Source organism: Rattus norvegicus, chromosome 1 (genome assembly GCF_021556685.1).
Source record: "Rattus norvegicus strain SHRSP/BbbUtx chromosome 1, alternate assembly SHRSP_T2T, whole genome shotgun sequence".
NCBI lineage: Eukaryota > Metazoa > Chordata > Mammalia > Rodentia > Muridae > Rattus > Rattus norvegicus.
In genome coordinates, this window is record NC_141534.1 from 56033825 (window position 1) to 56105913 (window position 72089).

A 72089-nucleotide genomic window follows, 5' to 3' on the forward strand; every position below is an offset into this window, starting at 1 on the left:
GGGTGCAGAGCTAAATTCTTCAGAGGAACTTCCAAGTGCCAGCAGCCACTTAAAGAACTGTTCACCATCCTTGGTCTTCAGGTATATCCAAATCAAAAGCACCCTGAGATTCCAACTTATGTGCATCAGAATGGCTAAAATAAAAATCTCAAGTGACATCCAGCACATGCTGATGAGGATGTGGAAAAAAGGGAACACTCCTCCATTGCTGCTTGGATTGCAAACTTGTACATCCACTTTCTAAGTCATTTGGCAGTTCCTCAGAAAACTGGGAATCGTTTTACCTCAGGACTTAGCTAAATAATCCCTGGACATAAACCCAAAGATGCCCCACCATCCCACAAAGACGCTTAATGAACTATGTTCATAGTGGTTTTATCTGCAATAGCCAAGAATTAAAAGCAACCTAGATGTCCCTCAACTGAAGATAAGATACAGAAAACATGTAATATCTGCACAAGGGAATACTCTTCAGCTATTAAAAATAAATACATTATGAATTTTGTAGGCAAATGGATGAAGTTGACAATGTCATCCTTAGGGAGGTAACCCAGAACCACAGAGAAATTTATGGTGTGTACTCACTTGTAAGTGCACATTAATCATAAAGTTCAAGATAACAGATTGATAGGAATGAAGGAAGAAGGAGGTCCTATCTGAGGAGTTGTGAATCTCACTCAGAAAGTGAAAAAAAAATAGTCCCAGTCCTCAGAAGGATGAAGTGATGGAACAGGACAAGAGAAGGGACAGGAAAGGAGATAGAAACGGTGATTAGGTCTAGGGAGAAGGAGTTGGGAGAGGAAAGGAATTGATAATGCAAACTGTCTTGGCAGGAAGGGGCAGGGATTTGTGGTGACTTGCCAGATGCCTGGTAAAGTAGAGGATAGGGGGAGTCTTCGAGGGTGACTCTACCTTAGATTAAAACCAGAGCAAGAGAGTGAAATGGCCACCTCTTGTAGCAAGAAAGAATTTCTAGAAAAGGAAGGCAACATCAATACACTCACGAAATGTTCAACTCAAAATCTGTCTTGCCAATAAATGTACAGGGATAAAGACAGAGCAGAAATTGAGGGAAGAACCAAAGAGTGACTGCCCCAAAATGAGATCCATCTCATGTGACAGACACAAACTCTGACAGTATTTATGTTACTCTGATTTACTTGCAGACAGAAAAGTAGCACACCTGTCTCTGGAGAGGCTTCACTCAGCGGCTGAAAGCCACAGCCAAATGTCAGGTGGAGCTCAGGAAGTCTTGAGGAAGAGTGGGGGATAAGCAAATCAGAGGGGTCAAAGACCCTACAAGATGACCCCCAGAGTCAATTAGCCTTGGACCATGGAGAATGCTAGAGTCTGGGCAACCAACCCCAGAGCCTGATGTAGCTATCTGGAGCTGGTCTCCATGTGGGTCATTTGACAAGTAGATTTAGGGCTGTCTCATTCTCTGTTGCTGCCACTAGAACCCTACGCATTCTGGACTAACTGATTGTAAATCTGTGGGACAGGAGGTGGCTGATCCTGCTGGGACTAGATGCCCCAGGATGGGGTGGTACCAAAGGGAGTACCAAAGAGAAGGGAGAGCATTATGGTGAAAAGGATTTGTAAGGTGGGACTGAGAAAGGAAGAGGGAGAGTGACTGGGATCAGGATGTAACCTGAATAAAGAAACCATTATTGGAATTAAAAAAAGTTAGCCTGGAAATTAGAAAGATTGCTCAGTGGTTAAGAGCACGGAATGTACTTCCAGAGGTACTGAGTTCCAATCCCAGCAACCACATGGTGGCTCACAAAATCTATAATGACATCTGATGCCCTCTCTGGTGTTTCTGAAGACAGCTACGGTGTACTTATATATAACAAACAAACAAACAAATGAATTACCTGGTCTCAGTTTTATAGCAATGAATAAAATGTCCTGAGATTAAGTTCAAACCCATGTCATGGACTGCCTGGATCTTTTAGATCTGCAGGAAACTTATCAAGGAAGAACAAAAGAGGCTGGAGAAGGATGGGGAGGGGTCTGATCCGTGCAGCTCCTCAGTGTCCACTAGCACAGCACTTGCCCTTGGGAGATGACGTCTTTCACTCTTCCAGACTGTTGCACCAATCAGAATTACGTGCTCTGTGGATGAACCTGTGAAAGAGGACAATTGCTCTTGGGCCAATATGGAGGTTCCTGGCCTCTCAGCAACTTTACTGCTGACTTTTGAGGTCTCTGGAGGGTGAGCAAAATGAAGACACACAGAGTAGCCTCAGGTTGAGTCAGCCAGGCCCAGAGGGCTCAGTGGTGTCTCTCAGATTCCCAGGCCCTCCCTGAGATTGAACACTCTACACAGTGTAAGAGGATTAGGGGATAACCAGGAAATGAAGTTGCTGAGGTGACTGGCTCTGTAGGAGGGAAAAAAATCACATTGGGAAGCTTCAGGACAGTCAGGAGACTTGAGCCCTCCACAGAGTCTACGTCCAGACTCACAGACATTCATTCTGTCCACAATTCTCCTAAACACAGTTCTTGTCTGACCGGCAGTCCAGACTATGGTATTATACAGTGTATCTTAGAGATAGGACAAACTTTCCAGGTAGGCCTCTTCTGGGTCACACTGTGACTGGGTCTGTGTTACAGCCAATACTGATAGGGACTGGCCAAAAATGGCATTCTATCCCACATCAAGCAATAAAGAAGTACAGAAAGAAAAACAAGAAGGAAAGAAGGAAGGAGAGAGAGAGAGAGAGAGAGAGAGAGAGAGAGAGAGAGAGAGAGAGAAACAAAGAAAGAAACAAAGATACAAAGATACAAAGGAAGAAATAACCCATCTCACGACATGCGATCTTCGTATTCACCACAAGGGGGCGCGGATGTGATCTTCTTACTACAAATAAAAGCTGACTTCCCTCAGGGAGATTAGATAGATAGATAGATAGATAGATAGATAGATAGATAGATAGATAGATAGATAGATAGATAGATAGATAGATAGATAGATAGGTGATTTGACTTAACTGATTTCTTCAGGGCCTATTATCTGAGCAAAAACACCTTGGACATGGCTGGCGCAATTGCTTCTTATTCATTTCTGCTTTCTTTGGCTGTTTATTCAAGGCAGCCCCCTTAGAATCTGCTCATCTCAATAAAGGCCCATCTGTGCAATGTATAGTTTCTCAGTTAGGAGCTATGGCGTTCTTGAAAGGAGCTCCCAAAATCCCCTCTGGGGCTGTTGCCAGTGTTCTCTACTTCAGACAGCAGCTGCATGAAGCAAACACACACCTGTATGAACATTCTAGCTCGGGAACATGTCACAGTGCACCTGCCCCAGGGTCCCTGCCAGTTACACATGCCACAGGATCACTAATACAAGGTCCCCTCCCCAGGACAACTTCCCCATTGCACCTCCCCCAGAGTCTTTGCTCCACTGAACCTCCACCAGGGTCCCTGCACTGTTGTACCTGTTCCAGTTTCCCTACACAATTTTACCTGCCTCAGGGTTCCTGGCCCACTGCACCAGCCTCAGGGATCCTGTCCCATTGTACCCACCATTCTACACCTTCCTGAGAGTACCTACTAACTGTCCTGAGGTTGTGTTTTATAAAATCTAACTCAAAGATCTTGCCAATCAGACCCCATTGTATTTGGTGGCACCAAGTAGATATTAGCAGGGCTTCATCACCTTCCCTTTCTCAATCCCTTCTCACAGTTGGACATGTGGAAGCAAAGAAACTGGCAGCAGAACATTCAGTAGTCACCCAGAATATCACCACCCCTAGAATTCTCATGAGATGGGCTGCTGTGACTGTGATACAGGGGTGGCATGTAGGCTTTGATATTGAACAAGCCTAGGCTGGTGCCTCTGCTCACATGTGTGCCACCACCTTAGTTTAAGTCTACATGTTGTAAACTCTGAGAGGAGGAAGGAGATCTTTCTACATAGAGGCTGTTCTCTGAACCTGTGTTGGCCAAGGTCAAGCCAGAGTGTATGAACATGCCAGTTCCAGCCCCTGAGGGTTCTCTGCCCCCCTGGTGTTTATTGTGCTTAATGTCTGGTGAGGTGAAGATGTGGTCCATGCTAGGAATATCTTTGAAGACAACTGCCCTGACTTCCCATGCTAAAATTCAATTGAGGACTGACAGGGACCTAAATACCAACAAGACAGTGCCAGGACCATGAGTTTAAAAAACACAAGCCAACGGGACCTTGATTCCCTCCTGTGCTGATCTGACTAGACTCACCACACACAGTTCTCCTGCACATCCAATGCCCCTTAGTAAAATCCGCTGTCAAGGGCAGGTGATGCCTCATGAGAGTGAACTGTCAGACACTTGGGGCTACTGTCCTGAACTCACCAGTCTCAGATGAATGGGCTTTGAAAAGTTTTCAGAACACAGGATAGGGGTGTGCAGGATGTCCTTACACTCTCAGATCAAGCAGATAGCCTAGAGCCTAGGGCCATAGTCCCAAGAGAATTCTGCTCATGTGTGAAGCTTCTAAAGTCTGGAAGCTGAAGAAAGGAACGTAGACATTGTGTCAGTTAGGGGTTTACTGTTGACAAGAGACACACCAAAACCAATACAGTTCTTATAAGGATAACATTAATGAACACAGGATTGCAGGTTCAGAGACTCAGTCCAGTATCATCAAGCTGGGAGCATGGCAGCAACCAGGCAGGCATGGTGCCAGAGAGAGTGAGAGTTCCACATCTTCATCTGAAGGCTGCTTGGGGAAGATTGGCTTGCATGTGGATAGGAAAAGGGTCTTAAAGCCCATGCACAATGTGACACACCTACCTTAACAAGGCCATGCCTCCTAATAGTGCCACTCCCTGAGCTAAGTATATGCAAAGCATCACAAACATCTTCCAGGAGGGTGGTACTGTTCTATCAGAGAGAAGCATCAGCTCCCATTAATATATTGAGATCAACCCTGGATAGGGCATAGAGCCCTCCACACATCCTGGGATTCAACGAGGCATCCTATGGAAAAGCTTTTTCCGAGGAGCACACATGTGTGTCAAGGCCTCCCTTCCGGCCAGGCCCTAGGGAATCTCCAGTGCTAAACTCTGTCTCTTCCTTTGCAGAAGTGAAACATAATAAAAATTCACACTTCACAGTACAGTGAATAGCAGTAGTGGCGAAAGGTGTAAATAGAACCGATTAGTACCAGAGTATGTGGATTGATGTTATATGAAATGTGTTTGGGTGCCGTGCAGTATCCTCTTCCATGTACCTACATACTGAGCAACGACCCTGTACAATTTCTCTCTAGACAGAACCATCTGGAATTCACTCACTGAGGGACTTATGCCCTGGAGTGGTAGCTACAGGTAGGACTTGTGCATCCATGTCACCTATCCCAGAGACAGAGATGCATGGATTAAATGGAGAGAAGCAGACTGGAATTGTGGAGAGGCTAACCTGCCAACAACCCCAAACCCCCAGCAGGATGACAAGGGAGAACAGCGAGCAGTTTCCCAGCCAGCCTCACTCTCCATAGACAGACTTCTTCCAGTCCTTCCTTTTTGCCAAGGGGAAAAAATCCAAAAAGCAGGGGCAGGGAAAGAAAAGCTGCTCTACTCCCAGGAGCTGAGGACAAGTCCCCTCCCACCCTCCTGTCTGAGCCCATAACCAGCCACAGCCCAGTCCTCCGCTCATCTCTAGAGGCACAGGGACCCAAGAAGATGACCCATTGTATCACAAATGGCTCCTCTACAGCATTCTATGGGTGTCAGTCCTGAGTCCCTGAGCCAGAGGTGCTCTGCACAGCTATTCAGAGCACTCTCTTGATTTCTATACAAAGATCTCCGTGTTGCATTTCAGAGGAGAGTGTCCACCCAGCATCAGTCCTGGGGCTCTAGCCCTCTAATCTATTGGGTCATGTTAACTTCACCACAGAGCCACCATGTGTCTTGTACAACTCCTCCTTGAAAACCTTTTGTAGGAAGATATTTAGAGTCCTTTGCAGGTGGTAGGGAATATGACACACAACAGAAGGTGGTAGACAAACCTGGGGACACATCAAATACTGGGATGCTGTGAGGCTCCCTAAGCCAGGCTTGGGCAGGCTTGTGCCAGGGCTCCCATAGGACCCTTTGATTCGGGGGTTGGGGATTTAGCTCAGTGGTAGAGCGCTTGCCTTGCAAGCGCAAGGCCCTGGGTTCGGGCCCTAGCTCAAAAAAAAAAAAAAAAAAAAAAGGACCCTTTGGTTCTGTCCCCTATACACAGCAAGAACCAATTACCAGGCCCACATTCTGCCCAGAGCAGCGGAAGAAGGGAACTTGGATTCCAGCTCTGTCCCAGTCCTGTAATACCTGACCTTGTAGCCCTTGCTTCCTTTGGTGCTCAGCAGTTCCCGTAAAATTCAAACAGCAAGGTGTACATGGTGTTCATAGCTCCCTCGGCCTGAAACATTGCTGTGTTTGATACTACAAATCAGGCGGCTGTGACTTGGACTTGAGATCATTGACACAGACTAGGGAGGACTCCAGGACACCTGAGCTCAGCTGTTATTTCTCCCATTAAGTGTACTCTTTTCCTTACATAAGCTCCTCAGTTTCATCAAATTTCATTTATTAATTGTGGATCTCAATGTCTGAGCACCATGGGTGTTCTATCCAGGAAGTTGTCTCCTGTACAATGGGCTCAAGCGTATTTCCCACATTCTCTTGTATCAGATTTGATGGATAAGGTTTTATGTTGCGGTTTTTGATGCAATTGGACTTGAGTTTTGCACAGGTTTATAGATAAGGCTCATTGCATTCTTCCCTATGCCTATATCCAATTAGCCCAGACCATTTGTTAAAGATGCTTTCTTGTTTTTTGTCATATGATTTTGCCTACTTTGTTGACAATAAGCATCCATAGTTGTGTGGGTTTATTTCAGGGTCTTGGATTTCATTTTATTGATCAGCCTGTCTGTTCCTATACCAATACCATATAGTTTTATTGCTATAGCTCTGTAGGACAGCAGTAAATCAGAGATGGAGATTCCTCCCGAAATTCTGTTATTGTTCAGGAATGTTTTAGCTATCCTGGGTTTGTTAAATGTTTCACTTGAAGTTGAGAATTGCTCTTTTAAGGTCTGTAAAGACTTGTTTTCAGCTCTGACAGGTATTGCATTCACAATTTAGATTGGTTTTAGTAAGATGGTCATTTTTAAATTATTAATCCTACCTGTCCATGACCTTTCTTATGATATCTTCTTCAATTGCTTTAATCAGAAATTAAAATTTTTGTCATACAGATCTTTCATTTTCTTATAACTGCACTGAGACCTTTTTGTTATATTATTTGTCGCTATTGTAAAGAGTGGTGTTTCCCTAATTTATTTGTCAGCCCCTTTATAGATTGTTTAAAAGAGTGATACTGAATTTTTTAGTTAATGTTGTATCCATTAACTTTGTTGAAGGTATATATCAAATGTAGGAGTTCTCTGATAGAATTTTTTGGGTCTCTTCTATATTCTATGATATCATCACAAATACCAATACGATGTCTTCTTCCCTTCCAATGTATATCTCCTTGTTCACCTTTAGTTGTCTTATTGCTCTGCCTGAACTTCAAGAACCATATTGAAATGATAGGGAGAGGGTGGACAGCCTTGCCCTGCCCCTGAGCCTAGGACAATTGCTTTGTTTCTCTCTATTTAATGTGATGTTGGCTAGTGGATTGCTGTATGTTACCTTAATTGTGTTCATGTACTCTTCTGTAACCCTCTCTCTCTGTGACTTTTAACATGAGGGACTGTCACATTTGGTCAAAGGCCTTTTCAGAATCTACTGAGATGATCATGAGATTTTTTTAAAATTAATCAATTTATTTATTTAATTTCAAATGATATCCCCCTTCTTAGTTGCCCCTCCACAACCACCCATTCCATCTTCCCCATGCCCCTCAGCTTGGCGTCTATGAGGGAGCTCCTCCACTCTCTCCCCTACTCCCGCCTGACTACTCTAACATCCCCCTAGGCTGGCACATCAAACCTCCACAGGACCAGGGTCCTCCTCTCCCATTGATGTCAGCGAAGGCCATGTATCTGGAGCCATGGTTCCCTCCATGTGTACTCTTTAGTTTCTGTTTTGTCTATCAGAGCTCTGGGTGGTCTAGTTAGCTGATAATGTTCTTCCTATGGGGTTCAATTCCCTCAGCTACTTCAGTTTTTCACCTAGCTCTTCCTTTGGGGTCCCCAGGCTCAGGCTGATGGTTGGCTGTGAGTATCTGCAGGTGTATTGGTCAGATGCTGATATAACAGGGATCAGCAATACCAAGCTACTGTCAGTAAACACATCTTGGCATTAGGAATAATGTATAGAATTTGTATCTGCTGATGGGATGGAATCCTAGGTGGGGTAGTTTCTGTATGGCCTTTCCTTCAGTGTCTGTTCCAGTTTTTTATTTTTGTGTTTACTTTTGACAGGAATATATCTAAGCAAAAATTTTGAGATGGTCGTGTGTCCCAATCCTTCAACTTGGAGCCGTGTCTAGATTAGTGGAGGTGTCTCTACAGGTTGTATGTCCCTTTGTTGCATACTTCAGATAAAGCCATCCTTTTGCGTCCTAGGAGACTCTCACTGCCCTAACACCTGGGACCTTATACTGGCTACACCCAGTTCATCATCCCCCACTGCTACATATTTTTAATCAATTTTCTGAAACTCTAATTTGCCCATTTCCCTTCTAAAATCTGATCCTATCCTCCCCAACCCTTGCATATTTCTCTTCCCCTCCTCTCTTGCTCCCTGGTCCCTGCCTTGCTCCACCACCTGTTATTATTTTGTTCCCCCTACTATGTGGGACTGAAGCATCCACACTTTGGTCTTCCTTCTTCTTAAGCTCCATGTGGTTTGTGAGGGTTATTGTGGGCATTTTGAGCTTTTGGGCTAATATCAACTTATCAGTGAGTACATAGCATGTGAGTCCTTTTGCGTCTTGTTTACTCAGTCAGGTTAATATATTCTAGTTCTATCCATTTCCCTGCAAATTTCATGAAGTCATGAAGTCACTGTTTATAATAGTTTGGTAGTACTCCATTGTGAAAATGTATCACAATTTCTATATCCATTCTTCCATTTTCGGACATCTGGATTGGCTACAAGTTCTGGGTATTATAAATAAGACTTGTATAAACATTAGGGATCATGTGCATTCTTCTACATGCTCACTGACATTTGAACCAGAACCTTTTGTTGAAACTGCTGTCTATTTTATACTGGATGGATTTGGTTACTTTGTCACACATTAGTGCCCATAGGTGTGTGGGGTTATTTTCTGGGTTGTACATTGTATTACCTTGATCTACCTGCCTGTCCCTGTATCAATAACTGTGGTTTTTTAAAATTATTTCTCTGTAGTACAGGTTGAGGTCAGGAATGCTGATTCTCCCAGAATTTCTTTTATTGTTGAGAATATTTTCTCTTTATCCTGTGTTTTTTGTCATTTTAGATGAATTTGAGAATTGCTCTAACTCTATGAAGAATTGAGTTGGAATTTTCATGGGGATTGCTTTGATCTATAGATTGGTTTAGGTAAATGGCCATTTTACTATGTTTATCCTGCTGATCCAAGAACATGGGAGATCTTTCCATCTTCTGAGGTCTTCCGCAATTTCTTTTATCAGAGTCTTGTTCTTATTGTTCAGATCTTTCACTTGCTTTGTTAGAGTCACCCTGAGGTATTTTATATTATATGCGACTAATTTTAAGGGTGCTGTTTCCCTAATTTTTTTCAGCCCATTTTTCCTTTGAGTAGGGGAAGATTGCTGATTTGTTAGAGTGAATTTTTCTAACTAGCCACATTGCTTAAATTGTTTATCAGCTGAAGGAGTTCTATGGTAGAATATTTTGTGGTCATCGGTTGATACTATCATATCATCCACCAATAGTGATATCTTAACTTCCTCCTTCCCAATTTGCATTCCTTTGATCTATTTTTGTTATCTAATTGTTCTGGCTAGAACCTCCCATAATATACTGTATAGATACTGGGAGAATGAGAAGGCTTGCCTTGTCCCTGATTTTAGTAGTATTGCTTCAAATTTCTCTCCATTTTGTTTGATATTGTCTGTTTGTTGTATATGGTTATATATCTACATAAGTATATATGTAAATAGTTAAACATCCATTCAGGTTAGATGTCCTCTGCCTTTGTAAAACTGAATTACATTAATCAGGGCTGTTCTGACTCTCCGTATTAGATTGGGGAAAGTTTTTGGAAACGCTGTACTTTTAAACAACCCCCGTAGTTATGCTTGCTTAGGTGGCACAAATTGCCTGCTTACTGAAATTGAGAACACTGTCTTCGTTATTTTCTTTCTCCATTTTTAGTGTGGGTTTGTTGCATTACCATATATATCTGTGTACATAGGTGCACGTGGAGGCTTACCCTGAGGTTGACAGAAATTATCCTCAAATTACTGTCTGTTACTCATTGAAAGAGGGTCTCTCAATGGCTAAGCTGTTTGCCTTGTCTTTCTAGCATTTATGTAATCTTCGGTTGACCACTGGGCCATCTGTAGTGTGCATATTTATTTTTGAAAGTTACTGTCAAGAAAATATATTGTCCCTTTTCTACATGGAATTGTTTCTTGGTTTATTAGACTTTTGTTATATTTTAAGTTGTATTCATAACTTTTTGGGAGACTGGTTATAGGCCTATGTCACAAACCCTGCCCTTTTCCTTGAACTTACATTTAGTTGATGAGCACAGATTGGGTTTTAAAGTTCTGCTCAGACCAAAGCGTAGGTGTAGCTTGTCTCAGCCGCAATACATAAAATTACTGAAATAATATGCAACAAAGAATAAATTTCACTGAAACATGAAAATTCTGATGAAAATTTAGTTAGGCAAGTTAGTTGTATTTTTATGCATGATCGTTTGTATTTTCTTCTTCTCCAGCCACGATGCAGACTTACCTGGCAGTTCTGGAGCCCCTGAAAACCTGATATTTAAAGAGCATCTGCCCCACTTTTCACAAGGTCCTGATGTGTCTGACAAAATGAAAGTCTCTCTTAAGTTAGCAGAGCTTGAGAATGAACTGAACAGTAAGTGAGAAGAGACAGGTCACCTGTACTCAAGCAGGTCTGACCTAGGCAGTGGATTTGTGGGAGTGGGCCTGAAGAAGAAGGAACAAATGTACTTCTAAGTGATATTTAATTTCTTTTTCTGAAATGGTTGCAATTGTTCCAAATCCAAGAAACTTTGTTTTACTTTACCAAGAAAAACCCTGCCTAGTTCTTAGTGATCTGACTAAGGTGAAGGTACCCGTTCTTGTTAGCTGTGGGGAGTCTTGGACTTAGAGGGCAGAATGATGGGCTGTAAAGATGACAGGGTGTTTCCTCTACCCTACCTTTTCCATTGTCATTCCAAGGTCAGTAGGCCTAGACATTCTCTTTCCCTTCTTTCTCCAAACTCCATTTGCCTACGGGAGATTGATATCCGAGAATTTCAGACCACTACTGTGTCATAGTGGACCCTGTCTGCAGGATAAAGTCTCTCAGTGCAGGTGAAATGTTGGCTGTACCTTCTTTAATTTGCATGAGGTGGCTAGAAGGAGGTTTTTATGTAAGGTGCACAACATATCATTCTTCAAAAATGTGAGCCTCCCTATCTATTGTAAATATTTGAGATTGAATATCTAATTCATTATTTAATTTCAAAAATTCTAAAGAAAGATTTTGCATTTGATCCTAGGGATTTAATTTTAAAAATACAAATCATCATTAGACTAATCACTGGTGGAAATTAAAGATGACAATTCCGTTCTAAAGTTAACTAATATTTCAGAGGCCCCAAAGGCTCTAGAGCTCTCAAAGCATTACACAGCATTCTTGCAGGTAGGAGCAAAGACGTCTGAGAAGAATGGGAGCTCGTGGGTGGCAGGCAAACACAGCTATCTCAGAACTTGAACATTTAGTAAGGAGATGTAGATACACTGTCAGGAAAGGAAGAAGCGTGTTGCTGTGCCTCCTGTGACTTAAGTGCTGTAAGAACACTTTGTCGCAGTTGAGTCTGCATCTCTTTCTCAGCATAACAGAGTTATTTAATTTTAATTTAATTAACGGTGTGAGAAATGAACATAGAACCTGTGTGGTTGACTGAAGGACCCTACAAAACATTATCTGTAAGGTATGCTCGCAAGATGGTAGAGGGGAATGGGAAGGGCCTGCTCTCTGGGAAGTCTGAGGCAGGATCGCGAGTGGGCTGGGAAAGAGATGCCTCCAGGTGAGATGGGTATTCAATACCACAGTAAATTGATTTGTATTTTACAAGCACTGTGGGGACCTTGTATTTCTTGAGAGGACAGGAGCAAAATGAACCTGTGGGTTCAATGAACCGGTTCAATGAACCGGTAAGCTAGACTGGAAAATTCCTGTGGGTAGGCATAGTGCGCATGGGCATGAGTGGCCAATGAACGATACTAGCCCCCCCTCTCTAGGATTTAGCCACGCCCTTCATTCGTTACTGTGAGGATTTTCAGAACAGAGGTTGTGGCAGTTTCAGCATCAAATACCTGTGAGTATGAAGGGAGCCCAGGGAATTTGAAACCGCCCCTATCTGCTCTCAGGAATGTGGGAAAAATAAGAGAATTGGGATTGGCTTGGTAGCACTCTTTCGTGAGTCTTATCTTGAGTTCCCTTGGGATGGAGCCCAATTAGGTCTGCTTCTTTTCGGAATCTTAGGGAAGTTGACCTGTTTACTCCTCACTGTCTTTATGGCTCCTTTCTCCAATTGCCACTTGGGTCCTCTTTGACCTCTCATTTGCTGCATTAGCACCTCAAGGTCTCCTGACTTGGTACCTCCCTCAGCTATGCTGAACAGCCACAGACTACATACTGAGCAGGATTTGGGAGTACAGCTACTAACACCAAAAATTATGTAACCCTACGCGTTCCCTTCTTAGAGCACACAGTAGAAAAAATAGACCGATAAAGTGAACAAAAATATAAACACTATGCCTGATAATGGCTGCCAAGCAGAGAGTCTGAACATTACATGATCTAAACTCAGCCCCACCCTAAAGTTAGAGTCCTTGTCTGGGCTGCAGGGACAGAAAGCTCCTGTTCAACAGAGGAGACTGAGGGCTTAGAAGACAGAGGTCTCTGTGGAAAGTGATATGTGACCAGCCAGGGCTTGTGGTATACTGGAAAGAAGGTAGAGACTGAGGGAATGGGAGCTCAAGCCCCACCATCCTAGCCAACATATAAAGACTATGCTGTGACCTTAACCAGAGAGAAGACGATCTGTTCTGCCTCTTAAAGGTGAGTTTGTAGCAGGTTTTCTTCCTGACCAGAGACGTGAGATGACTGCATGAGAGCTCCTTATAAGAGAAGGCTTGACTTCCCAGTAGAAGACAAGGAACTCTGTGGGCATGCTCCAAGGGAAAGTGGTGAGAACCACAATCAGCATTTTTGATCTTTGCAAATTTGCCTAAGTGGACATTGAAAGAAGAAACCTTTGTTCCAGCAACAAGTGTTAAGTTTCCTGGGGACCGCACAGCTCTGTTTTGTTTCAAGGCCCAACTTAGCTATCCAGAAGCTTCACCCTGGGACTGTACCTTAGCACCCAACTCAGGACCACTTTATCTCACCTTGAGAAATAAATCTTAAGATCTAATGCTTAGTCCCATCTACCCCAAGATAGAACTGAGCTTACAGCAGTGAATTTCAGGCTCCAGGACACACCAAGAACGCACACTGTAATATTTTTGGGCTGCCTGCAGAACTGAGCAGAGGTTTCTGTGGGCTTGAGATTGGAAGTCTTGGGTCCAAGAATTGGCTCCAGTTCTCCTCAGTTTGTAGGTAGCTGATTCCTTTAGGTGTTCTGTGGTTTCTCCCTGCACCCTGTAAGTGTCTGTTGCTCTATGGTTCCCTTCATAAGACCCCAAAGACATTACAACAGAGCCCACCTTTCAGGCTTCCTTGAATCGATGACCTTGAAGGCACTGTCTTTAAGTGTCACCTGCTCAGTGTCAGGGACTTCATCCTTCACCATATGAATTGGGGTATATCTTATCCAACCTAAGGCACTCAAGAGAGACTCATATGGTCAGGGCAAACCTGACAGAAATTTCTCACAGAGCCCCATTCTAATTGGACCAGACTTTGTAAATGTGTCCCAGGTCTTTTTGGCACTGCTATCCAGCATTGTTCTCATGGTCTAACTTTGTCATTTATGGGGAGAAACTGCACAAAAGGCATCACATGAGAAAGGAAGAACAAGGCAGTCAACTTGTAGATGGAATCCTATTATAAATGGCAGAGACCCTAAGGAATCTGCTAAAGTTTAGCATTGAACAATTAGTTATACCAGAACAATGAATATGAGCTCTGTCAACAGAAATAAAGCATTTCTATATCCTAGCAGTAAACAAAACAATAGTTGGGAAAAATTCTATGTCGTACACCATCTTTAATAAAAATCAAAAATATTTTCAAATTACTTTGAGGAAGCACATACTAAACTTTTAACTATAGCTTCTATTATTGTTTGAAATCTAGGAAGTAAGTAAATTTCATCAAAATATTACAGAAATTTTCATACTCAACAGAATACATTTAGAAATTAACAGTGTATAACTCAGAGGTTTTCAAACTCATATCGTGGGTTCTCTTTACCAATCAGAGTTTAGAAGTGCAGATAATGCTGTCTCCAGGTAGTCACACATACTCTGTGAGAAGATTTAGAGAGTTAATTCTCTAACAGGAGGGTCCGCATCCCAATCTGGAGACAGAATTCCCTTCAAGAGGGTCTAAATCACCTGCAGATATGAGTAGCCCCCTCAGAGGAAGGACTGAAGCTCCTGCAGGCGAGAATGACAAAAATGAGAGGATCCATAGGAGGAGGGACTTAATTTCTTCTCTGATGAGACTGCAGCACCAGCAGGAATTTGACTCTGTAGTCTGAGAGATTATTTTCATCATGATGTTCTGAGTTCCCTGAATCCACAGCTGGAATACTGAGCCACCATCAAGAACACTGAACCTGGACCAGTTGTCTTAAGGGCATTAAATACGAATTTCACTTCTTTGGCTTATAAAACCCCACCATGCTCTAGCTTCCTTCCAACATCCACCCTTCATTCCCCACCATCTCAGCTTCTCAATAAATCCTTCCTCTCCTTGATTTTCCAAACCACGTATGTCTTATGATCACCTACACACACACGCACACACACACACACACACACACACACACACACACACACACACACACACACACACACCTGGCTTTGAAGGGATCAGATTTTGATTTTTAAGGCTGAACTGTTTCTATGGCTTTCTCTGGAAACTCTGCTTCCCAGGTACTTTCCATGGTACCTTCCTGACCAAAGGTTAAAGAGTCCAGAGTGTAAAGCTTGCATCCCTGGTAGTCCTCAGGTCTGGAGCTGATGGGCTCAGAGCCATGGGGTGTGTGTGGGTAGCCGGCCAGGCCTTGCTGAGGCTGACTTGTCTTGTCTCTGCAGTATGTGAAGGAGTCTTCACAACCTGACAGTTGACTTTCTCCTTGCTGAGGCTGTTTCTACCATTTCTTGCACTCTGTCCATTCATGGTGTTTCAAAGTGAGCAGGTAAGTGCTGTGTTGATGCATTTTTTGGATCCTTGGTTGCAGGTTAAAGAAGAAAAGATAGTTGAACTAGAAACAGAAAATGCTGTTCTGTCCCTGAGATTGGCAGAGATAACGAAGTAATGTTTTGCTCTGACCAATGAGCCACAGGTGAGTGTTTGCTTTGCGTAGGCTACTGTGGTTGCAAAAAGGTGGAAAGGACTGCGGCTTTCCTTAGATGGTTGGTTTCTTCCACTGAGGTGCACACTTAGTGTGTCATCCAGAAGTGGAACAGAGATTAATCCTAAATTTTTCATCCCCGTGCTCAGAAGTATTTAAGGAATAATTCATTAATGATACGTCCAACAGTTGGTGGTTCTTGAGAGTGGGGTTGTACAATTTGTGCATCATGAATTCATTCATATAAGTTTTAATAAATCTATAGATATAGTAGTCACCTTCAACACCCAATGACTTGGTCTAAATAAGTGCAAACCCAGGTATTCAGAAATGGTGTCTCAGACACCCCCACAGCATGCCACACTCCAGGATAGGGATGCTGCACAGTTCAGATGCAGACATTTCCAGTGTGGCTGGTTGTTCAGTATGTCCTTCGTCTTCTCACGGGCTCTTCTTGGGTGGCAGAACCTGCAGTGACACTCCTTTGAGTTATTTTCTTTCGATTTTTCTTTTGAAGTTTAGTGATCTTTTTTCAGGTCCCTAATCTTGCATGAATTGGATCCCCTGCAGACACATAGTCTTGTCTTAAACTGGTACGACTGTGTGTGTGTCTCTCTCTCTCTGTGTGTGTGTGTGTGTGTGTGTGTGTCTATGTGTCTGTGTGTTTTTCTGTGTGTGTGTCTCTCTCTCTCTCTCTCTGTGTGTGTGTGTGTGTGTGTGTGTGTGTGTGTTTAGAACCACAGATTTCATGATCCTACCCCATAGCTGATCCACTCAGAATACATGGAAGAGGTAGGAGCATGAAATAAAAATAAAGAAAAACCAGGGTGGAAGGCAGGGCCTTGGGAGCAGAGCATGAGAGGAGGAAGAATGCAGAGTGCATGGAAGCAGAGTGTGAAAGTACAGCAGCAGGCATGAAGGCCTTGCAAGTGCTTAGGGTGTGGGGATCAGGTGTGTTAGGAGCTCAGGGAGAAGTTGAATGTGATGAGCTTTCAGGTTTAACTACTGTCTGATCTCTGCAGTGCCATCCCTAGAAAAGTGACCCTTGCTGTTGATGATGTAAGCAGTCCCTAGTGCCTTAGTCACATCACAGACACATTGACTGTCAGAACCCAGTGTGCTGGCCCCTACACTGGGAAGCCCTCAGGGGTGTAAGGAGCATGCACTGGTTTTCTTTGTGCCATACTCACCCTGAGTGAGGAAATGTTTCTGCACTTCTGCTGTTACCAGAGATAATAAACATGGGTGACATTCCTGATAGCCTGTCTGTATGACGATTTTGCTTCAGCAGTGTTAGCTCTCTGGCTTAAAAGATCCAATCTAACAAGTGATAAGATTTCACCCAGTAGGGAAATATGAAAGCAGTTAACTGAAATACATACTTGGCAATTCTGAATTTGAAACAGGCCTCAACCTGACTCTGTTCCTCCTTACCCTCCTCAGATACCTTAGTTTTGTCTACATGCATTCCTGGTGGCAGCTTTGAGGACCCAATTCTGACTTGTGACTGGACATGGGTCATGTTCATGGGCTGGGGAAGTACCAGATGACCATTCTGTGGCCCCTGTATCCATGTAGTTAATGGAGTTCCACAGACCATGACAATAACTCAGGATACAGAACCCATTGCAACAGATGCTCAGCTGAAAACATGGAACTCAAGACTATAAAGACAGCTAACATGCAACATGATGCTAATCTTTCTAAGCTCCTCAATGTTTCACCAAATACCTATAAAGATCGAGTACCCTAGCACACACTGAGAAGTGTGGAGAGAAAGAATTCCATGCCTATGGTCCTCTGCTTATGAGAAATAGATTTCAGGACAGTAAATAGTTTTTGAGGGTAAGTTTCTCTTTTATAAACACCAGTCTCTCTCTCTTATATACTAGTTTAAAATTATTTATTTTTATTTCATTTGCATTGGTGTTTTACCTGCATGTGCATCTGTGAGTGGCTGTCAGATATCCTAGGAAGTGTGTTGTGTTGGGCAATTCCATTTAAAACAGTCAGAACAAAGAGGAAATGCAACATGAACAGTAGCAATCAGGTCCCTCTCCTTAGGTCCCTGTGGATGTAGCTGCTCTTGGTGCCTACAGCGTCTTCTTTGTGAATGCATGCCATGCTCTGAACTATAGCTGTGATGGCTTGTGTCCTATGGCTACTAGAGTACCAGCATCTCGCCTTGTTTCCAAAATACCTGCATCCACCCCTGTCTCCAGGCAAGCATTCTGAGCAAGAAACAATAGCCACATGTAAAGAATGTGGGATTTGTCAGTACACAAAGAATATAGTTTCCTTATCAAAGCTTCATTAGAAAGAGTGTAGTGTGAAGGAGAGAGATGCCATAGACTAGGACTCCAGTTACACAGTAGTCTCCATGTGGCTTTGTCAGACACAACTAGGAAGGGTGTTGGTGACCTGTGCAGACTTGGAAAAATATTTATCATGCTTCCCTATGATGAAAGCCAAGAAGAAAACTGGGACAGATGAGAGCTGCTTAGCTCAGGCTGACCTCTCTTCAGTGGGAAGACCAGAGTTATGTGTGGCTTCTATCTCTGTGTCTCAGGAGGAAAGTGAGGTCAGGTGTTCTTGTGCCTGCTGTTTTCACTGCTTTTAACAAGAAGGCTTCTTCCTTGAAAATGGTATGCTTGAGGGTAGCAAGGTCTGTCCCTGTCATCATTTGATTATGGATGTCCCCAAAAGGCCTTGTGCTGGAAGCTCATGTAAGAACCATTAGGACTAACCAGCTGTGACTGTGGACTATATATGCCCATAATCCTAGAACTGTGGGACAGTGTGATACCAGCCTATTCTTGTAGCTGACAGTCAGCCTGGCTGAGATGACAGACTTGTGTTTCAGTGAGTGGCTTGACTTGAACTTGTAAGGGAGAGAGTGATGAAAAAAGGACTTAATCTTTTCATTTTGTCTCTTCATGCTCACACAAGACACACACACACACAAACACACATACATGAACACACACTCATGACATATACATGCATACAGACACATATGTGCACACACAAATGCACACATGTGCACACACACATGCCCACACACATGCACATACTCACAAAACACACATGGAACACACACACACATACATACATGCATTCACACAACTCAGATGCCCACACACACGGGTGCACACACACATTCACATACACATATACCACACCATACACATCATGCCATACCACACAGAGGCACACACACAAATAAACACATGGAAATCACACACACACACACACACAAGTGCACACGCACACAAAGACACACATATATAGATACAAACACACACAACCTACATTATACTACACATATCATAAACACACAAGCACACAGACACACACACAGGTGGTGCCTACTGCAAGATGGTTATGTCATGTCTAGAGGGAGCCTGTGTAGCAAAACCTGGTGGCTATGAAAAGATCCAAACTCTTCCCAAACCCCTCTCACTTCTCATCATGCCATGGGATCTTTCTCTCTAGCACACACTCCAACCATGATATCATATGGTACTATGACCAAAGCTGAGCCAGTGAGGTCACCCCAGCTTTCAATAACAAAACTGTCCCAAACAAACCTCTTCATGCATAAGCCAGCTTCAGTCATTTTGTTCTTGCAACAGAAAGTGGACTTGCTCAGGCACCCTTAAACAACACTCATTTCACAGTGTGACTACTGTCATGGGGTTATGTTTTAAGAGTGCTTGTGAGAGGAGGACCAGGCTGCAGCTGTAGAGGTGAACTGAGATGGCTTTAGCTTTGAAAGACCCCCAAACTTGGGGAGACTCTCTCCAGTCACAGGTTGAGGTGCCCCCAAGAAACGCGAGTAGCCGGTCTTGATGTAACAGCAAGAGGTAGCGTTTATTAACGAGATCCCGGACTGACACCTATCTCACACAGGAGACAGAGGAATCGGCCCCGAGCCTCTTCAGGCAGGGGTTTATATAGGAGAAGCCAGGGGGTTTCGCGTGGTTATCAGCAAGGGAAATGGGTACAAGGTCTCATCTGCAAGCAGTACGTGCGGGCTGGGGTGTTCTCAATATAGGAGAATGTCTTTATCTGTAGAGCAGGGAGTCATCCGTCCGGATGGCCCCCTTCCTGGAACAATCCCTCGACCTTGTTTATAGGCTTGGCCGGGCACATCTCAGGCCAGCTCTGTCCTGCCCCCTTATCTGCTGTTCTTTTGCAGTTTTTATGAAGTTTTTATTTTAACTCTTCAGCTTCAGTTTAGTATATTCCAGAAGAGAGAAGTTGGTTTGTGCAGGAATATCTTCAGATTGGAGAGGCTCAGTGTTTGATGCTGGGAAATGGTAGTAATAACTCTATCACTTATCAGTTATTGTACATGTCAGAAAGTCTGCAGAAATAGTTATTTTGGTCACGTTTTGAATATATTTGGCTGTAATTTAATGTAGACATCACAAAATGAATTTAGAAAGCTGCTGACTGCTAATATTGGTAGTTATGGATTTAACTTCAAGTGTCAGGACACATGTTTTGGTATAGCCACTCTCCCATGTCATAAGATTTAGAATACCTGCTCTCTCTGGTCATGAAGGTTAGTTAATAGCTCCTCTTCAAGGTCATAAGAGCAAAGCTGGCCATTGTCTCATGTCACAAAAGTCAGTGTGTCCAACAGGGTATCATGAATCTGTTTGATGTCTCTGAAGGATTTATTTTCTTTTAGAGTTAGGTATTTTATTTTGTGTATATGCATGGTCCACATATATGTGGGTATGTGCACTGTATGTATTAGGCAGTGTCCCCAAAGTCATAAGAGGGTCAGATACCTGAGACCAGGAGTTGCAGATGGCTGTGAGCTGCCTATGGGTCCTGCAATACACGTGCAGGTCCTCTGCAAGGGCAGCCAGTGCTCTCAAACCCTGAACCATCTCTCTAGTTTCTGCTCTGTAGGTTTTCTCGTGTCCTGTTGATTACTGTCTGCTCCACTAGCCTGTTCCACAGGAATCAGTCTTATGATTGTGTAGCATCACAACACGAAAAACAGTTTAATCTCTGACTGGATGCCCTGACAGATTTTTAGAAAGAATACAAATTGACAGTACTTGTTTTTGAATATTAACAGTACTTCTGGAACTAAACTCAGATCGTCAGTAAGTTCCTTTCACCTCTGATCCATCTCACCAACGAACACAGTATATTCTATTCTGTTCTTAGTGCACCATGTATTGCCTCAAGAAGCAGCATTGTTAAGACAAGCAAAAGAAGACTTATAAAATCTTCAGAATTTGAGATTTAAAGTCACCCATAACTGGTGCTACACATCATTAATGGCACCACTTGGGAGAGAGAGGCTCTCTAAACTGTCTAAACTACTCTGGTCTACATGTTAAATATTAAGATAGCCACATTTTGTGGTGTGACCCTGCCTGAAAATAACCAACAAAAACCCAAACACACACACAGACCTCTACACAGGCACACACAGACACAAACACAGACACAGACAGACTGACAGACACACACACACACACACACACACACACAGAGCAATGTCCAGTTGCTACCTTTCTCATTCCTCAAGTGGGCTTTCAGTGTAACTATTTTAATCTCACCTACCTCAGTCCTTCCAGTCTGTAGGCTTCTGTTAAACCCTCAGGAATTGGCAACTGACATCAGGCCGGTTTCTGCTTGCTGGTGGGGAAATTGGGTGTTGTTGTTTTGTTATTCTGTACTCCCTTAGCCAACCACCCCAGGCCCTGAGAAGTTTCCATTTACCTCCTTCAGAGGACTCCTTCAGAGTTTTTAAGTCATACTTAACAAAGTAAGAAACCATTTGTTTTGATTGCAGCATTTAGGGTTGTGTTGAATAGGTACCAGCAGAATGTATGCTGTTTATAAGTAGGTCTGTGGGTTAGGACTAGGTGAAATTTTATCTGCTGAGTGAGTGAGTGTTTGCTCAATGTCCTTGCCCCTTTTGGCTTCTGTGGTATTTTTATTCCTGAAGACTAAAGGGTTTGAGTTTGCGTGGGATCCTTCTGTGATTTCCGTGTCCAGCACCTCTGGACTTATCCTATAAGTATTACCAGATTAAAAGGGCTGTTGAGGGGTTGGGGATTTAGCTCAGTGGTAGAGTGCTTGCCTAGGAAGCGCAAGGCCCTGGGTTCTGTCCCCAGCTCCGGGGAAAAAAGAACCAAAAAAAAAAAAAAAAAAAAAAAGGGGCTGTTGATTTTCCATGGAGATGCTTGTTTACATTTTTACTTAATCCACAACTTATGTGAAAGAGGAGGGAGAGCAGCTTGCTGGCTCTGCAGCAACACACATTGACCCAGAGTGAAGGTTCTCTCTGTTACTGATTCGAATTCCTGAATCACCATGACATTTTGAATGAGCTATCCTCCACTGTCTAGGGCATTTGAGTACTCCTTTCCCAGTTGGTGAATCTGTTTGGGAAGATTCAGGAGGTGTGCCCTTGCTGGAGAAAGAATGTCATCTGGGCTGGACTTGAGGTTACTGTGATTTTCGTGACTCCCAGTGCACCTTCTGCTTTGTACTTGTGATTCTAGATGTGAGCCCTCAGTTTCCTGCTCCTTCCACCATGCCTTGTTTTTTTGGTTTTTGTTTGTTTGTTTGTTTGTTTTTTATTAACTTGAGTATTTCTTATTTACATTTTGAGTGTTATTCCCTTTCCCGGTTTCCAGGCAAACATCCCCCTAATCCCCCCCTTCTTTATGGGTGTTCCCCTCCCCCTCCCCCCCATTGCCGCCCTCCCCCCAACAATCACGTTCACTGGGGGTTCAGTCTTGGCAGGAGCAAGGGCTTCCCCTACTACTGGTGCTCTTACTAGGATATTCATTGCTACCTATGAGGTCAGAGCCATTCTCACTGGTGTGAGGTGAAATCTCAGGGTTGTTTTGATTTGCATTTCCCTTATGACTAAAGATGTTGAACATTTCTTTAGGTGTTTCTCAGCCATTCGGCATTCCTCAACTGTGAATTCTTTGTTTAGCTCTGAACCCCATTTTTTAATAGGGTTATTTGTCTCCCTGCGGTCTAACTTCTTGAGTTCTTTATATATTTTGGATATAAGGCCTCTATCTGTTGTAGGATTGGTAAAGATCTTTTCCCAATCTGTTGGTTGCCGTTTTGTCCTAACCACAGTGTCCTTTGCCTTACAGAAGCTTTGCAGTTTTATGAGATCCCATTTGTCGATTCTTGATCTTAGAGCATAAGCCATTGGTGTTTTGTTCAGGAAATTTTTTCCAGTGCCCATGTGTTCCAGATGTTTCCCTAGTTTTTCTTCTATTAGTTTGAGTGTGTCTGGTTTGATGTGGAGGTCCTTTATCCACTTGGACTTAAGCTTTGTACAGGGTGATAAGCATGGATCGATCTGCATTCTTCTACATGTTGCCCTCCAGTTGAACCAGCACCATTTGCTGAAAATGCTATCTTTGTTCCATTGGATGGTTTTGGCTCCTTTGTCAAAAATCAAGTGACCATAGGTGTGTGGGTTCATTTCTGGGTCTTCAATTCTATTCCATTGGTCTATCTGTCTGTCTCTGTACCAATACCATGCAGTTTTTTTCACTATTGCTCTGTAATACTGCTTGAGTTCAGGGATAGTGATTCCCCCTGAAGTCCTTTTATTGTTGAGGATACTTTAGCCATCCTGGGTTTTTTGTTATTCCAGATGAACTTGCAAATTGTTCTGTCTAACTCTTTGAAGAATTGGATTGCTGTTTTGATGGGGATTGCATTGAATCTGTAGATGTTTTGGTAAAATGGCCATTTTTACTATATTAATCCTGCCAATCCATGAGCATGGGAGATCTTTCCATCTTCTGAGGTCTTCTTCAATTTCTTTCTTCAGTGTCTTGAAGTTCTTATTGTACAAATCTTTTACTTGCTTTGTTAAAGTCACACCGAGGTACTTTATATTATTTGGGTCTATTATGAAGGGTGTCGTTTCCCTAATTTCTTTCTCGGCTTGTTTCTCTTTTGTGTAGAAGAAGGCTACTGATTTATTTGAGTTAATTTTATATCCAGCCACTTTGCTGAAGTTGTTTATCAGCTTTAGTAGTTCTCTGGTGGAACTATTGGGATCACTTAAATATACTATCATATCATCTGCAAATAGTGATATTTTGACTTCTTCTTTTCCGATCTGTATCCCCTTGACCTCCTTTTGTTGTCTGATTTCTCTGGCCAGAACTTCAAGAACTATATTGAATAAGTAGGGAGACAGTGGGCAGCCTTGTCTAGTCACTGATTTTAGTGGAATTGCTTCAAGTTTCTCTTCATTTAGTATAATGTTAGCAACTGGTTTGCTGTATATGGCTTTTACTATGTTTAGGTATGGGCCTTGAATTCCTATTCTTTCCAGGACTTTTATCATGAAGGGGTGTTGTATTTTGTCAAATGCTTTCTCAGCATCTAATGAAATGATCATGTGGTTTTGTTCTTTCAGTTTGTTTATATAATGGATCACGTTGATGGTTCTCCATATATTAAACCATCCCTGCATGCCTGGGATGAAGCCTACTTGATCATGATGGATGATTGTTTTGATGTGCTCTTGGATTCGGTTTGCCAGAATTTTATTGAGTATTTTTGTGTCGATATTCATAAGGGAAATTGGTCTGAAGTTCTCTTTCTTTGTTGGGTCTTTGTGTGGTTTAGGTATAAGAGTAATTGTGGCTTCATAGAAGGAATTCAGTAGTGCTCCATCTGTTTCAATTTTGTGGAATAGTTTGGATAATATTGCTATGAGGTCTTCTATGAAGGTCTGATAGAATTCTGCACTAAACCTGTCTGGACATGGGCTCTTTTTGGTTGGGAGACCTTTAATGACTGCTTCTATTTCCTTAGGAGTTATGGGATTGGTTAACTGGTTTATCTGTTACTGATTTAACTTCGGTACCTGGTATCTGTCTAGGAAATTGTCCATTTCCTGCAGATTTTCAAGTTTTGTTGAATATAGGCTTTTATAGTAAGATCTGATGATTTTTTGAATTTCCTCTGAATCTGTAGTTATGTCTCCCTTTTCATTTCTGATTTTGTTAATTTGGACACACTCTGTGTGTCCTCTCGTTAGTCTGGTTAAGGGTTTATCTATCTTGTTGATTTTCTCAAAGAACCAACTTTTGGTTCTGTTGTTTCTTTCTATGGTCCTTTTTGTTTCTACTTGGTTGATTTCAGCTCTGAGTTTGATTATTTCCTGCCTTCTACTCCTCCTGGGTGTATTTGTTTCTTTTGGCTGTAGAGCGTTTAGGTGTGCTGTCAAGCTGCTGACATATGCTCTTTACTGTTTCTTTCTGCAGGCACTCAATGCTATGAGTTTTCCTCTTAGCACAGCTTACATTGTGTCCCATAAGTTTGGGTATGTTGTACCTTCATCTTCATTAAATTCTAAAAAGTTTTTAATTTCTTTCTTTATTTCTTCCTTGACCAGATTATCATTGAGTAGAGCATTGTTCAATTTCCACGTATATGTGGGCATTCTTCCCTTATTGTTATTGAAGACCAGTTTTAGGCCGTGGTGGTCTGATAGCATGCATGGGATTATCTCTATCTTTCTGTACATGTTGAGGACCGTGTTTTGACCAATTATATGGTCAGTTTTGGAGAAAGTACCATGAGGAGGTGAGAAGAAGGTATATCCTTTTGCTTTAGGATAGAATGTTCTATAAATATCTGTTAAGTCCATTTGGCTCATGACTTCTCTTAGTCTGTCTACGTCTCTGTTTAATTTCTGTTTCCATGATCTGTCCATTGATGAGAGTGGGGTGTTGAAATCTCCTACTATTATTGGGTGAGGTGCAATGTGTGTTTTGAGCTTTAGTGAGGTTTCTTTTACGTATGTAGGTGCCCTTGTATTTGGGGCATAGATATTTGGGATTGAGAGTTCATCTTGGTGGATTTTTCCTTTGATGAATATGAAGTGTCCTTCCTTATCTTTTTTGATGACTTTTAGTTGAAAATTGATTTTATTTGATATTAGAATGGCTACTCCAGCTTGCTTCTTCCGACCATTTGCTTGGAAATTTGTTTTCCAGCCTTTCACTCTGAGGTAGTGTCTGTCTTTGTCTCTGAGGTGTGTTTCCTGTAGGCAGCAGAATGCAGGGTCCTCATTGCGTATCCAGTTTGTTAATCTATGTCTTTTTATTGGGGAGTTGAGGCCATTGATGTTGCGAGATATTAAGGAATAGTGATTATTGCTTCCTGTAATATTCATATTTGGATATGCGGTTATGTTTGTGTGCTTTTCTTCTCTTTGTTTTGTTGCCAAGACGATTAGTTTCTTGCTTCTTCTAGGGTATAGCTTGCCTCCTTATGTTGGGCTTTACCATTCATTATCCTTTGTAGTGCTGGATTTGTAGAAAGATATTGTGTAAATTTGGTTTTGTCATGGAATATCTTGGTTTCTCCATCTATGTTAATTGAGAGTTTTGCAGGATACAGTAACCTGGGCTGGCATTTGTGTTCTCTTAGGGTCTGTATGACATCTGTCCAGGATCTTCTGGCTTTCATAGTTTCCGGCGAAAAGTCTGGTGTGATTCTGATAGGTCTGCCTTTATATGTCCACCATGCCTTGTAGTCATGGAACTTAACCTCTGGTAACAAGTGGTCTCTGTAATAGGATCACTAACTCCCTACTTCTTTTATAGTTTGCTGTGCTCATGGCATTTCTGTCACAGAAATACAAATGTAACTAATGCAGATGGTGATGTAATGGAGTGGACTCTTGCTGTGTGACACCTGATCCTGCCAGGTTGTGCTTGTTTGGTTCTTGTTTAGGGGAATATGGAAAACTTTGGAACTTTGACCTAGAAGTTGTTGAATGGTCTAAGAAGAGCTTAATGGTCTATACTGGCAGGAGCTTGGAATGCTCAGGAGTGCCAAGAACTATTCAGACTGGGGAAGCCCAGAACAAGGGGATTCGGAAGGGAACAATGTTTACGACTGGCTAATGATATTTCCTGTGATGCTCTTACAGAAATATGGGTTCCTTCTTCCCACACCCTAACACCTTACCTGAGGCTAAATTTAAAAGTAATAAACAAAATTATTTGGTGCAGATTTGAAGAGAGCCTTGTATAACCACTGTCATGTTGTTCTTAGCAATTACTCTTAACAGGTCTATAATGAATCAAAGCAAAGGAGGCAAAAAAGAAATAAAAAATTATAGTTTGGAGTGAAAAGGACACTGGGAAGATTAATATTATAATGAATGCCCATGCCAGAAGAGAGCCTGAAATTTCTTAGAAGAATAGCACCTTAATAAGAGGCCATCTCTCCTCAAGGAACGACATCACTAAACTAAGCTTCTATTCTGTAATCAGGAGTAACTGATTTAGGGTTTTACTGCTGTGAACAGACACCATGAACAGAGGTACTCTTAAAGAACACATTTGTGTCTGGCTTACAGATTCAGTGGTTTACTTTACTGTCATCAAGGTGGGAGCATGGCAGCATCTAGGCAGACATGGTGCAGGAGGACCTGAGAGTTCTACATCTTCATCTGAAGACCTCTAGGAGAAAACTGATTTCCAGGCAGCTCAGACAAGAAACGTAAAGGTCACAGCCACAGTGACACATGTATTTCATCAAGGCCACACTTAGTCCACACCTCCAAATAGTCCCACTCCCTGGCCTTACTGTTTTCAAATCGCCACAGGAACATTAGACATTTTCAGTTCCTGGAATCACCTTTGATCAGAAGCTGCGGCTGCTGTGGTTCATGGGGCCCAGGTCTTTCCAGAATCAGGCATCTTCTCATGTATTCTCATTGGTCACTGGAAGTAAAGAAGCTCAGCAAAGGACTGCTGTGTGGGCTGAGACAGCTGAGAAAGTCTGCTTGGGAAGGTGTGTCAATTTTTGTCTCTACATAGAGACAGGATAGGGGTTACCTGACCTTCCCTGGCCAGTTTCCATTTGGGACCCCTGGACTGTAATCATTGTCTGGTAGGCAAGTGTCATTTGGCATTCAATGTCATGTTGTGCCTATTGTGTACCCAAATTTGATACAAGACTTGAGAATGTAGGCTTGAAAGGTATCCAGTTCCTAATCTGGGGAGGAGAAGAGCAGGCCTGAGAGGAACAGGCTTCATGTGCAGAGGGAGGTCCATCTGTACATGGGTGAGAGAAATTCAGAGAATGTTAATCAAATCTGGCAATCTGGGGGAGGGTGCAAACAATCAATGACAGTAAAGTCAGCTTCAAACTTGGGAGAAGGTTTGTTGCCACTGTTTGCACACCATGCTTCAGAGATGGTGACTCACAGAGAAGCTCTGTCTTGAGTTCATGGCACTGAGCATGTGAGCTGAGCACTTGACATCTCAAGTTCTATATGTTGTCAGGGGCCTTACACAAAGGCCCTTATCTACCTGCCAGCATGTTGCTTTACTAGTAGTAGTCACATGAATTTAAATTTCCTACTTGTTTGTGTTCTTAAATGCTCACCGATTAGTTTTAGCTGAGTTTCCTAGGAGACTTTGCTCTCACATGCTGTAAGTTTTAAAGATATGGTGATTAATATGAATAACTTTTCATAGGTCAATGCAGGGCCCACAGTGACCTCACCTTGCTATCTTGAGCTGTTAACTCCTGGGCAAAGTTTCTCAAGAGTCTCTGCCTCAGAAAGAAATGTGGTACTGTGATTTCATAATCTACCTACATTCCTTGTGTCACCCAATATATCAGCTAGAGTGAGGGGATCCTCCCCTGTTCAGGACAATTTAGATACTGCTTCCCCAGCAGGAATGGAAGGGCCACTTCCTGCCTCTGCAGGGGCAGTCCCTGGTGTTCACTGTAATGTTACTCATCACTTGCACCTTGAATCAGTTGTTCCACTGGAGCACGAAGCCTCCACTTTATTCTGGGAGATGACAAGGTGTCTCCAGCTAGGGACAGTGGTCCAAACATGAGTTTAAATGAGGGCAGTGAGGGTGGTGTACACACATTGTGGGTTTCATATTGAGTGCTACTGAAGTTCATGTACTTCCTACTAGATTCATCTGTGAGTGACATGTGATCTTTGTATTAAACTTTACCTTCAGGTTCAAGATTTCATGGTAGACCAAGGCCCTACTTTCTTTTTAAGATATCCTAGGAAGTGGATATAAAAGAGAAAATATAGTTCAGAAAACGGACCTAGGCGTACAGCACTTGCTTACATGTGCAAGTCCCTGTGCTCAACTCCAAGACCACACAATATGCCTTATAGATAGATGATGTAGGCCCTTAAGTTCTTCTGACAGCCCACATGTGGACGAGGTATACACAGGCCATAACCTGTCTTCTCAACTCTTGCATGATTATAGGGTCATATGAGACCTTTCTGACGACCGTGAAATATAAGGCTACTCCTATGTCCCATATGTCATTCTTTGGACTATTATGAAGTTTGCCTAGGCAGAGTTCAAAGGCAGCAAAGTGTAACCACCATAGTATTGGTTCAGCATTTGCCCTAGTTCAACTTGTGTACTGAAGCCAAAGTGCATAGCTGTGACTTTTCCATTCCTGTCCAACAAAACATCATCTGTTTTCAGGCACATTCACGCCCAGAGAAGGCTGTACTGTGGCTGTACTGGGCCTGTCTGCTATTCACAGGCATACTCAGCCATGCCACCCAGCACATCCCAAGCTCTATTTGGAGTGCTTTGGTACCACAGGAGACTTGTGTTGGTGGACACACTGACAAACGAAGTACCTAGACCCTACCAAGCTCCTGTCCACACTTGACTCATGACCAGAGCCAGCAGTATGAGCAGCTGGGTAAAAATGGAGACATTTGCACTTTCGTCCTTTTTTTTAATACAACAAAATGTTTAATGAGCAAATTCGTATTAGCAAATATGAAACTGCCACAAGGAGGAGCAGGACTGAGACCACTGGTTGAAGGTCAGGAAGACTAAAACGAACCAACTACTTAAGAAACCAGGGTGGAGAATGATGAGGACCAGAAGCCAGAGGACAGGAACTGTGGCCCTAAAAAAGGAGAGGGTAGGGTACTGAGGGCCAGACAACCAAATTCAAAGTAGTTTTGCCATAAAATACAAATATGCTATGTTCCTAGCATGCTGGCGGGGGGGTACTTTCTTCCTTGGTAGCACTTGTGAACCCCAGGACCAGGTGACAAGCTTGAGGCCAGGCAAGGAAAGAGGATCAGAGTGACCTTACCTGAGCTTGAGGGATAAAAACCTCAGAGAGGGGAGGGACTACCCTTGGCTCAGACTCTTCAGGGACATATGTGATGAGGGGAAGCTAAGGAAAGGCAAGGAGGACACACCCCCTTGGTACCAGGTGGTGTGTGTGTGTGTGTGTGTGTGTGTGTGTGTGTGTGTGTGTGTGTGTGTGTGTGTTTGCACATGCTCATGTGCATGTGTGCCTATATATGCACCTGCATGTGTGCCTGTGTGTGTGTCAGGGGGGCATGTCTTGACACCAGTCCTGCCCCATGCTGGTCATTCACAGTTGGCACAGTCCCCACTTAACACTAGGGTTTTTGTTCCCAAACTTTTTCTAATAGAAGCTAACATACCTCTTGGTCAGGGATAGTTAACGCACTTCATAAGAATGGGGAACACTGATCTTTTGGGATTGAAACCTGAGCTAGCTTGGGGGTCCTCCTCCTCCCATGGTTCCCAGTCTGTTTGTTATCACATTGTCCAGACAATAGAACGCTCAGCTCTGCCTGTGCCCCAGTGTGAGTCATTGCATCAACTGACATCCTGACTGGTTGTCCAAACTCCACGTTCTGGCTGAGCTCAGGACCCACAGGAGAAGGCCTAGATGAGGAGGTTCTGCCCTACCCAGCCAGGTAGACTTGAGCTCCACACTGACGAATGTTAGAAGGGATCCAGATGTGGCTCTCACACAATGCTGGCACAACTACCAAGAATCTGAGCTCAGCAGTGACATTCAAGTCTCCTCTTGCCCAAGTAAATGGACATCAAATACTTCTTTGGACCTTGGGCAGTAAAGGAATCATGAGGGCTCCATGGGTAGATAACGTACCATATACCTTCCCAGAGCCCATGAACTGCACCTGCTTACTGGCCCCTGAACCTGCTTGACTAAGGTGAGGAGAGGAGACCCCAAACAGCCCTATACCACTGCCCCAGGAACACTATCATGCCAGGTGGAGGTAGCCCCCACAGCCTGAGGAATGGGGTAAGGATTCTTTCCCATTGCATCCACTGGTGTTTTGTTTGCAAGGTTTGGGTGGAAGTGAGACATACTGCAAGGGAGGCCTTTGTGTTGCTTACTGTACTTAAAAGCAAGACATGGGAAAAGGACCTACAGAGTTTTGATCTAAGACATCCTGCAGTAGCCAGCTCTGGGTCCTTGGAGCTTAGGCAGGCTTTACAGTCATAGAGCTCCCTCTACTGCCCAAGTTTCACCATGACAACTCTTGCAGATAAGACAGGAGCCCAAGCTGCTTCAGGGCTAACATAGACACTTGTTTCTCTCAGACACGTTTGCACCTGAGAATCTTAGGAGCTTAGTTTCAGTGAAGGAAGAATAGGGCCCACCACATGCCCTAAGCTAATGACAGAACTGGCTGCCTATCTTCTAAAAGTGGGCAGGCAAAAAGACCTTTATAGTGTGCATCAGGGTTGAGGGCCAAAAACTGCCTTGCCCAGACATGGCCAAAGGCTGCTGGTTCTGGAATGTTACCAAAAAACCTTAAAGGCTGGCTGGCACAGACAGGGCTGCTGTATGGCTCTTGCCTACACTACAATATCTGGCAGGGGTGGATCTTTGCCAGGCTAGCACAGAATGAACTTCATGCCATTGAGAGGAGCTAACCAGTGTGCAGTCTCAGGTTTCGCTGGGTGATCTAGTCATGAGCTGTCTGTATGACTGAGCAGACAGGCATTGTCCAGGCTGAGGACATACTGGTCACCTCTGTGGTTGTTCTCTTCCTCTTCAACCTGCAGAAAGATACAGCAACATGGTGGTAGTCCTCACCATGACTGTTGGTGCTTTCTATGCTCTTACAATCCCAGGGCTCCAGGTCTACCCAGACTGTTCTAATTCTGGCATAGACAATCTGTCCTGGGTGTGATAGGTCATCCTGTTGGTTCTCTGTCTTAGCTCTCATGGCACACTGCCCTCTATATTGCCCCATGCTGTTTCCTCCAACCTTTCCAGCATGCAACAGCTCCATGTCCTGCCCCACCTACTTTATGATCCCTGATAATTTCAGATATTTTAATGTTCTTCCAGGCTGGGCTGTGGCCTCGTGTGGGGCTCACATTCATCCTAGAGGTTCTTGGGAGCCTCCATGCCATGGCGTAGGACCTCTTTTTGTCCACACTGGGTCGAGTGATTCCATCCAGTGTAGTATTCTCTCCCTATTGTTGAATTTTAGCACTTATGTCTTTCAGGAATGGCTCTAGATGTGGTCATCGTATACTACCCTGAAAGAACCGCCAGAGTTCCAGGACGGCCACCTTTCACTTAAGCAAACTTGTCCACAGACTGTGTGGGTCCCATCAGCTGAGAGTAGCCTTCACATTGCAGTGATGTGCATATTTCTGCTTTTCAGCCACGATGGACTTTAGGATCTTCCCTGAGGACCCTACACGAACCACAGGTAGGAGATGTGTAAATGGGGCATGTTATTGGTTCAATTCTTCAGTGTGGTGCCTTAAGCTGACAGACTTTTGGGAGGGCATGTGCTTCTCTATTACATGAGTTAGTTCCATTGTTGGCCTGGATTCTGCTGTGACTGCCTCTTATGCTCTCTCCTCCCACTCTTTAACTGTTCCTAACTCTCAGTGAGTCCAGCATCGTGCTGGCTGGTCAATCAGCCTTCATGCCAGTCTAGATTCAGTCCAGAAACACAGAGCCCACACTGTCCTCTACCGGGGTTTCACAGGGCTGCTGGTTTAGTTTCCCCAGTGCCCTATGGTGGTACAAACTCAAGTTTCTTAGGTCCCTAGGGGTCTGGTAAAAACCCTTTAGTACAAGATAGAGGTAAAGAAGGGTAGAAATAAAGTCTTGCAGTTCTTCATGTACACCTCTCCAAGGCTCTACACTCTTCTGGTCCTGGTGTGCCACTCAGCAAGCCCTCCCACTAAGGCTCTGTGCCTGAAGCAGAGGACCACTGCTAAACCAGTGTTCCCAAGGAATTGGCTGTACCTGCAGCGTGACCTGTAGAGGATTCTCCACAACCCTGAGGACCCAATTTGAAAATCTTAGTTGGGCAGTGTGTGGGAGCCATCCAGGCTATATGGAGACCTTACCCAGAATTTGACCTCAAGCCCTGCACCCTGATTAGCTTGACCCACACTCCTGCAAAGGTCTCTGGGTGGCTGCTGAGATGAGTTGGAGGAGGATGAGGAAGAAAAGACAGGTAAATCAGGGCCAAGACAGGAGCACTGCCCGTACTCACTGTGGTGGCCCATCGTGTCCTGGGCTCATTCCTGCTGTAACTCTCAAGTAGGAACCACACATCCTTCCTCATGGGACTGTCCGTGATGAGGCCAGCTGAGGATCTGACCTGTCAGCAAGAAAGACAGGAGCTGTATGTGCCACAAACCAGAGCACAGTGTCCCATATAAGGCCATCTCACAAATGATGCCATGTCCTCCCCAGAGTGGCTCCAGTCAGGGTTAGGAGTGGCTCATGTATTCTGAGCTCTCTGCTACTCCTGCAGACACAGGAATGGTGCCTTCTCATGCTCATCTATCCTGAGCCCAGGGATCAGACAGAGGTCATACTCATGGGAATTCAGACTCAGTTCAATCTGCTATCCTGTAGCCCATGAGTCTGGACTCAACTTTAGTGGTCAAGGCCAGTGGTTTTTTCCTGGACAAGACTTTGAGAATGTAGCCACAACACAGTGTTAGTGACACATTGCATGCCCTTGACTGGCCTTCAATGTAGTAGTCCTGAGTGACCATTCCAGCGTGCACCCAGGGATTCAGACTAGCAATGGCCAGATCAGGCTCTTTGCTACTTGGGCCTATAGCTCACCCCCAGTGTAGTTCCATGTGGCCTGGCTGCTGCAGCTCCTCCAGAAGCTACCAGATGTTTTCCCACAGAATCCTGCAGTCCCTGTGGGCTCTTCCACAGACATCTCACACTCTCTCTGAGGGGATTTAGCCTGGATGCCTGCTGTGTGGGAGCTGCCTTGGCTCGTGGAGCAGAGTGAGAGGCAGGGGAGATGTTGTCTGCTGGTCTTATTGTCCTCAGTGTCCAGGGCTTCCGTGCTCTTTGGGTCCAGGTCCAGCTCCAGTGGGTCACTAATGTAAATCCAGCCCATACAAGTTCCACACACCATGGGGTATAGGGTAGACCATGACTGAGGGGGAACCAATAAATCCAAGGACCCTGTGAGGACCAGGTCACCTCTCAGGCATGATGCAAGGCCAGGAGCTCTGTGTGCCCTGACAGAGGGGGATTGGACCCTGACTCCCACGAAATGCTTCTTCAGACCTATTACGTCATCAGCTCTGAGAGCATTAAGAACATATCACACTGCTTGCCTCTGCCATGTAACTCTATCTTCCAGGGCTGCAGGACCTCAGGAATATTAGCGTGTCTTCTATGAACATTAATATTCTGTTAAATCACTTTGATAAATAGTTCTCAGCATGATACCTGTCTCCAGAAGAAGTCATTCAGCAATTCTCATGGGCACGGGGAAGCAAAATCTTCCTACTGCTCCTCCTCTTCCTCCTCCTCTTCCTCCTCCTCTTCCTCCTCCTCCTCCTCCTCCTCCTGCTGCTGCTGCTGCTGCTGCTGCTGCTGCTGCTGCTGCTGCTGCTGCTGCTGTTACTCCTGTTGCTGCTGTAGCTTTGTTGGAAGCATCAGCAAAGCCCATAAGCTCAGCATCCATGGAATGAGGTGGGGTTGGGAATTGCAGACAGGTGCACATACCTGTCCAGATGATGACCTCTTACAGGACATAGGTGTAGGGTTGTGCATGGACACTTAGGCACAGAAGGAGGTATGCATACACATGCAAACACTCCCTCTTACACAGAGGTTAACATGATGTACAGAAAACCAAGTCCATCCTGAATGTGGGGCTCACTTTAGTTGTTACATTCCGATGGTAGAACAGACGTGTGTGAGGACAAGAAGCTCTGTGGTCCCTGGGGCCAGAAGGAAGAGAGTGGCTATGCTGACACAGTTAAAATAAACTCTCACAGTCTATGATAGCCAGGTCACAGGACCCAGGCAGCTGTGTTATTTGTGAGCACCGAGGGCAGCCAGAAGCTAACTATTGAGCACTGACTGGACCAAGCCCAGAAAGGGTCTCTGTTTTTCAGAGTGCTGTGGGCAGTGCAGTGTGTAGCACTTTCCTTTTGAAGACTCTTCTGGGGTTTTGAGTCCCCTGTAGAGGAGCCTCATGTCTGAAGACACTAAGCCTATGAGGAAAGATCCTCATGTGCAGAGTTCATTGAAAGGCCTGAGAGCAGAAAAGCAAAGAAAGAGCAAAATGTGCCACCTCTCCTCACTGTGGTTCAGCTTCTGCCTTTGCAGCTGAGCTCAGGTGCCCTGGAGTCCTCCCTAGCCTGAGTCAGTGGTCTAAAGTTCAAGTCACTGCTTTCTGGTTTGTAGTTTCAAACGCAGCACAGTTTCAGGCAAGAAAAGCTGTGAACACTATCTAGACCTTGCTGTCTACATTTGACGGGGACTGTTGAGCCCCAAAGAAAGCAAGGTCTATAAGGTCAGGTATTACAGGACTGGGCTAGGGCTGGAATCCAAGTTCCCTTCTCCCTCTGCTGTGGGCAGATGGTGAGCCTTGTAATTGGTTCTTACTCTGTACAGGGGTAGAAACAAAGGGTCTTATGGGAGCTATGGCACAGGCCTGCCCAGGAATGGCTTAGAGAGCCTCGCACCAGCCCAATATTTGATATGTCCCCAGCTTTGTCTAACACCTTCAGCTGTGTGCCATTTTCCCTGCCTCCTGTAAAAGACTCTAAATGTTTTCTGACAAAAGGCAATCAAGGAGGAGTTTCACAAAGACAGGTGGGGATCTGTTGGGATGTTAACATGGGCTAACACATTAGAGGGCCAGAGCCACAGGACCGATGCTTGGTGGACATTCTCCTCTGACATCCAACACAGACATCTTTGTACAGAGATCAGGAGAAGTCTTCTCTGAATAACAGTGCAGAACACCTCAGGCTCAGGGAATCAGGACTGACACCCATAGAATGCTGTAGAATGTTTGTGATACAAGGGCTCATCAACCTGGGTCCGTGTGCCTCTAGAGATGAGCACAGAACCGGGCTGTGGCTGGTTATGGTCTCAGACAGGAAGGCGGGAGGGAGCTGGTTCATGCAGTTTTTCTTTCCCTTGGCCAAAAGGAAGGACTGGAAGAAGTCTGTCTATGGAGAGTGAGGCTGGCTGGGAAACTGTATGCCGTTCTCCATTCTCACCCTGCTGGGGGCTTGGGGCTGTTGTCCAGTTAACCTCTCCACCATTCCAGTCTGCTTCTCTCCATTTAATCCATGCATCTCTGTCCCTGGGCTAGGTGACCTGGATGCAGAAGTCCTACCTGTAGCTGCCATCCAGGGCATAAGTCCCTCAGTGAGTGAATTCCAGATGGTTCTGTCTAAAGCAGCATCGAGCAGGGTAAGAACCGTGGTACATGGAAGAGGATACTGCATCCAAACGCATTTCATATAGAATCAACCCTCATGCTCAGAGACCTGATCAGTCCTATTTACCACTTTCATCATTTTTGTTATTCACTGTACTGTGAAGTGTGAATTTTTATTATATTTAACTTCGGCAAAGGGAGATAAAGAGTTTAGCACTGGAAACTCCCTAGGGACTGGCTGGAAAGGACGCCTTGACACACATGTGTGCTTCTGGGAAAAAGCTCTTTCATAGGATGCCTCCATGAGTTCCAGGATGTGTGGAGGGCTCTGTGCCCTATCCAGGGTTGACCTCAATATATTAATGGGAGCTGAGGCTTCTCTCTAATAGAACAGTGCCACCCTCCTTGGAGCTGTCTGTGATTGTATATGCTTAGCTCTAGAGTATCATTATTAGGAGACTTTGCCTTGTTAAATAGGGGTGTCACATTGGCATGGGCTTTCAGACCCTTTTCCTATCCACATGCAAGCCAATCTTCCCCAAGCAGCCTTCAGATGACGATGTGGAACTCTCACTCTCTCTGGCACCATGAATACCTGGTTGCTGCCATGCTCCCAGCTTGATGATACTGGACTGAGTCTCTGAACCTGCAATCCTGTGTTCATTAATGTTGTCCTTATAAGAGCTGCATTGGTTGTGTGTGCCTCTTCTCAACAGTAAACACTTAACTGAGACAGTGTTCATGTTCCCTTCTTCAGGTTCCAGGCTTTAGCAGCTTCAAAGATGAGCTGCATTCTCTTGGGACTATGGGACCAGAAGCCCCAGGCTGTCTGCTTGATCTGAGAGTGCTAGGACATCCTGCTCCTAAGGGAATTGTTACTGCTCCATTGCAATACTGTGAATAGCATCAGCAGGCTCCTGCTCTGTTACCCCCTGAACACAATGCTGTCTTCTCCAGGAGTGGATCCAACAGCTCTCAGAACCTCCCCAGGAACTGGGTGTTTCCCAAGGATTACCTGCACTTGGTTGCAAACCCCTATCCTGTGTTCTGAAAACTTTTCAAAGCCCATTCACCTGATACTGGTGCTTTCAGGACAGTATTCCCAAGTGTCATTTCCTACCCTGAGAGTTCACTCTCATGAGGCAACACCTGCCCTTGACAGATGATTTTCCCAAGGGGCATTGTATGTGCAGGTGAATTGTGTGTGCCAACTCTTGTCAGATCAGCACATGATGGCAGCAAGGCCCCATTTGCTCTTCGTTTTGAACTCATGATCCTGGCACTGTCTTGTTGTTATTTAGGTCCCTGTCAGTCCCTAATTGAATTTTAGCATGGGAACCCAGGGCAGTTGTCTTCAAAGATATTCCTAGTATGAACCACATCTTCACCTCACCAGACATAAAGCACAACAAACACCAGGCAGGCAGAGAACCCTCAGGGGCTGGAGCTGGCATTTTCAAACACTCTGACTTGACCTTGGCCAGCACAGATTCAGAGGGCAGCCGCTATGTAGGAAGATCTCCTTCCTCCTCTCGGAGTTTAGAACATGTAGATTTAGGCTAAGGTGCTGGCACACATATGAGCAGAGGCAGCAGCATGGGCTTGTTCAATGTCAAAGCCTACCTGCCACCCCTGTATCACATGTCAGAGCAGCCCATCTCATGAGAAGTCTAGAGGTGATGATATCCTGAGTGAATAGTCCGTGTTCTGCTGCCAGTTTCTTTGCTCCCACATGGCCAACTGGGAGAAGGGATTGAAAAAGGGAAGGTGATGAAGCCCTGCAAATATATACTTGGTGCCACCAAAGACCATGGGCTCTGACTGGCGAGATCTTTCAGTTAGATTTTAAAAAATGCCTCCTCAAGATAGGTAGTAGGTACTCTCAGGAAGGTGGACCATGGTGTGGTACAATGGGGCAGGATCCATGAGGCTGGTGCTGTGGGCCAGGGACATTGGGGCAGGTAAAACTGAGTAGGAACCCTGGGCCAGGTACAACAGGGCAGGGACCCTGGATCATTTACAACAGAGCAGGGACCCTGGGGCAGGTGCAGTGTAGCAGGGACTCTGGGGGTGGTGCAATGGGGCAGGAGTCCTGGGGAAGGGATCTTGTAGTTGTGACCCTGTGGAATGTGCAACCGGCAGGGACCCTGCTGGAGGTTCACTGAGGCATGCAGCCAAGGTGGAATGTTCGGAAAGTTGTCTGTTTGCTTCATGCAGCTGCTGTCTGAAGTAGAGAACACTGCCAACTGCCCCAGAAGGGATCTTGGGAGGGCCTTGCAAGAATGCCAGAGCTCCTAACTGAGGAGTTACACGTTCCACAGATGGGCCTTTATTGAGTTGAGCAGATTCTAAGAGAGCTGTCTTGAATGACCAGCCAAAAAAGCGGGAATGAATAACAGGCATATTGCATCAGCCATGTACAAGGTGTTTTGCTCAGAAGAGTAGGACAGGAAGAAACTGATTAAGTCAATTCACTTGTCTGTCTGTCTGTCTGTCTATCCATCTGTCTGTCTATCCATCTGACTCTCCTTCCATCCATCCATCCATCCATCCATCCATCCATCCATCCATCCATCCATCCATCTCTCTGAGGGAAGTCAGCTTTTATGTGTAAGAAGAAGGTCACAGAAGCACTCCCATTTGGCAACAATGAGGTTTGTAGGGAGTGAGATAGATGGGTTATTTGTATGTTTGTTTGTTTGTTTGTTTAATGCAGGTGGTGGGATAGAATGACAGTTGTGAGCAGTTCCCATTGGCATCAACTGTACCACAGACCCAGTCTCAGTGTGACACAGAAGACGACTACCTGGAAAGTATGTCCTCTCTCTAAGGGGACAGTATAATACAATACTCTGGACTGCAGGTCAGACAAGGCCTGTGTTTAGGAGACTTGTGGACAGATGAATGTCTGTGAGTCTGGACTTAGACTCTGTGGAGGCCTCAGGTCACCTGACTGTCCTGAAGCTTCCCACTGTGATTTATTTCCCTCCTACAGAGTCAGCCACCTGAGCAACTGCATTTCCTGGTTATCCCCTAATCCACTTACACTGTGTAGAGTGTCCAGTCTTAGGGAGGGCCTGGGAATCTGAGAGACACCACTGAGCCCTCTGGGCCTGGCTGACTCAACTTGAGGCTACTCTGTGTGTCTTCATTTTGCTCACCCACCAAAGACCTCAAAAGTCAGCAGTAAAGTTGCTGAGAGGCCAGGAGCCTCCATATTGACCCAAGAGCAATTGTCCTCTTTTACAGGTTCATCCACAGAGCACGTAATTCTGATTGGTGCAACAGTCTGGAAGAGTGAAAGACGTCATCTCCCAAGGGCAAGTGCTGTGCTAGTGGACACTGAGGAGCTGCAGGGATCAGACCCCTCCCCATCCTTCTCCAGCCTCTCTTGTTCTTCCTTGAGATGTTTCCTGCAGACCTGAAAGATCCATGCAGTCCATGACATGGGTTTCAATTTAATCTCAGGACATTTTATTCATTGCCCAAAAACTAAGACCAGATAAAATTCATTCATTCATTCATTCATTCATTCATTCATTCATTCATTTCTTATATATAAGTACAGGGTAGTTGTCTTTAGAAACAACAGAGAGGTCATCAGATCTAATTAGAGATATTTGTGAGCTGCCATGTGGTTGCTGGGATTTGAACTCAAGACCCCTGGAAGAGCATTCAGTGCTCTTAACCATTTATCAATCTTTCCCATTTCCAAGGTAACTTTTTTACTTTCAACAAGGTATTCTTTATTCAGGTTACATCCTGATCCCAGCTACTCTCCCTCTTCCCTTCCCAGTCCCACCATACAAATCCTTTCTAACAATACTCTCCCTTCTCTTTGGAGATGGGGATACTCCCTGGGTACCACACCACCCTGGGACATCTAGTCCCAGGTGGACCGAGCACATTCTGCCCCACAGATTTACAATCAGGCAGTCCGGGTATGGGGAAGAGATCCAATGGCAGGCAACAAAGACTGAGACAGTCCTGGATCTACTTGTCAGATGACCCACATGGAGACCAACTGCAGATAGCTACACCAGGCTCTGGAGTTGGTTGCACATGCTCTAGTATACATGGTCCAAAGTATCTGACTGTAGGGGACTTCTTGTAGTGTTTTTGACCCCTCTAGTTTGCTCACAATTCTCCCTCACTCTTCCACAAGACTTCCCAAGCTCCATCTGATGTTTGGCTGTGGGTTTCAGCTTGTGGATGAAGCCTCTTCAGAGACAAGTATGTTTCTTTTCTGTCCACAAGTATATCAGAGTATCATAAATACTGTCAGAGGTTATCTCTGTCACATAGATGAATCTCACTTTGGGGCAGTCATTGATTGGTTGTTCCCTCAATCTCTGCTATATCTTTATCCCTGCACATTCATTAGCAAGATAGATTTTAAGTTGGTGCTGTGAGTGCATTGATGTCCACTTCCTCGTCTAGAAGTTCTTTCTTGCAACAAGAGGTAGCCATTTCTGTCTCTTGCTCTGGTAGGATTCTAACCTAGGGTCACCCCCGTAGACTCCCCCTATGCTCTCCCTTACCAGCCATCCAGCAAGTCACCAGAGATCCCTGCTCCCTCCTGCCCAGAAAATTTGTATTCCCACTCCCATCCCTCTCCCAAACCCCTCTCCCTTGACCTGATCACTATTTCCGTCTCCTTTCCTGCCTCTTCTCTTAACCTGTTCCATCACTTCATCCTTCTGAGGACTATTTTGTTTTCCCTCTGAGTGAGATTCACACCTCCTCATTTAGGCCCTCCTTCTTTCTTCTTGTCTATCTATCTGTTATCTTACACTGTATGATAATGTCCACCTATAAGTGAGTACACACCATACGTTTTTCTGTGGTTCTGGGTTTCCTCACTCAGGATAACATTCTAAAGTTCATCCATTTGCCTAAAAAGTTCATAATGTATTTATTTTTAATAGCTGAAGAGTATTCCTTTGTATAGATATATACCATATTTTCTGTATCCATTTTTCAGTTGAGGGGTATTTAGGCTTTTTTTAGTTCTTGGCTATGACAGATAAAACCAGTATGAACAAAGTTCATCAAGCATCCTTGTGGGATGGTGGGGCATCTTTTGCGTATATGTCCAGGGGTTGTTTTGCTAAGTCCAGTGGTAAAACGATTCCCACTTTTCTGAGAAACTGCCAATATGATTTTGAAAGTGGATATACAAGTTTGCAATCCAAGCAGCAATGGAGGAGTATTCCCTTTTTTCCACACCTCACCAGCATGTGCTGGATGTCACTTGAGATTTTTATTTTAGTCATTCTGATTCATGTAAGTTGGAATCACAGGGTGCTTTTGATTTGGATATACCTGATGACCAAGGATGGTGAACAGTTCTTCAAGTGTCTCTTGGCCCTTCGAAGTTCCGCTGATGAATTTAGCTTTGCACCCCATTATTAGATTAGGATATCTGGTTTCTTGTAGTTTAACTTGTTATTTATGTAATTTGGATATTAGTCTTTTGTGAGATATAGGCTTGGTGAAGATCCTTTTCCAACCTGTAGTCTGCCATTTCTCCTATCAAGTGTGTTCTTTTCCTTACAGAAGCTTTTCAGTTTCAAGTTTCGTTTATTGTGGATCTCAATATCTGAGCACCACTGGGGTTCTGTTCGGGAAGTTGTCTCCTGTACCAATGTGCTCAAGCCTATTTTCCAATTTCTCTTGTATCAGGTTTGACAGATAAGGTTTTATGTTGAGGTCTTTGATGCAATTGGACTTGAGTTTTGCAGAGCTTTATACATTAGGGTCATTGCATTCTTCTTTATGCCTGTATCCAATTAGACCAGCACCACCTGTTGAAGATGCTTTCTTATTTTTGTCATATGATTTTGCCTCCTTTCTTGACAATAAGCATCCATAGTTGTGTGGGTTTATTTCAGGGTCTTGGATTTCATTTTATTGATCAATCTGTCTGTTCCTATACCAATACCATATAGTTGTATTACTATAGCTCTGTAGAACAGCAGTAAATCAGAGATGGTGATTCCTCCTGAAATTCTTTTATTGTTCAGGAAAGTTTTAGCTCCCTGTGTTTGTTAAATATTTCACTTGAAGTTGAGAATTGCTCTTTTAAGGTGTGTAAAGACTTGTTTTCAGCTTTGACAGGTATTGCCTTCACAATTTAGATTGGTTTTAGTAAGATGGTAGTTTTCAAATTATTAATCCTACCTGTCCATGACCTTTCTTATGATATCTTCTTCAATTGCTTTAATCGGAGATTAAATTTTTTGTCATACAGATCTTTCCTTTTCTTATAATTGCACTGAGGCCTTTTTGTTATATTATTTGTTGCTATTGTAAATAGTAGTGTTTCCCTAATTTGTCAGTCCCTTCATTGTTTGTTTAAAAGAGTCCTACTGATTTTTTTTAGTTAAACTTGTATCCATAAACTTTGCTGATGGTGTTTATCAAATGTAGGAGTTATCTGTTCTTTTTAGCTTTGTCAGTCTTGGACCCAGAGGGCAGAATGAACGGCTGTAAAGATGACAGGGTGTTTCCTCTATCCTATCTTCTCCTTTGTCATTCCAAGGGCAGTAAGCCTAGAAATTACCTTTCCATTCTTTCTCCAAACTCCATTTGCTTACCAGACAGTGATAGCTGAGAATTCCAGACCACTACTGTGTCATGTGGACCCTGTCTGCAGGAGAATGGTCTCTTAGGGCAGGTGAAATGTTGCCTGTATGTTCTTCAATTTGCATGAGGTGGCTAGAAGGAGGTTTTTATGTAAGGCACACAACACATCATTCTTCAACAATGTGAGCCTTCAGATCTGATGTAAATATTTGAGATTGAATATCTAGTTCATGATTTAATTTCAAAAATTCTAAAGAAAGGTTTCAGATTTGATGCTAGGGATTTTATTTTTATCAATTCAAATCAACATTACACTAATCGTTGGTGGACATTATAGGTGACAGTTCTGTTAGAGAGTTAACTAATTCTTCAGAGGTTCCAAAGACTCTAGGACTCTCACAGCATTACACAGCATTCTTGCAGGTAGGAGCAAAGATGTCTGAGAAGAGTGGGAGCTCATAGGTGGCCGTCAAACATAGCTATCTGAAAAGATGTAAATTTAGTAAAGAGATGTAGATACACTGTCAGGAAAGGAAGAAGCGTGTTGCTGTACCTCCTGTGACTTAAGTGCTAGAAGAACACTTGTGTCAGTCGAGTCTGCAACTCTTTCTCAGCATAATAGAGTTATTTAATTTTAATTCCTGAATTTTGCACTGTCATTCCTTAGGTGATTTATGGAAAAAGACCTCAGTTTGCTTATTTTATGTGAAAGGGGATTTTATGATTTCATCACATTTTCTATTTTCAGAATCCCTAATGTGGGTTCAGAAGATTTTTCTGATCCATAGAAATCTGTGCATCAGTGAAATATGCACACTTTCAAATAAAACAGAAGCATTTTCAACCCAAAAATTCTTTTTAATACAAGCTATACGATCAAGTGTTGAAATACAAGCATAAGTATTTTTTTTTACATTTATCGAGTTTCCTATTTGAAAGTGTGTCTTTGCTTTTTCCTCTGTAAGAGAATAGAATGTCCCAGAGAGCTGATGAAGGATTTGCACACTTGTCTTGCCTAGGAAGTGCATTCTCCTTGTTTCTGCAGCACATGGGCAGCCTTTGGTGGCATAACAATACCTCCCAAAGAAGAGCAGGTACCTGCTATCCCTAGTGCATGGGAAGACAGATGCACTCAAGAACCTGCAAGCATCTGAAAAATCTGCATGTGTGTTTGTGAGACCTGTAGTGAAATAGACTTGGCCATCCCTGGGCAGTGAGGTCAGATGTGAATATGTGTTGTAAGAGCACATTGAATAGCATACATTACTGTGGGGAAATGTCTCCTTTCACTGCCCCATGCTAATGCCTGGACTCCCCAAACATATTCACTGATAAGCCCATTGCCTTAAAGGTCTTCTGGTCGTTCATGTTTGAAATGTAAGTGGCCACTCAGTACTGATGGAATGAAGGTATGCTTTATTATCATGGCACAAGGTACACTGATCAGTTCCAGCAGGCTGAAGGGTCAGTGAGATGTTGTGTCCCCTCACTCTCATGCATACTTTGCTTGAGCAGGGCAGCAGGACAGCATCCAAATCTCAGGGGATGGGTGAAATACAAGGAGGGAGTGAGGCGGTTGTTACTCAAAGGATGTAAAGTTCAGATGAACAGGGAATGACTGTGACTACTGTTATATGGTAAACTGTGACACTCCACAGTGTCCTGTAAAAAATGCAAAGGAACTTTAAGAAAGGGAAGGCATGTTTGAGGGTTTAAGGAATTTGGGGGGAACATTTTTGGAAGAGCAGAATTTATATATTAGAATTAGAGTTTGTATTTCGATATTTTAATTTACAGGTTTTTTAAATCTGTGGAGATATCCATTAGAAACTAGATTTGGTACTCATCGAGGACCATGTCTTCTTATGCACCCTGTCCTGTGTGGGATTTGTGGCTCTGACCTACTGTTTTCCCTGGTCTCTGTACCACTTCATTTTCTGCCAAATCCTACATGAGTCTTCCTCTGTCCATTCCCAGGTAATAAAGTGTTTTCAGAAACACATATACTCATGAATTTATGATACAATTAAATCAGAATAGGTTGGTTGATTGACTTGGCAGAAGAAATGTTCATCTCCTAAAGTGCCGGGTGATTATGTTTATTTACAAAATTTTTCAACTTATTCACTCAAGGCATTGGGAGGTAAGTGCCAGTCTTGAGGTTGCTTAATCATTTTTAGCAGTATACAGATAGTACTGCCCCTGCTCACCCTGTGATCCCAGGCAGTCACATACATGACAGGTTAGGGGATCAGACGAGAAACCATATGTGTGTGTAACTGTTAACACTGTGAGAAATGAACACAGAACCTGTGCAGGTTGATTGAAGGACCCTATAAGACATTATCTGTTAGGTAGGCTCTCTTGAGATAGTAGAGGGCATGGGGAAGAGTCTCCTCCATCGGAAGGCTCAGGAGGCAGGATCGCAAGTTGGCTGGGAAAGTTAGGTCTCCAGGTGATACGAGTATTCAATGCCACAGTAAATTGATTTGTACTCTACAAGCACTGTGGGGACTCTGTTTTTCTTGAGAAGGCAGAAGCAAAGTCCCATATTCAATGAGCAGGTAATCTACCCAGGAAAACTTCTGTGGGTAGGCATACAGCTTTTGCTTATGAGTGGCCAATGAACAATACCCACTGCCCCTCCCCCTACAGACTTAGCTATGCCCTGAGGGGATTTCCAGAACAGAGTTAGTGGCAGTTTCAGCATCAAATGCCAGTGAGTATGAAGGGAGCCCAGGGAGTTTGAAACCATCTCTCCATGCTCTAAGGGACGTGGAAAAAATAAGAGAACTGGGGTTGTCATCGTAGCACTGTTTTCTGAGTCTTGAGTTCCCTTGGGATGGAGATCAAATTTTCAGAATCTTAGGGAAGTTGACCTGTTTGCTCCCAACTGTCTTTATGGCTCCTTCCTCAAACTCCCACTTGGGTCCTCTCTGACCTTGCATTTGCAGCATCAGCACATCTAGGTCCCCTGACTTGGCACCTCCCTCAGCTATGCTGAACATTCACAGACTCCATACTGAGCAGGATTTGGGAGTACAGCTACTAATACCAAAAATTATGTAACCCTACTCTTTGCCCTCGTAGAGCACACAGCAGAATAAATAAATGGATAAAGTGAACAAAAATATAAACACCATGTGTGGTAATGGCTGCCAAGTAGAGAGTCTGGACCTTACCTGATCTGAAATCAGCCCCACCTAAGGCTTATGGACAGGATACTGGGAAGGGGAAAAACATTTGAAATGTAAGTAAAGAAATATATCTAATAAAAAATTAAAAAACCAACCAACCATACAAACAAACAAACAAACAAACAAACAAAAAAGACTATACTGTGACCTTACCCAGAGAGAAGATGATCTGATCTGCCTCTTAAAAGTGAGATTTTAGCAGGTAGTGCTTGCTGACCAGAGAGGTCAGATGCTTACTGAGCAGCCCCTTAGAAGACAAGGCTTGACTTCCAACTAGCAGACAAGGAAGTCTGTGGGCATGCTCCAAGGAAACTGGTGAGAGCCGCAGGCAGCATTTTGGATCTTTGCAAATTTGCCTAAGTGTACATTGAAGGAAGAAATCTCTGTTCCAGCAACAAGTGCTCAGGTCCTTAAGGAGAGCACAACCCTGCCTGCTTCAAGCTCCAGAAGCTACCCAGAAGCTTGATCCTGGGACTGTACCTTAGCACTAACTCAGGACCACTTTACCTCACCTTGAGAGACTAATCTTAGGATTTCCATCCATCCCAAGATACAGCTGGGCTTGTAGCATCAATTTCAGACTCCAGGGCACACCAAGAATGCACACTGTAATAATCTTTGTGGGCTGTCTCCACATTTGAGCAGAGGTTTCTGTGGGCTTGAGATTGGAAGTCTTGGGTCCAAGAGTTGGCTCCAGTTCTCCTCAGTTTGTAGGTAGCAGATTCCTCTTGATGTCCTGTGTTCTCTCTCTGTACCCTTCTAATGTCTGTGGCTCTAGGGTTCCCTTCATAAGGACCCCAAAGACATTACAACAGAGCCCACTTTTCAGGCTTCCTTGAATCGATGACCTTGAAGGCACTGTCTTTAAGTGTCACCTGCTTAGTGTCAGGGACTTCATCCTTCACCATATGAATTGGGGTGTATCTTGTCCAACCTAAAGCACTCAAGAGAGACTCATAGGGTCAGGGCAAACCTGACAGAAATTTCTCACAGAGCCCCATTCTAATTGGACCAGACTTTGTAAATGTTTGTGTCCCAGGTCTTTCTGGTACTGCTGTCCAAAATTGTTCTCATGGTATAAATCCGTCATTTATGGAGGGAAACTGAACAAAAGGAAAGTAAGGAAGAAAAAGGCAGTCGACTTGTAGATGGAATCCAATTATAAATAGAAGAGACCCTAAGGAATCTGCTAAAATTTAGCACTGAATAGTGAGTTATACAAGACCAATGAATATAAGATCTGTTAGCAGAAATGAAGCAGTTCTGTAGCCTATCAGTAAACAGCACAAAATTAAGGTAAAATTTCTATGTCATACAGCATGTTTAAAAAAATCAAAAGTATTTTCAAATTACTTTGACCAAACACATACTAAACTTTTAACTATAGCTTCTATTATTTTTGAAATCTAGAAAATAATAAACTTCATCAACATATTACAGAGATTTTCATAATCAAGTGAACACATTTAGAAATTGACAGTGTATAACTCAGAGGTTTTCAAACTCACACCATGGGCTCTCTTTACCAATCAGAGTTTAGAAGTGCAGATAATGCTGTCTCCATGTAGTCACACATACTCTGTGAGAAGATTTAGAGAGTTAATTCCCTAACAGCAGGGTCCGCATCCCAATGTGGAGACAGAATTCCCTTCAAGAGGGTCTAAATCACCTGCAGGTATGAGTAGCCCCCTCAAAGGAAGGACTGAATCTCCTGCAGGCGAGAATGACAAAAATGAGAGGATCCATAGGAGGAGGGACTTAATTTCTTCTCTGATGAGACTGGAGCACCAGCAGGAATTTGACTCTGTAGTCTGAGAGATTATTTTCATCATGATGTTCTGAGTTCCCTGAATCCACAGCTGGAACACTGAGCCACCACCAGGAACACTGCACCTGGACCAGTTGTCTTAAGGGCATTAAATACGAATTTCACTTCTTTGGCTATTAAAATCCTACCATGCTCTAGCTTCCTTCCAACATCCACCCTTCATTCCCCACCATCTCAGCTTCTCAATGAATCCTTCCTCTCCTTGATTTTCCAAGCCTACCTACGTCTTATGAGCACCTACACACACACACACACACACACACACACACACACACACACACACACACACACACACACCTGGCTTTGAAGGGATCAGATTTTTATTTTTACGGCTGAACTGTTTCTATGGCTTTCTCTGTAAACTCTGCTTCCCAGCTACTTTCCATGGCACCTTCCTGACCAAAAGATAAAAGAGTCTCGAGTGTACAGCTTGCATCCCTGGTAGTCCTCAGGTCTGGAGCTGATGGGCTCAGAGCCATGGGGTGTGTGTGTGTAGCCGGCCAGGCCTTGCTGAGGCTGACTTGTCTTGCCTCTGCAGTATGTGAAGGAGTCTTCACAACCTGACAGTTGACTTTCTCCTTGCTGAGACTGTTTCTACCATTTCTTGCACTCTGTTCAATCATGGTATTTCATGTGGGCATGTACATGCTGTGTTGGTCCATTTTTCTTTTGGATCCTGGGTTGCAGGTTAAAGAAAAAAAGGTAGTTGAACTGGAAACAGAAAATGCTATTCTGACCCTGAGATCCGCATAGGTAATCTCTGTCCTGTAGACTGATTGACTGATGAGACACATGTGAGTGTTAGCTTTGCGGAGACTACTGTAGTTGTAAAAGATGGAAAGGACTGCGGCTTTCCTTTGACGGCTGGTCCCCTCCAGTGAGATTGCCACTTAGTGTGTCATCCAGTAGTGGAACAGAGATTAATCCTAAATCTTTCTTCCTCGTGCTCAGAAGTATTTAAGGAATAATGCTTTAATGATACATCCAACAGCTGGTCCTGGACAGCTGTGTTGTACTGTTTATGCACCATGATTCACCCACATTAATTTTAATTGATGTATAGATATAGTAGTCACCTCCAACCCCCAAATACTTGGTCTCAATAAGTGCAAACCCAGGTCATCAGATATGGTTTCTCAGACACCCCACAGCACGCTGCACTCCGAGTGGGATGCTGCACAGTTCAGATGCAGACATTTCCAGTGTGGCTGGGTGTTCAGTGTGCCCTTCATCTCCTCACAGGCTCTTCTGACACAACCTCCACTGAAACTCCAGTTGTTTCCTTTCCTTGGACTTTTGTTTTGAAGTATAGTGCTCTTTTTTCAGGTCCTGATTCTAGAAGGCATTGAATCCCCTGCAGACACACAGTCTGTCTTGTCTTAAACTGGTACGTGTGTGTGTGTGTGTGTGTGTGTGTGTGTGTGTGTGTGTGTGTGTGAGTGTGTGTGTGTGTGTGTATGTGTGTGGAGTTGTAGTAGTAGTAGTAGTAGTAGTAGTAGTAGTAGTAGTAGTAGTAAATGAAGTTCCACAGACCAAGACAACAACTCAGGATACAGAACCCCCTGCAAGAGATCCTCAGCTGAAAACATGGAATTCAGGAGGGACTGAAGACAGCTGACGTGCAACATGATGCTAATCTTACTAAGATCGTCAACTTTTCACCCAATACCTGTGAAGCTAGAGTAGCTCAGAACACACTGAGAAGTGTAGAGAGAAAGAATTCCATGCCTATTTTCCTCTGCCTATGAGAAATAGGTTTCAGGACCGTAAATAGTTTTTGAGGGTAAGTTTCTCTTTTATAAACACCAGTCTTTTTCTCTTATATACTACTTTAAAATTATTTATTTTTATTTCACTTGCTTTTGTGTTTTACCTGGATGTGCATCTGTGTGTGGCTGTCAGATATCCTAGGAAGTTTGTTGTGTATGGGCAATTCCATGTAAAACAGAACAAAGAGGAAATGCAACATCAACAGTAGCAATCAGGTCTCTCTCCTTAGGCCCCTGTGGATGTAGCTGCCCTTGGGACTGACAGAGTCTTCTTTGTTAATGCATGCCATACACTGAGCTACAGCTGTGATGGCTCCTATCCTATGGCTACCACAGCACCTGAATCTTGCCCTATCTCCAGGATACCTGCATCCAGCCTTGTCTCCAGGCAAACATGCTGAGGAAGAAACATTAGCCACATGTAAACAATGTGGGATTTGTAAGTACACAAAGAATATATTTTCCCTATCAAATATGCATTATAAAAGGAGGATAGCATGAAGGAGAGAGATGCTATAGACTAGGACTCCAGTTACACAGTGGTTTCCATATGGATTTGTCAGACATGACTAGGAAGGGTGTTGGGAATCTGTGCAGACTTAGACAAACACAAATGCTTTTCTGTAATGGGATCCAAGAGGAAAACAGGATCAGATGAAAGATCCTTACCCAAGGATGACCTCTCTTCAGTGAGAAGGCCAGAGTTATGTGTGGCTTCCATTTCAAGATCTCGGGTGGAATGTGTGAGTCAGGTGTCCTTGTGCCTGCTGTTCTCCAGTGCTTTTAACAAGAAGGCTTCCTCCTTCAAAATGGCAAGCTTGAGTGTGGCAAGGTCTCTCCCTTCTGTGGTTGGATTATGGTTGTCCAACAAGGGTGTACATGAGTATATGTGCACTGTGTGTATTATGTAGTGCCCATAAAACCCGAAGAGGGTAAGATATTCTAGATCTTGAGTTGCACATGACTGTGAGCTGACTTGGAAGTGTTGAAAATAAGTGAAGGTCCTCTGCAAAGGCAGCCAGTGCTCTCAAACCCTGAGCGATCTCTCTAGTTCCTGCTCTGAAGGTTTTCTGATGTCCTGTTGATTACTGTCTGCTCCACCAGCCTGTTCCACAGGAATCAGTCTTATGATTGTGTAGCATCACAACACCAAAAATAGTTTAATCTCTGACTGGATGCCTTTAATGATTTTACAAATGATAAAAATTGACTATATTTGTTTTTGAATATTAACAGTGCCTCTGGAACTAAACTCAGATCATCAGCTATTCCTTTCACCTCTGAACAATCTCAAAAGCTCACACTGTATATTCTGTTCTGTCCTCAGTATACCATGTATTTCTGTAATCACCAGCATTGTTAAAGCAAGCCAAATGAGATTTCTAAAATCTTCAGATTTTGAAATTTACATTCACACATAGCTTGTGCTACACATCATTAATCCCCCCTTTCAGGAGAGAGCAGGTCTCGTTACTTCAAAACCACCTTTGTGTACAGGGTGAGTTTTAGGACACCTTCAGTTTGTGGTGACACTCTGTCTCAAATTAACCACACAACAACAACAACCCAACCACACTCACACAGAAACACATGCATGGAACACACACACACACACACACACACACACACACACACACACACACACACACAGAGCACTGTCCAATTGCTACCGTTCTCATTCCTAAAGTGAACTTTCAGTGTAACTGTACTTTAACCTCAACTTCCTCAGTCCTTCCAGTCTGCAGGCTTCTCTTAAACCCTGAGGAATTGGCAACTGACATCAGACCGGTTTCTACTTCCTGGTGGGGTAATTGGTTTGTGTTGTTTTGTTATTTTGTACTCCCTTAGCAGACCTCCCTAGGCTCTGAGAAGATTCCATTCACTTCCTTCAGAGGACTTTAGTGTTTTTAAGTCATACTCAACAAAGTAAGAAACCATTTGTTCTGACTGCAGCATTTAGGATCATGTTGAATAGGTACCAGCAGAATGTACGCTGTTTAAGAAGTAGGTCTGTGGGTTAGGACTAGGTGTAATTTCATCTGCTGAGTGAATGAGTGTTTGCTTCATGTCCTTGCCCCTTTCGCCTTCTGTGGTATTTTTATTCCTGAAGACTAAAGGGTTTGAGTTTGGGTTGGATCCTTCTGTGATTTCAGTGTCCAATACCTCTAGACCTATACTGTAAGTGTGACCAGATTAACAGGGCTGTTGATTTTCCATGGAGATGCTTGTTTACATTTTTACTTAATCCACATCTTATGTGAAAGAGGAGGGAGAGCAGCTTGCTGGCTCTGCAGCAACACACAAAGACCCAGAGTGAAGGTTCTCTCTGTTACTGATTCGAATTCCTGAATCACCATGACATTTTGCATGAGCTATCCTCCACTGTCTCGGGCATTTGAGTACTCCTTTCCCAGTTGGTGACTCTGTTTGGGAAGATTCAGGAGGTGTGCCCTTGCTGGAGAAAGAATGTCAGCGGGGCTGGGCTTTGAGGTTTTAGTGCTTTTGCACCACTCCCAATGCACCATCTGCTTTGTACTTGTGATTCTAGATGTCATACCTCAGCCTCCTCCTCCTTCCACCATGCCCTGTAGTCATGGAACTTAACCTCTGCTAACACACGTTCTCTGAAATAGAATCACTAATGTCCTACTTGTTTTATAGTTTGCTGTGCTCATGGCATTTCTGTCACAGAAATGCAAATGTAACTAATGCAGAAGGTGACTTAATGGAGTGGACTCTTGCTGTGTGACACCTGACGATGCCAGGTTGTACTTGTTTCTTGTTTTGGGAAATGTGTAAGAATTCCAATGCTCTAAGATGAGTTTAATGGGCTACACTGGCAAGAACTTGGGAGTCAGGAGTGCCAAGAGCTATTCAGACTGTGGAAGCCCAGGAGAAGGGGATTCAGAAGGAAAAAAAATGTTTGTAACTGGTCTAGGATAATTCCTATGAGGCTTTTACAAAAATGTGGCTTCCTTTCTGCCCACATCCTAAAAACTTACTTGAGGCTAAATTCAAAAGTAATAAACAAATTTCTTTGATGAAAATTTGAAGAGAGCCCAGTATGGCCTCTGTCATACTGTGCTTATACTCTTCAATGAAAAATAGCAAATGGGGCAAAAAGAAATACAAAATGTACAGTTTACAGAGAAAAAGACACTGGGAAGACTAATATTATAGCCAATGCCTATACCAGAAGAGAGCCTGAAATTGCTTGGAGATTAGCATCTTAATAAGAGGCCATGTCTCCTCAGGTGAAGACATCACTCAACTAACTTAGTAATCTGTGGTAGAAAATGACTTACTTAGAGTTTTCCTGCTATTAACAGACACCATGACCAAAGCAACTCTTATAAGAAGAACATTTATTTGGGTTTGGCTTACAAGTTCAGAAGTTTGGCTCATTATCATCAAGGTAGGGGCATGGCAGCATCTAGGCAGACATGTTGCAGGAGGAGCTGGGAGTTCTACATCTTCAACTGAAGGCTGCTACTAGAAAACTGATTTTCATGCAGCTAGGACAAGGAACATAAGGGTCACATCTACAGTGACACACTTCCTCAATCAAGGCTACACCTATCCAATGAGGGCTCATCTGCAAATAGTCCCACTCCCTGGGCTCAGCATATTCAAATCAACACATGAACATTAGGTATTTTTAGTTCCTGATATAACTTTTGATCACAAACTGCTGCTGCTATGGTTCATGGGGTCCAGGTCTTCTAGAAATCAAGCATCTTCTCATGTACTCTCATCAGTCACTGGAAGTAAGGAAGCTCAAGAAAGGACTGCTGTGTGGTCTGAGACAGCTGAGAAAGTCTGCTTGAGAAGGTGTGTCAATTTTCTTCTCTACATGGAGATAGTATGGAGGTTACCTGACCTTATCTGGCCAGTTTTCATGTTTGGAACCCCTGGACCCTATTCATTGTCAGGTAGGAAAGTGTCATTTGGCACTCAATGACAACTTGTGCCTATCGTGTACCCAATGTTGATAGATGACTTAAGAATGTAGGTTTGAAAGGTGTCCAGTTCTATCTGGGAAGGAGAACAGCAGGCCTGAGAGGAACAGGCCTCATGTGCAGAGGGAGGTATCATCTGTACGTGGGTGGGAGAAGCTCAGAGACGGTTAGTCAAACCTGTGTATCCAGGAGAGCTCAGTCAACTGTGGAAACAATAAGAGTAAAGGAAACTTTGAACTTGGAGGAAGAAAAGATTTGTTGCAACTGTTTGTGGACTGTGCTTCAGAGATGATGAGACATAGAGAAGCTCTGTCTTGGGTTCATGGCACTAAGCATGCTAGCTGAGTACTTCACATCTTAAGTTGTGTATGATTTTAGGGGTCTTACACAGAGGTTATCACCTTATCTACCAAGAGCATCTTGCTTTACTTCTAGCAGTCACATGAATTTAAATTTCCTACTTGTTTGTGTTCTTAAAAACTCACTGATTAGTTTTAGCTGAGCCTCCTGGGAGACTTTGCTCTTAAGTGCTGTAAGTTTTACATATTTGGTGATTAACATAAATAACTATACATAGGTCAATACAGGGCCCACACTGACATCACCTTGCTATCTGGAGCTGTTAGCTCCTAGGCCAAGGTTCTCAAATGTCTCTGCCTCAGAAAGAAATGTGGTAGTTTGATTTCATAATCTACTCACATTCCTTTTGTCACCCAGGATATCTGCTAGAATGAGAGGATTCTGTCCCATGCAGGACAATCTAGATACTGCTCCCCCAGCAGGAATGAAAGGGCCAATTCCTGTCTCTGAGGGGCAGTCCCTGGTGTTCACTGTAATGTCACCCAACAATCCCACCTTGAATCTGCTGTTCCACTTGAGCCTGGAGCCTCCCTTTTATTCTGGGAGATAAACAGGTATCTCCAGCTAGGCAGAGTGGTTCAAACATGAGATTTCGTGAGGGCAGTGAGAATGGTGTATACACATTGAGGGTTTCAGATTGAATGATACTGAACTTAATGTACTTCCTATTAGAGTCATCTGTGAGTGACATGTGAGCTTTGTATTAAAATTTACCTTTAGGCTCAAGATTTCATGGTATGTCAATGCCCTACTTGCTTTTGAAGATGTCCAAGGAACTGGATATAAAAGAGAAAATACAAATCAGAAAATGTTCCTAAGTGTACAGCACTTGTTTAGATGTGCAAGTCCCAGTGCTCAACTCCAAGAGCACACATTATGCCTTAGAAATAGATGATAAGTGCTCTCTCTCTCTCTCTCTCTCTCTCTCTCTCATGAGTGTGTGTGTGTGTGTGTGTGTGTGTGTGTGTGTGTGTGTGTGTGTGTGCTTGTATATGTATGTGAGAACCTGAAGGTGAGCCCAGGGTCTGCGTGGTCCAGTTGGTACAAGGATCCCACATTGTTTGACTCTCATGTAGACAAGTATAATGTTGTTGGGGTGACCAGCATATAAACATTGGGACCAGAGAGAACTATTTACAAAGCCAACAGTTTTGACTGATTTATGTGAATTAGGGCAGATTTGAGAGCACACTTAAGAGATTTAAACTGTGTTTGAGAAAATTTTATATATAAATATACATATATATATATATATGTATACACACACACACACACACACACACACATCATATCCCTGTACACCCCTTGGTTGGTGGTCTATTTACTGGAAGCACTGTGTGGTCCAGCCAGCATATGTTGTTCTTCCTATATCGCAAGACCTCCTCAGTCACAGGACATCCATTGTTTAAGCACCACCACTACCTCAGGAAGTCCACTGTCTGTGTGTCAACTCCACTGTTACAGGACTTCAGGTGTCTCAGTATCTCAACTATCACAGGACTTCTACTGTGCCGGAGCTCAAGTGTCTTACAACGTCCAATGTCATAAGATCATCAGTGTCACAAGAACTCCATTGTCTGAGGAACTGCACTGTCCAAACAACACTATGATTGCAGGACTTCCACTGTGGAAACACCTCTACTATAGTAGGGCCTCCACTATCCATATATCAACTCGACTGTCACAGATCACCCATTGCTGCAGGACCTCCACTGTCACAGGACCTCCACTGTAGGAGCACTACAACTGTCGCAGGATCTCCAGTGTCTTATAACCTGCTCTATCCCAGGACTTCCACTGTTGTAGCACCACCATGGTCACAGCAACTACACTGTTTCAGGACATCAACTGAAGCAGGACCTCCAATGATGCTCCAACTTCTCTGTCACGTGATCTCTACAGTTACAGGAATACTCCTGTATCATCAATTCCAATAGCTGGACCTCAGTTGTCACAGGACCTCCACTGTAGCCGAACCTTCAATTTTGCAGCACCTCCACTGTAGGTAGAATGACCTCCCCTATCGCAGTGCCTCCACTTTCAAAGGACCTTCACTGTCACAGAACCTGCACAATTTCAGTGCCTCTGCTGTTGCAGGACCTACCTCTTCACAGGATCTGCACTGTTGCAGCAACTCTAATTGCACTTTTACAAAGGCATTACTGGTTATTAGATTTGAGGCTGAATGGAATGTGATGTTACTTTCGCAAACATAAGAATTTGTTCTGTGCCTCTTGTGATTAATGCCACATGTGCTAGGACCAGTAACTTATGGAAAGATTCCATGAGGTCATAGCACTCTCCACCTCACCTTGTGGAAACTGGTGTTTTCAGAGGATGATAAACTTCAGGTGAAGGGATGCAGTCAGCAAGACCACGCTCTAGAGTGGGGTACACAGCGGTCATATTGAGTCCCTGCTGGGAAGAAATCCAGAAGAGGGAGAAGGCTTGGGTTAGAGGAAGAATCGTAAAATATTTAGAGAATATAAGAAGGTAAGAATTATGGGGAACTGGAAAACAGAGACAGAGGAAGAATGAGCACAGAGCAAACTGGGATGGACAAAGCACAAATGTACCTGGGTTGTGCCTTCTGCATGTTCTCTGGACGATCGCCTTGTGCCTCATTTATGGGAGAACACTCTCTTCTCCCCATATAAAGTTTGTTTCTTGAAAGAAAGCAGCAACACAACTTCATCAGTGAATTCCCTATTGAAATTTGTTCGTTCCTTCAAAGCCTCTGGGAAGGCCCTAGCTGGGGAAAGTCCTCTCTGCTGAGAAACAGCAGGAAAGTAGGTTGTCCTCTGTGTTCTCATTGCTACTGCTCTTCTAAGTGTGGTTGATTGTTGATTGAAGACACAGGGCACTTCCAGCATGTATGTATGCTTTATTCAGTGTGGGTGGCATTGGCTGTATCCTGAAAAGAAGGGCAGACCCTTCTGCCTCCTCTTTGACTAGGCTTAAGATCACAGTCAGACACTTAACCATTGGAAGATGAGACCAATGTGTCTACAGTGTACTCACTTCTATTCCTCTTTAGTCCTAGAGGGAAATCAGTGCCATCAGCAAGGGTGGGGAATGGGGCCCTAACTGGACAAACTTGCTGAGCCTGGGTTATGCAGCCATGCCGGTGAATAGCTTCCCCTTACATTAAGTAATAAGATGCCATGCTCTGGTTGTACCTTCCCTGATACAGTGAATCTATAATCTCTTGGCCTCAAAACCCAATATATTACATTGCTTTCACAAGTGGAGTGTCTGGCATGAGAGGGATCATTTCCTCATAGGGATTTGGGAACCACTTACAGTCTTCATTGAGCATGGGTGTGTCATCACCTATGTGACTGTTAGCCCATATCTGTGATTCACTGTCATTAGGAGGCTAAGCTGCCTCTTCTGACACCCCACAGTGGGCCGGATACACACCACTCACAACCTGTCTCCTCAGCTCTTGTATGACAAAATGTAACCCTACTCCTAAGTCCATATGTTGGGTTTATTTTGTTTTTGGAACATCCTAACGTTTTCCTAGGAAGAGATCAGGTGCACCATTAGGATAAGCACCATGCTGCCAGTTCAGCATTTGCCCAAGTTTGACTTGCCTTGAAGGCCAAAGTTGATGATTTTGACTTTTCCATTCTTCTCTAACAGAATATAATCTGGTTTCAGGTCACTGTGTACTTTTACAGTGCCCATAGCCGTAGATTAAGCCTGCTAATATTTACCCAAATATTTCCTTGACCCTGTACTCCTCTAAGGGGAAAGACTTTCAAATGTATTTGTAAAGCTGTAAAATTTCAACCAGTTTCATGATAAGTTATTAGACTTGTCTCAGACTCAATTGGAGAAGCAAGATGATGTTGGGGTGGATGAAAATCTTCATTATATTTGCCATGGTCATGTTTGGCTGGCACCATTGCTTCTTCTTTGCATGCACTTTGATAACCCCTGTAGCAGAACTTCCACTGTCCCAACACCTGCACTATCCCAAGACCTCCACAGTCAAAGGACCAATATTGTGGTAGGGTGTCTGTGGTCAGGCAACTTCACTGTCTCAGACCCTCCAAATTGCAAGACCTTTACGGGCACTGGACGTTACTGTCCCTAAACTTCCACTGTTGGAGTACCTCAACTGTAACAAGGACCTCTATCATTGCAGAACCCCCTTGTCATATCACCTCTACAATTAAAAGAAGTCCACTGTCAAATGACCTCCAGTGTCTCAGCCCCTCCACTGTTGCAGGATCTCTACTGTCTCAGGATCACTACTGTTGCAGGACCTCCCCTCTCTCAGCAGCTCCAATTTGCAGGAGCTCTCCTATCAGAGGACATTTACATTTTCTGTACTTCCAGTGTCACAGCACCTCAACTGTTAAAAGAATTTCCATACTCACAGGACCGCCAATGTCTCAGTAACTCCACTGTCCTAGGACCTTTATGTTATAGGACCTCTGCTGACACAAGATGTCCACTGTTGCTAGACTTCCACTGTCATAACCACTCAACCATTACAAGGACCGCAATTTTGGCATGACCTCCACTGTCCCATCCCCTCCAGTGTCATAGGACCTCCACTCTCACAGGATAATGCACTGTCTCAGCAAGGCCAATTTTCAGGACCTCTACTAGGACAGGATATCCATGGTAGCTGGACGTACAATGTTGAAGTACCTCAACTGTTGCAGGACCCACAGCGTTGCAGGACATGGACCCTCTCAGCTTCTAGAATTTGCAGGACCTCTACTGGCACAGAAATCCCACTGTTGCTGGAGATCCACTGTCATTGAAAATGCATTGTCTCATGATATTCACTGTTGCTGGACCAATAGTGTGGCAGCACCTCCATTTTATCCAAACCCCTCCACTGATGCAGGATCTCCACTTTTGTCGTACCTTCACTGTCCAAGCAAACCAACTATTTCAGGATCTCCAGTGTCTCAGGGCATTCACTAATGCCCGTCCTCCAACGTTGTAGGATATCCACTTTCTCAACAGCTACACTTTGGCAGGACCTCTATTGGCAGAGAAAGTCCACTGTTGCTGGACCTCCACTGTCAGTGCAAATGCACTCATTCAGGACCTCTACTTTTCTAAGGACCTCTAATATTGCAGGACCTCTAATGTCCCAGGACCTCAAGTGATGCAGCACCTCCTTTGTCCCATCACCTTTACTGTCCCAGAACCTCCACTTTCCCAAGACCTATTCTGTTGCAGGGCCTCCAAAGTTGGAAGAACTGCACTGTATAAAGACCTCAACTATTGCAGGACCTCCATCATTTTAGGAACACAAAAGTTACACTGTCCATCACCTTCATTCTCCTAGCACCTCCACTCTCACAGGACCTACACTGTTGGCAGGAACTCCAATGTCTATGCAACTGCACTGTCTCAGGACCTCAATGTTCCAGAACCTCCAATGGTGCAGGACCTCCACTGTCATGGACCTCCACTGTCTCAGGACATCCACTCTATCACCACCTAGACTTTTGCAGGACCTCTACTGGCCCAGGATCTCCATTGTTGCTGGTCTTACATTGTCTAAAGACCTCTACTATCACAGAAATGCCACTGTTGTAGAACCTTCACTGTCACAGGGCCTCCACTGTCCAAGACCTCCACTGTTGCAGAACATCCACTCTTGCAGCATGTGCATTGTCTCCTGACCTCCACTACAGCAGTCAAATCTCCACTGTATCGTGACTTCCACTCGTGCAGGTCTTCCAATGTTGCATGACCTCCAATGTGAAAGTAACTCCACTATCTCAGTGCCTCCACTGTTACAGGACCTACACTGTCAGAGGATCTGCACTGCTGCACCAGCTCCACTGTCACATTTTTGAAAGCATTGCTTGTTGTTAGTGTTGAGGCTTCATGAAATGTGATGCTACCTCTGAAAAGTTAAGAATTTCTTCTTCAGCTCTTGTGATTAATGTCCAGATGTGCTAGATCAGTAGCGCCTAGAAAACTCAATGAGCCGATAGCCTTCGAAGCCTCACCTTGTGGGTTCTGTTGTCTTTTGGGAGTGCTAAATCCAGGTGAAGGCATGCGGTCAGAAGGATAACTCTAGTGTGGGGTACACATCAGTTGTGTTGAGTTCCTGCTGGGAAGGGTAGAAATCCAGAACTGAAAGAAGGCTTAGGGTGGAGTAAGAATCATACAATGCTAGAATAGGTGAAACAGAAACAATTTTGCAGAAATGGAAACCAGAGACACAGGAGGAACCAGCACAGAACAAACTGGGTAGGACAAAGCACAAAGGTACCTGCGCTGAGCCTGCCTGCTGCTTGTTCTTTGGATGTACTCTAGCCTTTATTTCTCAGGAGAGACACTGTGCTGTCCCAGGAGAGTTTTCTTGCTTGATTGAGCACAGGAATACTGCTTGATTTGGATATTCCTAATTTCTTGGTCCACCCTGTAAATCATCTGAGCATGCTCCTGCTTGGGACAGTCTTGCCCTCTCCTGAGGCCCAGAGGGATAATAGGATGTCTTCTGTGGTTTCATTGCTGCTTTCGTTCTCCCTGAGGCTGCTTGTTGACTGAAGGCAGAAGACACCCTGCCATGTATGTTTTGTCCAGTGTGCTGTCACCTGGAGTGGCCTGAAGAAAAGGCCAGTCCCAGTGGTTCTTCTGAATCTTCTATGACTAGAGTTATGGGCATAGGCATAAACGAGGCCATGGGGAATGACAAGTTCAATGTGCCAATGGTGGTTTGGTTTCCACTCCTCTGAAGTCCTAGAGGGAAAGCAGCATAATCTTTAAGCGTAGGGAATGGAGCCCTAACTGGACTCAATGAGGGAGCCTGGTTGTGAAGACAGCACCTGGATAGCCTGCCCTTTCAGTAAGCCATTGGACGCCATTATCCGTTAATAATTTTTTTTTGATTTAAAGAATCTTTATTTCTTGGGCTTAGAACTGAATATATTACATCACTTCCACAATTCTAGGGTGTGGCCTGAGGTATCATTTCCTCATAGGGATTTGGGAAACCCTCCCATTATTTGAAGCAAGGTTGCATTATGAGGTTTGTGACTGTCAGCCTATATCTGGGGTTTACTGTGATTAAGAGATAATGATGATGGTTGACCATCATAAACGTTGACAAAGAGGAGTTCAGGGGCAACAGAAGTGTAAGCACCACAGTGGTGCTTCAGCATTTGCCCTGGTTCAACTCGGGTACTAAGGCGAAATTCGATTATTTTGTTTTTTTCCATTAATATCCAAGATAAATACTATTTGGCTTCAGGTCCCTGTGAAATATTGTGTGCCCAGGGCAGTAGTTCATCACTGCTAATATTTGCAATATATTTTACTGACTAGTCCTGCTTTAGGTAGCCATACTTTTGGATGTATTTGTAAAACTGTTGAGCTTCAACAAGCTCCAAGACAAGATATAATATTGTTTTGGTCTCAATTATTTGAAGAAGCCACGTGATGTTGGGGTTGTCACCCATCATCATCACTGCCATGGTCATTACTGGCTGGCATTATTATTTCTCCATTACAAGGACTTTGACAGCCACTGTCACAGGACCTAATCTGTGGTAGAACCTCCACTCTCAGGCAACTCCACTTTCTCAGGACCTCCAAATTGCAGGACCTCCCCTGGCATAGAATGTACATTTTTGCAGGACTTTCACTCTTGTAGCAACTCAACTCTTAAAAGACATCCACTTTAGCAAGATTTCCAGTGTCTTAGCACCTCCCTTCTTGAAGGACCCCCACTATTGTAGGACCTCCACTGTTGCAGCACATCCATTCTCTCAGCATCTAGAATTTTGCAGAATGTCAACTGGCATAGAAAGTCCACAGTTGCTGGTTCTTCAATGTCATGATAAATCCACCGTATCAGGACCTTCACTGTTGCAGGACCTCCAGTGTTGAAGCACATACACTGTTTCAGGGCCACCACTATCACAGGACCTTCTCTGTCACAGGATCGCCACTCTCTCAGCACTTATGCAGTCACAGGACCTTCATTGCTTTGGACCTCCACTCTTGGAGAACCTCCACTGGTCAAGCACATCCACTATCTCAGAAACTCCAGTGTCTCGGGACATTCACTGTTGCAGGATCTCCCATGTCTTAGCACACTTATTTTTGCAGGACCTCCACTCTCGCAGACTCATCTCTACTGTCTCAGGACCTACACTATAACTGTTGGACCTCTAATGTCACAGGACCTCAAATGACACTGGATCTCCACTGTCCAATCACCTTAACTGTCCCAACTCCTTCACTGTCGCAGGACCTACACTGTTGCAGGACCTCCAATATCGGACCAATTTCCTGTCTCAGGGACCTCCAATGTTGCATGACCTCCACTGTTAAAAGATATCCACAGTTGCAGAATAGCTAGTAGAGTTTTGCAGGACCTGTAGTGGCCCAGGACCTCCATTGCTGATGGTCCTCCACTGTCTCAGTACCTTAACTAACACAGGACCTCCACTGTTGCAGCACCTCCACTGTCCTAGGATGTCCACTATTGCAGACAACCTCAGTCTTAAGTACCTCCATTTTTGAAGGACCTCCATGGTGCAGGACCCCCACTCTTAGAGTGCCTCCATTGTTGTAGCACCTCCACTGTCCCAGCCTCATCTCCACTGTCTCAGGACCCATATTATTGCAGGATCTCCAATGTTGCTGGACTTCTACTGTTGCAATACCTCCAGTGTTGCAGGACCTACACCGTAGCAGGATCTGCACTGTTGCACCAATTCTACTTTCACATTTTGTTGACATTGCTGGTTATTAGATTTGAGTCTTAATGGAATGGGATATTACTTTTGAAAACACAGGAATTTTTTCTGCATCACATGTGATTGATGACCACATATTCTAGGACTGATATCCCCTGGAAGATTCCAGGAGCCCTTAGTCCACCAGTCTTCACCTGGTCAGAGGTGTTGTGTTTTGGGAGAAGTTGAATCCAGGTTAAGGGATGGGATCAGCAGGACACAGTTCTGTAGAGTGGGCTACATATCAGTCATAGTGAGTCCCCTCTGGGATGAGTAGAAATCCAGAACTGAGAAAATGCTATTACAGGACCTCCATTGTCTAAACACCTCCACTATTGCAGAACCTCCACTGTCCATACATCAACCAGCTCCACTGTCCCAGAGCCTGAGATGTTGAAGAATCTCCACTGTCACAGGACCTCCATTGCTGCAGGACCTCCACTGTCACAGGACCTCCAATGACTCAGCAACTACACTTTTGTAGGACCAGCATTGGCACAGGATATGCACTGTTGGCAGGCCCTCCACTAGCCTATAACCTCCACTGTCCCAGAACTTCCACTGTTGTAGCACTACCAGGGTCAAAGCAACTACAGTGTTTCAGGACATCAACTGAAGCAGGACCTCTAATGATGCTGCAACTTCACTGTCACAGGATCTCTACATTTACAGGAATACCACTGTGTCAGCAATTACAATTTTGCAGGACCTCAGTTGTCACAGGACCACCGCTGTAGCCAAATCTTCAATTGTGCAGCATCTCCACTGTAGGTAGAATGACCTCCCCTATCGCAGTGCCTCCACTTTCAAAGGACCTTCACTGTCCCAGAACCTGCACTATTTCAGTGCCTCCACTGTTACAGGACCTACCTCTTCAAAGGATCTGCACTATTGCAGCAACTCTAATTACACTTTTTCAAAGGCATTACCAGTTATTAGATTTGAAGATGAATGGAATGTAATGTTACTTTTGAAAACATAAGAATTTGTCCTGTATCATTTGTGATTAATGGCCACATGTGCTAGGACCAGTAACCTATGGAAGATTCCCTGATCTGATAGCTCTGTAGCCCTCATCTTGTTGAAGCTGTTGTGCTTAGAGGGTCATACAGTTCAGGTGAAGGGATTGGATCAGCAATACAACTCTGTGGAGTGGAGTACAATTAAGTCGTATTGAGTCCCAGCTGGGAAAAGGAGAAATCCACAACAAGAGAAATCTTGTGGTGGAGGAAGAATCGTGAAGTACTTAGAGAGTATAAGAAGGTAAGAATTGTGGGGAAATGGAAAACAGAGCCAAAGGAAGAATGACCACAAAGCAAAGTGGGAGGGGTAAAGCACAAAGGTACCTCGGTTGTGCCTTCTGCTTGTTCTCGGGCTGCTCTCGCCATGCCTCATTTCTGAGAGAACACTGTTCTGCCTCATGTAAGGTTTCTTTCTTGATGTAAAGCAGAAACACAACTTGAGGGATTCTCTCATCTTCTTGGTCCATCCTTTAAGTCCTCTGGGAAGGCCCCAGCTGGGGAAAGGCCTGCTCTCAGCTGACAAACACCTGGAGAATAGGTTGTCCTTTATGTTCTAATTGGTGCTGCTCTTGTAAGTGTGTCTGCTTGCTGAGTAAATGCAGGGGAAACCTCTGTCATGTATATATGCTTTGTCCAGTGTGGCTGTCATCGGAAGTGTCCTGGAGAGAAGTGCAGTCCAGTGACTCTTCTGCTTCCTTTTGACTAGCCTCATTATTATAGGCAGACATTAGACCCTTGGAAGATGAGGAGACCAATGTGTCTATGGTGTTCTCACTTCTACTCCTCTTCAGTCCTAGAGGGAAATCAGTGCCATCACCAGGGGTAGGGAATGTTGCCATAACTGGACAAACTTGCTGACCTTGGGATCTGCAGCAATGCCCATAGAGAGCCTGCCCTTACAGTAAGCAATGGGATGCCACGGTCTGGTAATATTTTCTTTGATGTAATATATCTATAATATCTTAGGCTCAAAACCCAAAATATCCAATTGCTTCCACATTAGCAGTGTCTGGCGTGAGGGGGATCAGTTCCTCCAAGGATTTGGGAACCAATTCCAGTCTTCATTGACCAGGGGTACATCACTACTTCTATGACTATCAACCCATATCTGGGGTTGACTGCCATTAAGATGCTACACAGATCTCCAGCTCTTCGGACATCCCACAGTGGGCAGGATACACACCGGCCACAACATGTCTTCTCACCTTTTTATAACAACTGAGTCAAATCCTACAACAGTGAAATATAAGCCTACTCCTTAACTCAAATATTGTTCTTTGTTCCATTACAATGTTTGCCTAGGATGTAATAACAGGCATCAAAATTGTAAACACCGTAGTGCCAGCTCATCGTTATCTCAGGTTCAACTTTGGTAGGAAAGGCCAAAGTTGATGATTTTGACTTTTCCGTTCTTGTGTAACAAAATATCACTCGATTTCAAGTCTCCGTGAACTACACCGTGCCCATCACAGTATATCGAGTCTGCTAATATTTGCCTAAATATTTCCCTGACCTTGTCTTCCTCCTGGTGGCAAGACTTTCAGATGAATTTGTAAAGCTATAGAATTTCAACCAGCTCCATGAGAAGGTATAGATGTGTCTCAGACTCAATTACTTGGTGAAGCAATATGATATTGGTGTGGATGAATATCTTCATTATATTGGCCATGCTCTTGTCTGACTGGCACCCTTGCTGCTTCTTTGCATGCACTTTGATAACCACAGTAGCAGGACTTTCACTGTCCCAGTCACTGCACTATCCTAAGACCTCCCTTGTCACAGGACCTCCACTGTGGTAGTACCGCATCTGTCAGGAAACTCCAGTCTCATTACCTCCAAACTGCAAGATCTCTACTGGCACAGGAATTGTACTGCCCCTGGACTTCCACTGTCACAGCACTTCAACTGTTACAAGGACCTCTACTGTTGTAAGACCTCCTATATCACAGCACCTCCACGGTGACAAGGACCTGCATTGTCAAAAGACCTCCAGTGTCTCAGCCCCTCCACTGACTCAGGACTTTCAAATTGCAGGAACTCAACTAGCACAGGTCATCCACAGTTGCAGTTCCTCAACTGTTATAAGGACCTCCATTGTTGCAGAACCTTCAGTGTCCCTGCACCTTCACAGTCTCAGCAACGCCAACTTGCAGGACCTCTACTAGCACAGGATGTCCACAGTAGGTATACTTACACTGTTGCATTACCTCAATTGTTGCAGGACCTCCGATGTGGTAGGACATCCACATTTTCCGCAGCTAGACTTTTGCAGGACCTCTACTGGCCCAAAAAAATTCCTCTGTTCTGGACCTCCACTGACAGTGCAAATGCACTGTCTCAGGACCTCCACTGTTGCAAGACCTCCAATGTTGAAGGATGTCCATTGTTTTAGGACATTCCCTGTCAAAGAACCTCAACTGACACACAACCTCTGCTTTTGTAGGTTTTTCACTGTCCTAGAAAACCAAGTATTGCAGGAATTATAAACTTGGAGCAGCTGCATTGTAATAGGACATTTACTCTTGCAGGACCTGCAGTGTGGTTGCACCTCCATTTTAGCCAGGTCTCAACTGTACCAGGCTCATCTCTGCTGAATCAGCTCCTCCAACACTGCAGAACATCCAATATTTCAGGTTCTCAAACATCCCAGGACCCCAATTGATGAAGGACTTCCAATGTTGCAGGACCACAATAGTCACAGGTCCTCCACTGTCCCATCACTTTTATTTCCCCCAGCACCTCCACTCTCACATGGCCTACAATGTTGCCTAACCTCTAATGTCTGAGCAACTACACTGTCTCAGGACCTCGATTGTTCCAGAACCTCCAATGGTGCAGGACCTCCACTGTCACCAGATCTCCACTGTCTCAGAACATCCACTCTATCACCGACTAGACTTTTGTAGAACCTCTCCTGGCAAAGCATCTCCATTGTTGCCAGCCTTACATTGTCTCAAAACCTCCACTATCACAGGAGTGCCACTGTTGTAGAACCTCCACCGTCACAGACCTCCACTGTTGGAGGACCTCCCCTGTCTAAACACATCCACTATTGCAGGACCTCCACTGTCCAAGGAATTCCGCTGTTCCAGGACATCCACTCTTGCAGCACCTGCATTGTCTCTGGACTTCCACTGTACCAGTCCCATCTCCAATGTCTCAGGACCTCCACTCTTACAGGACCTCCAATGTTCACAACCTCAAATACAAAACTGCACTATCCCAGTGCCTCCACAGTTGCAGGCCCCAAACTGTCTCAGGATCTGCACTGTTTCATTAATTCCCCTGTCCCTTTTTTGAAAGCATTGCTGGTTATTAGTTTTGAGGCTTAATGGAATGTGATGGTATTTTTGAAAAAATAACAATTTTTCCTGCACATCTTGTGATTAATTACCAGATGTGCTAGGATCAGTTGCCCCTAGAGGTGTGCACGAGCCCACAGCCCTCTAGACCTCACCTTGTGGCAGCTGTTTTGTTTCGGGGGTGTTACAGTCCAGGTGAAGGCATGGGGTCAGCAGGACAACTCTGTAGTCCGGGGTACACATCAGTCACATTGAGTCCTTGCTGGGAAAAGGAGAAATCCAGAAGAGGGAGAAGGCGTGGGGAGGAGGAAGAAACAGACAGTACTTACAGAAGTTAAATGGAAACTATTTGCAGAAATGGAAACCAGAGACACAGGAGGAATCAGCACAGAGCAAACTGGGCAGGACAATGCACAAAGGTACCTGGGCTGTGCCTGCCTGCTGCTTGTTCTTTGGATGCTGTGTCTATCCCTCATTTCTCAGGACAGACACTGTCCTGTCCCAGGGGAGTTTTCTTGCATGACGAACAAAAGAACACTGCTTCATTTGGATATTCCTAATTTCTTAGACCATCTCTTAAATCCTCTGGGCCAGGCCATGCTGGGGACAGACTTGCCTACTCCAGAGGCACAGAGAGATAAAAGCAAATGGTAATCATCATAGTGTTGGTTCTGTATTTGCCCTATATCAACTTGGTTCATAAGGCCAAAGACCATGACTTTGACTTTTCCTTTCTTGTCCAAGAAAATATCATGTATTGTCTTCTGTGTTGTCATTACTGCTTCTGTTCTCCCTGAGACTGCTTGTTGACTGAAGGCAGCAGACACTCTAGCATGTATTCTTTGTCCTGCATGGGTGTCATCTGGAGTGCCTGGAGGAGAAGGCCAGTCTCAGTGGTTCTTAATCCTCTATGACTAGCGTTATGGACATAGGCAGAAACGAGGCCAGGGGGGATGACAAGTCCAATGTGCCAATGGTGGGTTGGTTTCCACTCTAAAGTCCTAGTGGGAAAGCAGCATAATCATAAGGGTAGGGAATGGAGCCAGTCTGAGACTGGTTGTGAAGCCAGGCACTTGGATAGCCTGCCCTTCCAGTAAGCAATTGGAGGCCATGGTCTGGTTATACTATCTTTAATATAAAGATTCTTTATATCTCGGGCTTAGAACTGAATATATTTTATTACTTTCCTCCCATTCTTTGAAGCAGGATTGCGTTATTACATCTGTGATTGTCAGCTTATATCTGGGGTTTACTGTTAGTAATAGAAAATTATGATGGTTGACCATAAACATTGACAAAGAAGAGTTCAAGGGCACCAAAATTGTAAGCACCATAGTGCCGGTTTAGCATTTGCCCTGTTCAATTGGGGTACTATGGATAAAGTTGCTGATTGTGGCTTTTCCATTGAAATCCAACATTATATTATATGGCTTCAGGTAGCTGTGAAACATTGTGTGCCCATGGCAGTAGATCATCACTGTTGTTCTTTGCAAAATATTTTCCTGACCTTGTCCTGTTCTAGGTAGCCATACTTTTGGATGAATTTGGAAAGCTGTTGACCTTCAACAAGCTCCATGATGAGACATAATTTTGTTTTGCTCACAATGACTTGAAGAAGTGAGATCATGTTGAGGTGGTTACCCATTATCATTACTGCCATGGTCATTACTGGCTGGCATCATTGCTTCTACATTAGCAGGACTTTGATGTCCACTATGCAGCAACTCCACTGTGATAGATACTCTGCTGTCTAGGCAACTCCACTTTATACGGATTCCAAATTTTAGGACATCTAGTAGCACAGGATGTACACATTTGCTGGACTTTCACTGTTGCAGCAACTCAACTCTTAAGGGATGCCCACTGTTGCAGGTTTTCCAGTGTATCAGGCTGCCACTCTTGAAGGACCTTCACTATTGTAGGACCTCCACTGTTGAAGCACATCGATTATATCACCAACTAGAATTTATAGGATGTCAATTGGCACAGAAAGTCCACTGTTGCATGACCTCCATTCTCACTGTAAATCTACTGTCTCAGGACCTCTACTTTTGTAGGACCTCCAGTGTTGAAGGATTTCCACTGTTGCATGTCCACCACTGTCACAGGACCTCCTCTGTCACAGGACTTCCACTCTTCCAGGCTCATCTCCACTGTCTCAGGACGTCTACTATATCTCTAGGACCTCCAATGTCGCAGGACCTCAACTGACACTGGACCTTCACTCTCCAATCACCTTAACTATCAAAGAACCTCCACTGTCTCAGGACCTTCACTGTTTCAGGGCCTCCAATGTTGGAGCAACTGAACTGCCTCAGGGGCAGGACCTCCAATGTTCCAGGACCTCCATTGTCACAGGGCCTCCACTGTCACAGGATATCAACTCTTTTAGACTTTTGCTGGACTTCTGCTGGCATGTGACCTCCATTGTTGAGGGTTCTCCACAGTTTCATTACTTTTACAATGACAGGAATACCATTCTTGCAGAACCTCCACTGTCCCAGGACCTCCAGTATTACGGACTTCCTCAGTCCAAGTAGCTCCATTATTGAAGGACATCTCTGGTTGCAGGACATCCACTTTTACAGTGCCTCCATTGTTATAGGACACCCACTGTTCCAGCCTAATCTCCACTCTCTCATTATCTCCAATATTTTATGATTGCCAATAATGGTGGACTTCCATTGTTACAGTAATTCCACTATCTCTGTGCCTACATTGTTCCAGGACCTACACTGACTCATGATAGGCACAGCTGCATCAAGTTCACTTTCAATTTTTATTGACATTGCTAGTTATTATATTTGACCCTTACTGGAATGTGATGTTACTATGTGATGTTACTTTTGACAGCCCAAGAATTTGTTTTTTTAGCACATGTGACTGATTTCCACATGTTCTAGGACTGTTATCCCCTGGAAGATCACAAGAGCTCATATCCCTCTATTCCTCACCTTGTGGGAGCTGTTGCCTTTCAGAGGGTAATGCAATTCAGGTGAAAGGATAGGATCAGCAAGTGATAACTTTGTAGAGTGGGGTATACATCAGTCACATTGAGTTCCTGATGGGAAGAGGAGAAATCCAGAACAGGAATAACCCTTGGCATAGAGGAAGAATCAAACAGTACTTACAGAAGGTAAGAAGGTACCAATTTTAAGGAAATGGAAATGATAGAGGAAGAACCAGCACAGAGCCAACTGAGTAGGACAAAGCACCAAGGTACCTGGGCTGTACCTGGTCCTTGTTCTCTGCATGCTATCCTTATTCCTTCTTTTTGGGGAGAATCTCTGTCCTGCCTCTTGTGAAGTTTCTTTCTTGATGTAAAGCCATGACAAAGGTTCATCAGGGAACTTCCCCCATTTCTTCCTCCATCTCTTAAAGCCTCTGCTCTGACACCAGCTGGTGAATATCTTGCACTCTTCTGAAGCACAGACAGAGAATATGTTGTTTTTTCTGTTCTCATTGATGCTGCTCTTCTCCCTGAAGCTGCTCATTCAGTAAATGTGGGAGACAGTGTCTTTTGTCCAGTGTTGGTGTCATCTGGAGTGGCCTGAAGAGAAGGCCAGTCCCACTGGGTCTTCTGCCTACTCTATAACAAGCATTTTGGATAAAAACAGAAGTTAGACCATTGGAAGATGACGAAACTAATGTGCTGATGCTGGGCTGGCTTCTGCTCTTCTTTATTCCTAGAGGGAAAGCAGCAGCAGCATCAATGTTAGGGAATGGTGCCATAACTGTTCTCACTAGGTGACACTGTGTTGTGCAGCCATGTCCCTTGATAGCCTGCCCTTGCAGTAAGCAATAGGATGCCATGGTCTTGATATACTTTTTTTGGTACCTGTAGTATCTAGGGCTTGGAACCAAATATATTGTATTGCTTCCACAATTGCAAGTTCTGTCCTGAGTGTGATCAGTTGCTCATAGGGATTTGGGAATGCTTTTCTGTCTCTCTTGAACTAGATTTGCATGATGGCATCCATGACTGTCAGCCTGTATCTGGGGTTTACTCTCATTAAGAACTTATGCAGGTCATCCAGCTCTTCTCATATCCCACAGGGGGCAGGATTCACACAGGCTACAACCTGACTTCTCACCCCTTTTATGACTAGTCAAATGAAACCTCTGACTACCATGAAATGTAAGACTACTCATGTCTTCCCTGTGTCATTCTTTGGACTATCATAAAATTTGCCTAGATAGAGCTCCACGGCAGCAAAAGGTAATCATCATAGTGTCGGTTCTCTATTTGCCCTATATCAACTTGGTTCATAAAGCCAAAGACCATGACTTTGACTTTTCCTTTCTTGTCCAAGAAAATATCATGTGTTTTGAGGTTTCTTTGAACTATTATGTGACTATGGCAGTTGTTCATGTCTGATAGTATTTACCTAAATGTTTCCCTGGTTTTGTTCTCCACCAACTGGCCAGCTGTTCAGACGTGCCTGTAAAACTGGTGACCTTCAAGTAGCGTCATGACAAGGTATTGTCTTGTTTCAGACTCAATTACTTGGAGTAGTGAAATGATGTTGGAATGGTCAAAAATCATCAGTACATGTGCCATCTTCATTACTGGCTGTCACCCTTGCTTCTTCTTTACCAGCACTTTGACAGCCACTGTAGCAGGACATCCACTGTTCCAGTATGGTAATGACCCAGCACCTCCACTATCACCGTTCTTCCACTCTTGCAGGACCTCCACTCTTGCAGGACCTCCACTCTTGCAGCACCTGCATTTAGTCAGGACCTCCACTGTACCAGTCCCATCTCCATTTTCCCAGGACCTCTACTAATGCTGGTCCTCCAATGTTGCCTGACCTCCAATGTAAAAGTACCTGCACTATCTCATTACCTCCAGTATTGCAGGACCTACATTGTCACAGGATCCACACTGTTTACTAAGTCCACCGTCACTGTTTTGAAGGAATTGCAGGCTATTATTTTTGAGGCATAATGGAATGTGATGTTACTTCTGAAAACTTAAGAATTTGTTCTTCAGCTCTTGTGATTAATTGCCAGATATGTTAGGATCAGTTGCCTCTGGAAGATTCCATTAGCCCATAGTAGGCCTCTAGGCCTGACCTTGTG

General features: G+C 44.1%; 1 long non-coding RNA gene across 3 annotated transcripts; it reads left to right on the forward strand.

The window, feature by feature from the left end:
• Nucleotides 1-12375: 12375 nt before the first annotated feature.
• Smok2al2 (sperm motility kinase 2A like 2) lies at nucleotides 12376-39771 on the forward strand. Of its 3 annotated transcripts, none has more exons than XR_015645804.1 (6): nucleotides 12376-12495; nucleotides 15592-15696; nucleotides 32073-32281; nucleotides 36179-36279; nucleotides 38964-39060; nucleotides 39497-39771. It is a non-coding gene; the product is annotated as a sperm motility kinase 2A like 2 (long non-coding RNA). The 3 variants fall into 3 exon arrangements; XR_015645816.1 differs by having other exon boundaries at nucleotides 12415-12495; nucleotides 32234-32281; XR_015645808.1 differs by lacking the exon at nucleotides 39497-39771 and having other exon boundaries at nucleotides 12415-12495; nucleotides 37005-39060.
• The last annotated feature ends 32318 nt before the right edge of the window (nucleotides 39772-72089 follow it).